The sequence below is a fragment of the Phasianus colchicus genome, chromosome 24, assembly GCF_987193195.1.
Source record: "Phasianus colchicus chromosome 24, bPhaCol1.hap1.1, whole genome shotgun sequence".
NCBI lineage: Eukaryota > Metazoa > Chordata > Aves > Galliformes > Phasianidae > Phasianus > Phasianus colchicus.
In genome coordinates this window covers 257,691-318,638 of record NC_143459.1, presented here as the reverse complement: position 1 = coordinate 318,638, position 60,948 = coordinate 257,691, and the positions used below count along the sequence as shown (strand labels likewise).

General features: G+C 50.4%; 2 protein-coding genes, 2 long non-coding RNA genes and 1 pseudogene across 14 annotated transcripts in view; 1 reads left to right on the top strand and 4 right to left on the bottom strand.

The window, feature by feature from the left end:
* Positions 1-883: 883 nt before the first annotated feature.
* LOC149915079 (uncharacterized) lies at positions 884-12,261 on the bottom strand. Its single transcript, XM_090123982.1, has 6 exons — positions 11,582-12,261; positions 10,394-10,488; positions 9,788-10,144; positions 9,052-9,108; positions 5,980-6,127; positions 884-1,316 (listed from the first exon to the last, which is right to left on the bottom strand). Exons 1-2 carry the CDS (start codon positions 11,999-12,001, stop codon positions 10,456-10,458), a joined length of 453 nt encoding a protein of 150 aa, XP_089980108.1. The 5' UTR covers positions 12,002-12,261; the 3' UTR covers positions 884-1,316; positions 5,980-6,127; positions 9,052-9,108; positions 9,788-10,144; positions 10,394-10,455.
* A 14,600-nt stretch (positions 12,262-26,861) lies between these two features.
* Positions 26,862-29,883, bottom strand: LOC149915078 (uncharacterized). The gene is made up of 3 exons (XR_016459757.1): positions 29,614-29,883; positions 27,752-27,844; positions 26,862-27,456 (listed from the first exon to the last, which is right to left on the bottom strand). It is a non-coding gene; the product is annotated as an uncharacterized LOC149915078 (long non-coding RNA).
* Positions 29,884-31,330: 1,447 nt separating this feature from the next.
* LOC149915077 (uncharacterized) lies at positions 31,331-36,717 on the bottom strand. 2 transcript variants are annotated; one of them, XR_016459695.1, is made up of 4 exons: positions 36,066-36,716; positions 33,594-33,673; positions 32,222-33,390; positions 31,331-31,926 (listed from the first exon to the last, which is right to left on the bottom strand). It is a non-coding gene; the product is annotated as an uncharacterized LOC149915077 (long non-coding RNA). The 2 variants fall into 2 exon arrangements; XR_016459694.1 differs by having other exon boundaries at positions 32,222-33,673; positions 36,066-36,717.
* Positions 36,718-37,405: 688 nt separating this feature from the next.
* On the bottom strand, positions 37,406-40,344 carry LOC149915076 (uncharacterized; annotated as a pseudogene).
* Positions 40,345-56,581: 16,237 nt separating this feature from the next.
* Positions 56,582-60,948, top strand: part of LOC149915075 (annexin A4-like) — a 14,545-nt gene continuing 10,178 nt past the window's right edge. For 2 of the 10 annotated variants that reach the window (XM_090123969.1, XM_090123970.1), the window contains exons 1-3: positions 56,582-57,261; positions 58,354-58,448; positions 58,698-59,792. In XM_090123969.1, coding sequence (XP_089980095.1) covers positions 56,842-57,261; positions 58,354-58,386 — 453 coding nt within the window. In that variant the 5' untranslated portion in view covers positions 56,582-56,841 and the 3' untranslated portion in view covers positions 58,387-58,448; positions 58,698-59,792. The other 8 variants (XM_090123978.1, XM_090123974.1, XM_090123973.1 and 5 more) reach the window with 8 other exon arrangements.

Sequence of the window (60,948 nt, the reverse complement as noted above, 5' to 3'; positions counted from 1 at the left end):
TTGTAAAAACCTGCACCAGAGGAGGAGACTAGCTGTCACAATTGCTGAAATCTACCACCTACCAACTCGTATTCACATCCACTGTTGGTGTTCATCAGTGTTGAGTCATCACCAGTGAATGTCAATGAGAGCCAATTTTCCACCTGGAGGAATTGAATTATCCACCTTTGCTTCTTATGCACTTCTGTGTCAGAGGTTATTTTGTCAGACCACCATCCTGCTTCCATCTGTCACACACAAAATGTGATGGAATATGGTCAGGAAGTTTCAGCCTCTACTACCACACTTTCAACATCTGTCTCTGTCACCATGGGCCAACACAATAAAGCAGGAGGCATTATTTTTGGAGCATCTCTTGTAAAATATATAATATAGTTTATGTATGTAAGTAACAAAACATTTCAATTTTTAATTTTTAAAAAGGGGGCGGGGGGGTGGGGAACCATAAAACTAGTAAGATATTTGATTTCATTTCTGTGAAATCAATGCACAACTCTGTTTTTATAGTAGTGGTTGCAATTCCTAGTGAGTTCTCAAGGTGTTAGTGGGAGAGTTTTGATGAAATTTCATTCATTCTGTGCTTCATCCTTGATAACTGTTGTTCACAAATTTATGTACAATCAGAGAGCAATGACATGAATAAGATGGGGTGGTGAAGCAAGGAATGTTTGTCTCTGCTAAGAGAGGTCTCACAGAAGTCTGATGAAGAGACAGGATCAATGTTTGAGTTAAATATGTGATTGTAACTCTACACATTACATTTAAAAATTTGCAGGTAATTTATTTATGGGAACTGAAAATAGGGTCATGAGTACACAAAAGAAAGAAGAGAAGAGAAGAGAAGAGAAGAGAAGAGAAGAGAAGAGAAGAGAAGAGAAGAGAAGAGAAGAGAAGAGAAGAGAAGAGAAGAGAAGAGAAGAGAAGAGAAGAGAAGAGAAGAGAAGAGAAGAGAAGATTCTTTTCATCAGTCTTGAAATATAGTCTCAAATTCCTTTATCAAAACAGAAAGCATGGCTGCATGTTTTTCACTGTTTGCAGTACTGTTTTTGGCTAAAGTATCAAATAGTATAAAATTATTTGCCATAACCTGACTTACCTGTACACTGAGCTCCTGGTTTCAGTCACCATGATGTTAGTGGCAGATCTATGTGTGGTTGTTTCTAGGTGAGCACCTAGGGCCAGACCAGGCAGGTAGGTTAAGAAGACTAATCACCATGGTGGTGAGGGGCAGAGGCTGGGCCTCTTGACAGGCTGCGCCAGATTGCATGTTGTCCACAGTCCATGGGTTGGACATGCCTGGTCTAGCTGGAAAAATCCTGAAGGACAGAAACATAATGTGTTGGTGCGTATATCAGAAAACTCACTTTGCTTAATGGTGAAAGGATGTATGGACAGGCACTTAATAAACATAACTGCCAGCCTTGATCTCAACTGACTGTTGTTTAGTTAATGAATAGAAGATGTGTTGTGGATTTTGTGACTGGACAATGAAATAGAATGAAACATTGGTTCTGTTTGTACATACTTTCAGTAAAGAATAAACATCATGAAGCTTGCTTTTCTCTGACACTCAGATAACTTTTCTATCACTGCAAAAATGTTCCTGGAAATTATAGAATGTGAAAAGAAGCCTACATTGATGCTGTACATAAGCAGTCTCTTGATAGCAGTTGAGGACTCAGAACTCGTAAAAATTGACTCAGCAGATCATTTTGGTATCCCCTAAATTCCCAGACATTTAGGCATGGTTGTAGACATTTCTTTAGGTGCTTCACTGAATCTGGATGAAAAATAATATTTCAAGAATTACTTCAAAGTAAGCATTTTTTAAAATACATGTCTGACATATGTTGCCAAAAACAAAGGCAACTTTTTTAACATAATAGCGGATAATGTTGACTACCTAAATTTGAACTGAAATATATATAATTTATTAATCATTTATATGTAATATTAATCATGTACAAAATGCTATAATGGAATTTTTTAAGATTCTGCTGCACTAACTGCACAATGGAATGTTTTTGTTTGTGTGTTTTTGAGAAGGTCTGAAAGATTTAAGTTACTTTCCACCATGATAACAAAAACTAGTTAGGATTTTTAGAAAGTTACAAGCAGTCACACAAGAAAATAGGCACACAATAGAAGCAGGCAAAAATAAGGAAGATGTAATTGAAGAATTTATGATAAATTTTATTTTTTATTTAATTCAGAACATGAAATGAATTATACTAATATGTTGTGCCAATAACAGTGGACGCTTCCGTAGAATATAAGTGGGGAAGACTCTTTTCTTTAAAAAGACCAACATTTTAAAGAATTATTTTTAAAGAATTTAAATTATTAGTTGTGAATAGAGAGGAGGAAATACTCATAGAAATAATAGCTAGGGCACTAGTTACTGGTCACAGGTTAAGTGGCTTTTAAAGGGTTTTATTAAACAAATCTATAAAATTTTAAAGATCTATATGTTTGCAGTCTTTTACTGAACTGTTTTTAAAAGAGAAGATTCAAAACTCACTAGAAGTATGCCTGTTCATTGAAACGAAATTCTGTAGCTATTACTTCTGGGCCGTGCATCCAAAAAAAGTTGTGAAAAATTCTGTCTCATTCTTAAAAAAATGAAAATAGCATATGTATATGTATATGGAGACAGAAACCAACTTTTTTTTTTTTTAATCCAACACTTTTTTAAACAACAACAAAAAAAAGAAAATATTTTTAAGTTGTAGGTTTTGTTTTTGTTTTTGTTTTTTTGTTTTTTAGCCAAAAATATTTACAAGCAAAAGGTTTTAGGTTTTTGTTTTGTTTCCTTTTTTTTTTTTTTTTAATTAAATTGATATCTAATGCACTGTAAGCACGTTACAAGATGAATTTGGAGTCTGAAACTAAATGTGAGGAAAAGCATAGTTGGCTAACAAAATTATTTCTGTCACTGGATGAAAAGTTGTCTGCTTGAAAGACTGCATATTTCTGGAGAAAAATAAAACACATCTATCAAGGAAATAATGAATCAACTAAAAAAATACTGATAAAATTTGTCTTCACAGACAACTGAAGTAAGAAACCTAACCTTTTGTTTTCCTCGAAGAGAAGCATTGAACTGCTAGTATTATAAGTTATTTCAGTATTTTGTTAATGACATTAATAATAATGTTTTACATTTATATGTCTATAGGAACTTTTTTTTTCCTTTCTCCTCCCAAACAAACAAAACAAAGAAACAAAAAAAACCTCTCCTAAAATACTGTGTAGATTTTAGAAGCAGGAATCAGGCTGTCCTTGAGTCAGTATGCTGAAACCAGTAGACAGCAGCAGCGCAGTTGAGAAGAAAAGTTCACTGTCTTATGACTTCTTGGAAAAACAGAATAATGTTTGAGAGTTCCAAACTTGTTTTCAAATGCATTATTTGGAGCAACTTATGTAAAGTTACATTGTTCCATAGATACGGAATTCAGCAGGAGCAAAGTTTTTAGCCCTATAATTAGTATTGTATATTGAAGCATTGTCATTAACCAGTGAGATTTGCAGATTAATCCTGCTGTCAGTGAAGAAACTGACTGTATAGATAAGTAGCAATTTTTTTAGCCTGATTAAAACATGGGCATCTAATCCAATTTGTGAAAATTTTTGAAACATTACCTAAAGCAAAAGGTTGCTTAATACCTTACAATCATATATTCTTCTTCTAGTTTGTAGGTTTATATTGAATGCAGTCTTTTATTTAGAGAATATTTGAGAACATATTTCAGATGTAGAACTTGCACATTTTCTCATAGTAAAGGTTTAATTGGAAAGTCATAAACTTAGTGCTTAAAAAAATATTTCATTGCACAATACAGCAATCTGGTTATTAGTCTCAGAGTATTAAGAACTCTCATTAAACCACATATTGAAATACGTGGTCATTAATTGCCATATTGATTTGTTCTTATTTTTCTTGAGTATGCTGATAAAATACACATTATTTTTTGTGTGTCAGAAATGGAAACCACATTCTTCCTTACACAGCAATGTGAATTAAAAAAAAGGTTCAACTTTAAAAGAGAATTAGAGATGACATCTATTCCCTAGAGAATTTTGTAAAATTACAAAATATTTCCTTTCAAGGTGCTCTTATTCATTTAATTATTTGCTTGCCTTCTTGCTTTGAGATTTTTCTATGTTTGAAACTGCAGATGAGATCTGTGATGTTACTTTCTAATAGATCTCTTCGAAGTCACAAAAATAAATAAATAAATAAATAAATAAATAAATAAATAAATAAATAAATAAATTAAAGGCTCCCTGTACAGTAAGATTGAAAATGTTCTTTACATTTCTCTCTGTGAATAAGTGCTGATGTCAAATTTAGAAAAGATTTTAACTGTGTGGGAAGAGAAGCAAACAAAATATTTAACATTAAAAAAAATATACTGTAGTCAACGGGAGTTGTAGCTTTCATTTTAAAATCATAGAATGACTTATGTTGGAAGGGATTTTAAATATCATGTAGTTCCAATGCCCTCACATGAACATAGTTATCAACCACTAGATCAGGTTGCCCAGGGCCTGATCCAGACTGGCACTGAATGCCTCTAGGGAAAAAGCATCTGCATCTTCTCTGGGCAACCTTTTCCAGTCCTTTACCACAGTGAATAAAAAATTTCCTCCTATCATCTAACCTAAATCTCCTTTCTTTTAATTTAAAACCATTCTTGCCCGTTCTCACTAATAGACCATGAAAAAAGTTGGTTTTCTGCCAGTTCATAAACTCCTCTGAAGTATTGGAAGGTCACAATGAGGTCTCCCCAGAAAAACAATCCTCCTCTCCAGTATAAACAAGCCCAACTTCCTGAACCTCACGGGAGAGGTGCTCCAGCCCTCTGATCATCTTTGTGGCTGCCCTCTGGACTGATTCCAACAGCTCCACATCTTTATTGTCTTCAGGGCCTAAGACCTGGGCACAGTATTTCAGGTGTGACTTCACAAAAACAGAACTGAGGGGGACAACTTCTTCCCGTTACCCAGTTAGCTGCCCATGTTATAGTGTTGGCTACACTTAAAACAGCATATAAAATATTTTAGTAGAGTGAAAGCACATAGCCAAGTAAAAGCAACAGAAATCACAAGATATTTTTGCTAGTTAATTAACATAATTGCTAGTTACCATGACAAAGTGTTTCAATAGGTCTTAAATCACTTGATGTCAATGGAAGAGTCTTCAAGATAGGTGCTTCTTAACTTGTTCTAACTTTTTTTTTTTTTTTTTTTTTTTAAGATAAATCTCAAGTATTTATTTCCCCTAAAACACCTACAAGAATACTGTACTAAATTTGCATAGAAATAGGACATCAGACATTTACAGTTTGCAGGCATGTGGACTTCACGTAAGCACCCACAGGATCAAATTCAAGGAATGGTATTTAGAAACTACACTTGCTTTTCTTAAAACTTGATCTGTTGTGCTCTTAACCACTTGCACCATTGCTCATCTCGTTTTTTTTTTTTTAGAAGAGATTCTAAAGTTATACTCAAATATTAAAGGAAAAATCTCCGAAAAACATGTCATATTTAGACAAGATGAGCTTCTTCAATTGAATTTTTACTTGTTTTATTTTTATCTTTGTCATCAGGCAATGAATTATGTCTTGTTTCCCTCTCAAGACCCAGCATGAAATGTATCTGAATGCTATCTTTTCCTCAACTGGTCTATTCAAGTCTTCTGCAAAAACAATTTTGAAGATCAAAAGTAGTGATTTCAAAGCACTCTTACTAATTCTAATGCTGTATTTCCTATAGAAGAGCTAACTAGAAACTCAGAATAAAGGATACAGTAAATATTAAATTAAGCTCCAGTTATTACAATTAGTAATCCTGGAATATCTTCATGCATTTTAGCAAAAAGCACTTGAGATTCAGATTTAATCTGAAATTCAAAGACAGTTTCTATTTAGATTTTTTTTTTTTTTTTTAAAGGAATATAATGGAAAAACTTACAGTAGGAGCAGCCGTAGACCTCAATTCTTAACCCAATTTGGCCTTCTCCATTCCAATCTAAAGGAACTATACGTACATAGCGAGCAATGACTGGGTGTTGCAAATCATGTCGGACCACACTATCAGAGTTTGTGTTTCCAGGAAATGCCTAAGGGAAAGAATAAGAAAATTATTTTATTATTTCTATCTCATACACTGTAAAGATTCTGTTATGAAGGAAAATTTTAGGTAGTGAAGACCTCGGAGTGACTAGTTAGCACTTAAGTTTGGTTAAAATGTTTTCTTTGATACTGAGCAAATGAACAGTGGTTTTAAAAAGTTTTGTAGTGCTCACAACACAAACACTGTAGCACTGGAACCTCGTGCTTTCTCCACAATAGATACAGTAAATTCAGGTAAGAGCTGCTGCTAGATAAGAAAGTATTTTGCATCACTGATCCATTGCTCAGTTACTAAAACATTTATAAAGATGTCCAAAAGGGTTGTTCTGTGACAAGATACCCATCCTCTAACACATTACAAACAGCAGTCACTGTCTTGTAAACAGAAACACTGATATATCCTATTTCCTACAGCAGACCCTCCAATTTCTCAAATTTCCAGGAATACAAAGATCTTTCTTTATTTTTTATGTACTACCTTCTGGAAAATGAGCACACAGTTTCTCTCCTAACCATAGTTACCTCCCACAGCAAAATCAGCTCTTTTTTGACTTTGGAAGTCAAAAAAGTACAAAACACAGTACTCTGTCATGGTTTTATAATTTTGTTATCGGTATTCCACACCAAACATCATGTAAAGCACGGGTAATTAAAGAGTTAATACTCCAGTTCCGTGGACTGACAACTTTCTGGATGCCTGGTTCTCAGAAGAAAGGAAGAACTACACATCCCAGGGGACTTCATGTTCAGAGAGGAAGATAAGCCATGGGAGGGAGTCATGGGATCTTGCTCTCTGGCTCTCTTGCTCACTGCCTAGCAGTGTGTGGGTCTGCTCCCCAACCGTGTGCCTTCAGTTCAAAGTAGGCCTTTTAGTTTCGGACACTCTCTCTCTCTTATTTGATTTATTAGCCTCAATTTCAATTATATTATATTATATTGTGTTATCTTGCATTCCGATATCATGTTTAGTAAAATTAAGTTTTCCTCCTTAGATTGTTGCTGCTGTTCTGGTTTCTGGGCCCAGCTCCCATCTCCCTTCCCTTCCCCCTTTTCCGTCCTGTTTTTGGGCCAGGGGGCCTATGGGCTTGCTGCCCCCTGTCGAGGGCACACGTTGATCTAGATAACTCCGTGACAGACACTCAAGTAAAATTTAAAAATGACTGAAGTAAATTCAGTGCTTCTTTTGTAATTTTGTACCTCTTGGTAAAAGATTTCATAGTACTCTGCTTAAAAGTAAATGATATCTATCTGTTAACATAACAGATTTTATTGTCTTTTCATCTCATGCACAAACCATTTGTTTTCTAATGGTAAATGTTAAAGATTGCCGTTTAGTTATTTTCAGCATTTTCAGAGAAACATCATAAGTCTTCATGAGTAATTTTCAATAAAACGAGTATCTTGGAGCAGTAAACAAAGAAAGGTGATCTTTGCCACACAAATAAACCCATATAGAATCCTATAATACATTCAAGTACTGGAAATAAAAAGAAATGAAGAAACAACTAGGCTGTAAATATATCTACTGCAAAATATAGTCATCAAAATTTTGTAAAGCCAAAAATTTAGGTTGACACTTTGCATATAGATACAGCACTAGATATTTCAGATGAGTATCCATCTTGTATACTGCACAGTAGATCTAGGTGTAGGTAAAGATTCACAGAACCCTTTCCTTGATGAGCTAAAAAAAAATAATGCATGTAATATTTTTTATAAGGTTGGTTGTTTGTACTGCTGCAATTATTGTGCTAAATAATGATGAAGACACTCGTGGCTTCATAGTAAAACTTGTTAGGTACAAAAATTAATGCCTGTGAAGCACTTCCATATTTGAGTGCTAAGCATTTATGAGAAATACAATAGTTCTGTATTCTGAGCTGAATAGCAGACAGACAACAACAAAAAGCACAGGCTGAACAAGAACTAAACAATCTATTGAATAACTGCCTACCATCTCAGATTTAATGCTGTTATGTCCTTGTTAGCAATGCCTCTGTACCATCAAAAACTATGGCAGAAAGTCACAGAGATTCAAAGGACCGCTTTGCAACAAGCTCCTCGTATACTGCATGAACATTCTTTCATCCCTGCAGCACTCTCAGCTAAATCAGGATCGCCCCACAGAAATAATTCATTTTCACTGCTAACAGTCTTGCGAATTGGCCTACCACAGCTAGTACCATTTTCAAGACCTGCTGCTTTGTGCTGCCAATCAAGTTTCTTAGCTCCTCTCCCCCCTGCCCCAATGGCAGTCACACTTCATGATCTCTGCTTTCCATGCTGGAGCTGCAGCCAGTTGGACTTAGGTTTCTCAAGTCCCTTTCAGTCTCAGGAGGGAATAAAACAGCCAGAATGGAATGGATGCAGTGCGGCTCTCTCTAGGACACCTGCTGCCTCAGAAGAGTTCACATCTACTGGACAGCTACAGAGCTCCTACAAAAGCATCACACACAAACAAGGAAGGAAAGAAAAACCCAGGACACTGTGCAGGGGTCCTACCTCTCACTAGGTGATACCTGTTCCGTGTACAGAGGATGGACATAAACTGCACCTCATCTGTTCCCCACTTCTTCTCCCCCGCTTCGTACAGGCACTTCAAGACATTAGGGGTGACAAAGTAAGGCTCATGGAGAAGACTGGGCGTACAGGAGATCTTAAATCCCTTGCAGCTAGAGCACTGCTGGCGCGTACTTGTCTAGATCACGGATATTTTCCAACAAGCACCTACCAGGCACGGCAACCCACAGCCAAAATCTCATTGCCCCTGCCAAGTAGCCAGCCTGTCGAGAGACCTCTCATTAGAGACTTGCAAACAAGGCTAAAAGCATTATTTCCATTTCACAGGCTGGCTTCTCTTCACCATGCATCACCTGCTCAAGAATAGATTGGGAAGCACGTTACTACGCACCTGAGCATCTTGCTGAGCATGGGCATCATCCACATACATTCCTTCATCTCTGTTTCCCTGCAAAGACACGAGGATAGAAGACTCAGTTCACCAGAGCATCTACTGGAAGCAACTCCTGAGAATTCCCCGTTCATGAAAAGCTGCTGGGGATGGATAATGGAGTCCTTCAAAGGGAACACTAGCTTACAAATGAAATGCAGCTCAGATGTACTTTGGGCTTCCTTCTGAAACGAGCAGCAACCCACTTTACTGGGACATTTAAAGAAGAGCCCACAGCACTCATGCACACCCAGAGTCAGAGTTCCCTCCCCGGAGAGGCTGGGTTTGAGGAGCAGGTCATGGGACACACAGGGTGAGAAAAAGCCAGCCTGGAGCTCCTCACCACTGAGTGCAGAGCTGTGCCCACAGCTCTGAACATTCACCCCCTTCTCCCCTCAGCTTGGCTCACCGTTGCGAGGGACACGAGGACCCTTCGAAACATGGGAGATGTGTCAGATACGATGCCATCCTCAAGGGAGCAGCCATATTCCAGCAAGAACACACACACAGCACCCGTTAGGAGCAGGGCCACCACCTGGGTGCTGCCCACAACATTTGCCAGCTGTAACCTAGCTAAGTACAGAACTGTGCCCAGGGCTCCCAGCAGCACTGCAGCACTCCAGCCATCATCATTAGTGCTACAGCCTCCAATTAAGAAGCGCAGACAGAAGGAAACTGACAAGAGAGCCTTTCGTACTCCTTACGAAGCTTGTAGTTCTCATTAATGCGACAAATCTCTCCATTGGTGCGAGAAGCCAGAATTTCCATTGGGCAACCTTCATCTGCTCCTGCTCCCTAGGGAATCACCAAGGCAAGACTTAAGATACCAGCACCTGCTTGTGACGTGCAACCAGGTTTCTTTAAGAGAGAGAAGACATGCATAACAAAGCAGTAAGTCCTTGGCCAGAACTTAAGCAATACAAAAGGAAGATTTCCAAACCTTCACAGCCCTCCTTAGTTTGTGCACGTCATACATGGTGGTGGGAGTCATCACCCCAATGATCACCCTCTCAAAATTCCCACTCAGCTCCAACTTCAAGTCATCAATCAAATCCTAGAAGGCAAAGAGGAGAAAGGAGTTGGCAGAAGGGACGGCCTTTGAGGACAGAGGAACTGAGCTGTTCAGCACTCCTCTTCAGGCTCCAACCCTCCTTGCATCAACAACTGCTCTGAACTGAACAAGAACAAAACAACCTTGGTCAGGTGAAGTCTCTGCCGACCTTTCTCTTGTAGAGATTGGGTCGTTTTTCACTTTGCGCCCAAGTGACACAACCACGTTCATGCATCTCTGCAGACCACCCACCCTGCCAGTAGTGCTCTTAGCGGTGATCAGAACTTGCTGACGCTGGGAAACATTTAGTTTGGTCAAGACGTCAGTGATGGCATCTTCATCCGTGCCTGCAAGAAACAAATGGAAGCTAGTCAGGATGCTTGCACAAGGATCAGAAGTGCCCTCTGGTCTTGTGCCACCTCCAGTCCCTCACACAGCCGGCTCTCAACAGCTCCAGGACTACATCGATGCACACAAAGCTGCCAGGACCCACGCCACCAGAGCAGCTGCATTTTGGGACACGAAGGGCAGTTCTGTTTCCACTTTCCAACAATTTTTAGGGCAGTTGTGCAGCAGAGCAGTGCAAGCAGCTATGCTTCCCTCTATCAAACCACCAGAGCAGCCATTCGCAGTGCTGGGGAAAAAATAAAAGTTGACCATGGAGGGAGATCAACTTAGCAAAGCCCTTCATGGCCTTCCTGAGAGCCTGCGCTTCTTGCTCAGTGCTGAAACTTGAGACCCCCTCGATTGTTGCCTAAGGCCACAAGAAAAGGATTTAGCAAAGGCAGACCGACGCACGCAGAGTTGAACTGGAAAAAAAAAAAGAAGACAAACATAAAAGATGTGAACACAGAGATAGTAAAACTCCACCCACACAACTGATGCTTCTCTCTCACTTCTGTCTCACACGGCAGCCTGTTCTAGTGGGACTTCCCAAGCATATCAGAAAGAAGCCACGGGGGCACAACTGCATGGAGAACATATCTCCATACTGCTGCCCACGGAGTACCTGGTTTCCAGTGAAACAAAAGCTGGACCACCCGGCATCTGTGTTCAGGCCCACCAGGCCTTCTTCCTAGCAGTTCTCCACGTCAATCATAAAGCAATGCGCTCCCATCATAGCCCTAGTCCTGACTTCTCTTGTAGCAGGTAAGGACCAGTATTCTGCACCATTCCTTTTGCTCTGCTCGGCACTGGGGAGGCTGCAGCTGGAGAACAGCGTCCAGCTCTGGGCTCCCAGTACAGGAGACAGCTGGACATGCTGGAAAGAGTCCAACGCAGGGCTACCAAGATGGTGAAGGGACTGGAACACCTCTGCCATGACAAGAGGCTGAGAGAGAGGGGGCTGCTCAGCCTGGAGAAGGGGAGCTCAGGGGGATCCCACCCACGGCTGTAGAAGTTCTGCACAGAAGTTTGTCCTGATATCCAACCTAAACTTACCCCATGCCTGTGTGTCCTGCGGAACCCCACAGATGTGACAGTGGGCTGCTTCTCAAAGGAAACCAGTGCTCGGCGTCGGGAGCGGTGGAGGAAGCAGCTGATCCTGCCAATAACGCTGCCATCGCGCGTCCCTCCCCGGGACTCCCACACCTTCCTCTCCCCAGCCCGGCTCGGCTCCTCGCAGGCTGCAGACACTGCTGAGGCACTCGCGCTCCAGGCCGTCATCTTCTTCCCGTGCCGCCGGACCGCTCTCTGCAGGGCTGCGCTGAGCTCCTGCTGCTGCACCAGAACCGCAGCTCCCGTGCTGACAGACGGCGGAGCTTCGTGCCGGCACCCACAGCACGCGGCCCCCGGGCTGCTGGCGGCACGGCAGGATGCTCCCGTCCCCGCCTCCCTCCCACCGCCCCTCGGCTCCGGCATCCTCCCGTTATCCGCCTGAGGAAACGAAGGCCCCGCACAGGGCTCTGGACGGGCTGACCGACGGCTGATGCCAACGGAAGGACGTTCAACACCGCCACGCGCCGGTCCCGCACTTCGGTCACGACGACCCGAGGCATCTCTGCAGGCCGGGGGCAGAGCGGCTGGAAGGCCGCGCGGAGGAAAAGGATCCGGGGGCGCGGGCCCCGGGGCCCCGGAAGCGGAGCGGGCGCGCGGAGCGGGGCAGCGCCGCGGGCAGCCGGGCCGGGACCACGCGGGACGCGCGCGGTGATGACGCAATGACGGCGCGACCGCGGGCGCAAACGACCCCGCCGGGAGCGCCCGCCCCGTTCCGCGGGCCGACCAATAGGAGAGCGGGAGAGGCGGGGCCGAGCGCGGGCTCTCCGCCAATGGCGGCCGCGGGATTCCGTGCCGGGAAAGCGGCGCTCCGCCGCCCCGCGTCCCCGCCGCCGCCCGCCCCGCGCCTCGGGGCCCCGTCCGTCCCGCGTCAGAACGGAGCCGTCCTCCGGAGTCGGCGTCGCGGCGGGGCGCCGCCGGCTGAGAACCGGCGGCTGACTGCGAGCGGCGGGACGCCCGGTGTCCGGGAGCGGCTCCTGGCCGAGCCGGGCAGCCCCGAAAGAGAGGGACCGACCCCGCCGATCGAGACGCGTTCGAGCCCGGCAGAGTCGGGCGGCCGCCTTCGGTTCCGGCTCGGCTCGGCTCGAACGGTCAGCAGCGCCGTGCTGAGCCGCTGCCCCGCAGGCGGAGGACTCGACTGCCGTTTTCTGTATTCACGTCTGTCCGAGAAGAAAGCTGGCGGCGCTGGCGCTGACCAGGGAGAGGGAGGCCGGGGGCCGGAAAGCTCTCGGGCTGCGGCTCCAGGGCAGGCAGAGGAAGTCACGGCGCCGGTGACATCAGCCGGGCTGCTGGGACCTGCGTGCTGTCACGCTGCGTTTCCGTGACGACGGCGGGCTCTCCCCGAGGAGCCGAGGGCAGCTTTGCTGCTGAGTTCGTTACCCGACGAAGCCCGACGCGGGGGGGCTGGGCAGACAGTCTTGCCAAAGAGGCCCGTGCTACAGCAAGATTGACAGCACGACGCCTTTTGTTCCCCTTGAGCCCTGGCCAGGCTTCGGGGCGAAAACCAAGAGGAGAAAGAGGGCAGCGGCTGTTCCCTCGGACTGCTCCGTACATTGGTTTACTCTGTGCTAGAAAGGCTGGAGCTGCTTGCAGCGGCTCTGGATGCCTCACTCGTGGGATGGATGCATTGCTGTGCAACTTCCCCATGGCTGGGAGAGGTTCTTCAGATCCTCCCTGTAAACGGGGCTCCCCAGTGACTGCGGATCTGGCTGATGGTAAAGTACTGGGGCTATTGGTCGTGGATCTTTCTTCACCACTGTGTTCACGTGGCAATGAGTAGGCCCACTGCCTTGCTTATTCCCTTTACTGCTAAGCTTCTCTTTTGGCTATAGACGCTGCCAATATTACTGCTGGTTTTATTTTGTCATAGGCAGTAAAATAAGCCTATCCCAATGACGTTGGTGTCTTTGTTGCAGCTGTTGAGCCCACCGATTGGCACAACAGCATTAACACATGATGGGCACGTAACTTGGACATCAGGAACGTGACTTCAAAGGCTTCAAAGCATCGGGAATGTCTCCTTTGGAGAGAGACTGAGAGGTTTGGGCTTGTTGAGCCCGGAGAACAGAAGGCTCATGGGAGACCGTGTGGCTGCCTTTCAGTACACGGGGCCTCACAGATCACCCTTGCTGAGGGTGAGCACTATTCCCTCATTGAGGACATTGATGAAGATGTTGAACAAGACCGGACCCAGCACCGACCCCTGAGGAACACCGCTGGTTACAGGTCTCCAACCGGACTCTGCACCGCCAACGACGACCCTCTGCGCTCTGCCAGTCAGCCAGTTCTCAACCCACCTCACTGTCCACTCATCTGTCCACACTTCCTCAGCTTTGTCATAAGGATGTTGTGGGAGACGGTATCAAACGCCTTGCTGAAAGCAAGGTAGACTACATGCACTACATCCACCCAGCCAGTGACAACATCGTAGAAGGCTACCACGTTGGTCAAGCATGCCCTCCCCCTGGTGAACCCTTGCTGATTACTCCTGATAACCTCCTTTTCTTCCAGTTGTCTGGAGATGGCATCCAGCACAAGCTGTTCCATCACCTTTCCAGGGACAGAGGTGTGCCCAGATGGCCAAGAGGGCCAACAGCATCTTGCATTAGAAATAGCGTGGCCAGCAGGAGCAGGGAGGGAATCATCCCCCTGTACTCAGCCCTGGTGAGGCCACGCATTGAGCACTGTGTTCAGTTTTGGGCCGCTCACTACAAAAAAAGACATTGAGGCCCTGGAACGTGTCCAGAGAAGGGCAACAAAACTGGTATGGGGTCTGGAACACAGGCCTTACGAGGAGCGGCTGAAGGAGTTGGGGTTGTTCAGTCTGGAGAAGAGGAGGCTCAGAGGAGACCTCATTGCAATCTACAACTTCCTGAATGGAGGCTGTGATGAGGAGGGGTTTGGCCTCGTCTCCCAGGCAACAAACAGGACCCGAGGAAATGGCCATAAGTTGTACCAGAGGAGGTTTAGGTTAGACATAAGGAAGAACTTGTTCTCTCAGAGAGCAGCCAGGCCCTGGAATGGCTGCCCAGGGAGTTGGTGGAGTCGCCGTCCCTGGCAGTGTTCAAGAGGCATCTGGATTAGGAGTTACAGGATATGGTTTAGTGCTTGTGGTAGCAGTGGTGATGGAAGGATTGTTTTTATTCCTTTCCTTTTTCTTCTTTTCTTCCCTTCCTTTCCTTTTTTTCCTTTTTTCATTTTGTTTTCTGTTTTCCATCTTTTCTTTCCCTCTCCCCTTTTCTTTCCCTCTCCCCTTTTCTTTCCCTCTCCCCTTTTCTTTCCCTCTCCCCTTTTCTTTCCCTCTCCCCTTTTCTTTCCCTCTCCCCTTTTCTTTCCCTCTCCCCTTTTCTTTCCCTCTCCCCTTTTCTTTCCCTCTCCCCTTTTCTTTCCCTCTCCCCTTTTCTTTCCCTCTCCCCTTTTCTTTCCCTCTCCCCTTTTCTTTCCCTCTCCCCTTTTCTTTCCCTCTCCCCTTTTCTTTCCGTCTCTTTTCATCTCTTCCCCTTTCTTTCCTTTTTTCATTTCTTTTGATTCATTTTGTTTAGTACTTTCTTACTTTTCATCTTTTAGATTCCTTTCTAAAAGAAAAGATAGAATGGGAGACAATAATTAAAGAAACAAAACCTGCTTTGAAAGCCATGGGGCCGGATGGATTGAACCTTGGGGTGCTGAGGGGGTTGGCAGATGTGGCTGCCAAGCCGCTCTCCATCATCCTTCAGCAGTCCTGGCTAATTGGGGATGTGTCCTGGCTGTCCCTGAACGTGTTTAAAGAGCTCTGGATGTGGTGCTCAGGGACATGATTGAGTGGTGGGTTGTTAGAGTTAGGGGAGTATGGTCAGGTTGCGGTTGGACTCGATGATCTTTCAGGTCTTTTCCAACCTGATCCATTCTATGATTCAATGGATTTAACAGCAGCGTTCTTGTGGGAGCTGCATTGAAACTTGCAGTGTCTCTGGGTCCCCAGAATTACTTTCTCCAAGCTGATTCGTAGGTGCTGGCACTTCTTTAAAGCAAGAGCAGCTGCTGATGGGAGGAAGGTAGTTCAGGCTCATGAGTTCTGCAGCATCTCCCAGGATGGTACCAGAGGAGGCAGGAATGATATTGCAGAAGATGAGAAGCTCCCCAGCTGGAAGCCAGAAACCCTGCGGGAGAGTCGGAGCACGTGTGGATGCCCAGGAGGTAATGCAGCCCCAGTATTTGAGAAGCACGTGGCCATGGAGCTGCGGCCCAAGAACAGAGCTATTCCGCCTTTGCAGAATAGCTGGCATCCCAAGAAGGACTCGTCTGTCCTTGTAAAAAGCAGGGGGAGGGCACGTCCAAATGCTTGCTGGTTGCTTGGGAGCTCAAATCCTCCAAGCTGGAGGCAGCCTGGGGGTAACATCTCCTTGGTCCGATTGTGCAGCACCTGAGCAAGAACTGGCTGCATGAGGGTCATCTTAATTTCTCTGTTCTTTTACTTAAATAAACCTGTTGGGAGACCGTGGTGTTGGTTTCCTAAAATTTGGATCTGGGAGGTGAGCACGCCCTTTGCCTATGATGGAAGCACAGAAATGATGCGGGCACTCGCTGAGGTCACAGTCATCGCCGAGGTGGGAGCGTTTGTGGCACAGCCGGTGAGCAGAGCTGGTGCTCTGGTGAGTGTGCTGCACGCAGAGACTGAGCTGTGAGCTTTCCTTGAGAGATCACCCTGCGAGAGCCCGTGGGAAGCACCGCTGTGGCGTGTGCGTGAGCTGGGCACAGCTCAGGCTGAGCAGGCCGAGCAGGTGAGCTGGGTTTGGTGCTGGGTGGTTGCCGGGAGGTGTCTCAGCAGGAAAGCTGGGCTGGGGTGGGCACGCTGCATCAGCCCTCGTCCCGGCTGGCGGTGAGACAGAGGGAGTTTTCTTCAGGACAGCAACACCAGCCATGTGCTTCAAGGTGCGTAACTATTGAGGAGATGGAGAACGCTTGCTGTCAGAAATCATGGCAGCTGTACAGGAGCTGGGTGTATTTTGGGGACAGTCCTTGTAACCAGCTGGTTTCGAGACATTGCCCTGCCCGAGAGTCTAAACTGCACAGCAGAAGAATGCTGGGAAAATGCTTCTTCCACACTGTTTTTCACTTGCAGGTTCTTTCCTTAGGGTTCCTTTTTCCTTTCCAAAAGGAGATTTTGGGGATCGAGGCACTTGAAGAGAGAGTGAAGCCAGCTCTTTCCAACAGTGCGGGCAGTCCCTGTGGAGAGGACCCCGGGAACTTGAGCTTTCCCTGAGACGTTCCCCAGCATGTCTCAGCAGGGAGACGGACGCAGTTGCCATCGCTGTTTTGCGCGTGGAAAGGTATGGCTGGGTTTCTTTCGCTTGGGTTTCTCCTTTCTCTGGTTTTGGAGGGGAAGGGGTGGAGCAGGGGGAGCCCTGCTGGTCCTTTGTTAGCTCAGTAAGCGGCTGGGTTGTGCACTTGCAGCAACAGGACAGCATTGCCAGGCTCCTTAACCTGCTGGGGCAGGGTGGGATCAGAGAGCGGGCACTGCCCTCCTGCCAGCTGCGCCTGGTTATGGTTTGCCAGCTGCCCTGGGTTTCTGCTGAGAAGTTTGTTCTAGCTGCCTGCAGTAGTAAAGGGTGGGGAAGAAATAGTGGTGAAGAGCTAAGGCTGTGTACGGTAATTTTGCATGGGTTGAACTGTGGCACCTGAAGTCACTGTTTCCCTCGGAATAATGCTGGTGTTTGCAGGTGTGTTGGTTTAACCCCCCGAAGTGATGTCTGAGAGCGCCCGTCTTCTCCACCTGAACGATGAGAAAGCTGGATATGCCCAGAAATTGCAGCACGTGCAGATGTTGTGAATGCGCTCCCAAATGTTTCCGTTAGTGATAACTAACGTCTCAGCACTCTGATACCCACCTCTGGCACCATCTGAAATGCTGCATCTCTTTGCAAACGTTGGGTGGCTGTTTCCATGGCCCTTCCTTTATTTCTCTCCTCAGAAGCAGCGCGGCGCAGTTCCCTGTGCTAGGGAGCAGCACCCAGCAGGCTGCCAGAGATCCAACAGCGCCTTGCAGCGCACAGAGGGACGCGATGGGGACGGACCATCCTTAGCACCACGCAAAAGTGAGTCTCTGCAGTCCTCTGTCATGAAGTATGGAAGAATGCATTTTAAGTATTACTTCTGAGCGGTGCAGCACTGCAGGGATGTCCGGTAACCATGGTGGAAGCATTAGAGAGGCCGACAGCAACAGATGGCAGCAGTGAGACAGAAGTGTGTGTGTAAGTGGTGGTGCTCAGAGCTGAGTGCATTCCCTGTAGGGACAAAAAATCCGTGCCTCGACTTTTGCAGCTGATAGCGTTTTGTGTGCTGACGCAGCTTTGCTCTGCAGCATGCAGAGCTGTCAGGCAGACTGGGGTTCCTCTGCTGCCACCTGAGCGGGAATGAGAGCAGTAGTGCTTTGTGCAAGCGCACTGCAGTTTAAAGATCAGTTTCTGTTCTGGCTGTAGAAGAGTGTCTTTTGGTTTTTGTGGTGGACGTGGGCTAACAGGACAGTGCTGCTCCTGGTGTCTGTGAAATCAACACACAATCTGTTGTTGTAGGGACGGAGCCTGCGCGTCCATGGAATGGTGCTGGGCTTGGGGGGAAACGGAAAGCCTCCCCAGGTAAGAAGCTCTTGTGAGCTGTGGTGTGGGTACCTGCCTCTAAATAGGGCTGCATGAAGGGCTGTGTGGGATGGAGGAGAAAAGAAGGGGCACTGCAGATCTGTGCTGACTGCAGAAATGGCACAGCGTTGTAGCAGCAGAAAGGCCAATTGAAGAACTATGCTTGAGGAGCAGAAGTTTGTGGTTGGCTGTGCTAAAATGCTCCTCCAAAGAGATGCTCTTCATGTCTTTCTTGTTTCCTTTCTGACAGAAGCTGATGCAAGCAGGCTTGCAGTGAAGCGCAGCCTTGCAGGAAGCCAGGGGAGGAGCATGGAGTGTGGCACAGCCCCCAAGAGAGGTACAGACACACAGCAGCATCTGGGTTTGGTGCACTGTCTTTCTAGTTAGGCTTTCTGTCTGTCCTTTCCTGGGACTGCTGTCGTTGCGTGTTGCTTGAGATCTTAATCCCTGGGGATTACAGTTGCCTTTCCTGTCCCAATTGGAAATGGCCCACAGTTCAGCCAAGATCCCAAGGTCCATTGCTGTGAACACTCGAGAGTTCCTAGCATTGTGGCCCATTTTGCAGACCGAAGGCAGTGTGTGACTCTCTTTTAATCTTGCTGCTTCCCCTTGCTTGATTTGAACAGGGAGAGGTGCTGAGCCAAACGGCAAGATGTACGCGAAAGCTCCTCTCCAGGCTCCAGGAGGGCTTCCTGGAACAGCAGGTCCCAGCAGAGGGGAAAGACCTTCCCCTGCAGTTGACAACCACTCCCTCTCCAAGACCATGGCTGCAAGAAAGCGCAAGGGAGTGGAGGAAGAGGAGCAAAAAGCAGAGCTGTGGCCTGCCAAGAAACAAGTGAAGGTGGAGCGCGATGGGGAGAAGGCTCAGAGCCCACATCAGAGCAGAGGCGGTGTGCCAGCTCCAGCAACACACCCTGGGCCTGCCCCAGCGCCGACTGAGCGGTTCCGGACCTCAAAGCGAAGAGGTAGGAAGGTGCTGCAGCTGCCCTGGTGAGGTGCTTCCCTTATCAGGTGCATGGAGTTTGCTTAGGATTTGCTTTGCTTTCTCCTTCTCTCTGCGGAGAGGGGAAAAGAGTAGAAGGCTGCCGAGTCCAATGGCAAGGAAGTGCCAGAAAGTGTAACCCTCTCTTTTCCCATGAAATCCATGACAGCCTTCTGCTTGTCCCACTGGAAATACCCTTCCCTGAGAGGCTTCCTAGCCTGTTTTCATGTACCCATGTTTCCGCGGTTTTGCTGTTGACAAACTGAATTTCTCTCCTCTTTCTCTATAGCAAGACGACAACGACAAAAAGAGAGGAGAGCAGAAATGAAGAAGGCTGCTCTGAGAGCTGCCGCTGCACGTGCAGAGGTGAGTCCTCGGTGAGCACAGACACGGCTCTTGTTGTTCTCTGTCTGTCAGACGTGAAGGGGATTGTAGAATGCTGGGGGAAGCGGTGTCCTACTTTGACGCTCGCTTTCTTTCTTTCCAGTCCTCCACAATGAACAGCCTTGTGGAGATGATGGAGAAGCTGCAGCTGAAGGACTGAGTGGAGGAGCATCAGAAGGCAGCGGCTTCGTGGCAGCAGCCCAACTTGGCACTCTGGTTGCAGTCCATCAATAAACAATTGGAGCTTTGTATTCACAAAGAGCGCACGGCCTGATTTGTCCAGTGGCACTCAGTGAGCTGCTGCACCACCTCCTCATTATTCCACTCGCGGCGCTGGGTCAGAACTCCCACATCTCCATCAGGGGATGCTGCAGGTTATAGAAGCAATGGATGCACCAGTCCTTGGCCCTGCCCATAAACGCACTGCCTGCAAAGCACGTGCACAGAACTGCGAGTAGCACGGCCTGAGCACAGGCGCGCTGAGTTAGAGAACAGCTGTCTCGAGCTGTCTGAGTTTCTCGGGGCAGCACTGAGCAGAAGTGAGCGTGTGCCCCTCACCCTGCAGGCGTCTCTGTTGGGGGAAGAGAGGCTCCGCCGGCTGCCTGATCCCGGAAGGCAGAGGTGTTCTCCTGACTTCTCTGCAGTGCTACCTTGCCTCACTGTCCCCCCTCTCTTCAGCCGTTTTGATGCTACTTTTCATTCTTTGGGCAGAGCTTGAGTCACTCTCATCATCGCACAGCTTTGTACTGAGCGGTGTGGAATTTTCTGGCTTTGCTCTTAAAAGCCTAGGCTGAAAACTGCAGCGTGCATGCTTAGTTTACATGGGGACATGGGGGGGGACATCCCCTAACCCCCATTATCGAAAAATAAACCTTAATTGCAAAAGTGAGGGGTGTCAACCCCCGACCCATGGGAACAAAGTGGTCCGTGGGGGTGACACTGTGGGGGTGTCCCCATCTCCAGTACGTGACACCACCAGGGTGCCATGAAGGTGTCCCCAACTTTGGTGGTGTGACAGCACGATGCTGTGTCCCCACTTCTCCAGGAAGTCCAGGAAGGTGAGGCCAGTAACGAGCGGCATCCCCAGGGCTCTGTCTTGGGACCGGTGCTCTTTAGCACCTTTATCAATGACATGGATGGTGGAATCGAGTGCACCCTCAGCAAGTTTGCTGACGACACCAAGCTGAGCGGTGCGGTTGACACAGCTGAAGGAAGGGATGCCATTCGGAGGGACCTCGACAGGTTGGAAAGGCGGACCCGGGTGAACCTGATCAGGTCCTACACAGCACAGTGCAAGGTTTTGCACTTGGGCCGGAGGAATCCCAGGCATCCATACAGACTGGAAGGAGCGGTCCTTGAGAGCAGCCCCGTGGAGAAGGACCTGGGGGTCCTGATAGATGAAAAGCTTAGCATGAGCCAGCAGCGTGCCCTTGCAGGTGGGAAAGCAAATGGGATCCTGGGCTCCATCAGAAGAGGGGTGGCCAGCAGGGACAGGGAGGTGATTGTCCCCCTCTACTCCGCTCTTGTGAGGCCCCATCTGCAGTACTGCGACCACGTCTGGAGCGCCCAGTACAAGAAAGACAGGGAGCTGTTGGAGAGGATCCAGAGGAGGGCCACAAAGATGATCAGGGGACTGGAGCACCTCCCTTATGAGGACAGGCTGAGGGAGCTGGGCTTGTTCAGCCTGGAGAAAAGAAGGCTGCGGGGTGACCTTATTGCAGCATTTCAGTACCTAAAGGGAGCCTACAAGCAGGAGGGAAGTCAACTCTTGGAAAGGGTAGAAAACTGCAGGACGAGGGGAAATGGTTTGAAGTTGAGGGAGGGAAGATTTAGGGTGGATGTCAGGGGGAAGTTCTTTACAGAGAGAGTGGTCAGGTGCTGGAACAGCTGCCCAGAGAGATTGTGGATGCCCCATCCATCCCTGGAGGTGTTCAAGGCCAGATTGGATGGGAACCTGGGCAGCCTGGTCTAGTGTGAAATGTGGAGGTTGGTGGCCCTGCATGTAGCAGGGGGGTTGGAGATTCATGATCCTTGAGGTCACTTCCAACCCTGGCAGTTCTGTGATTCTCCTATTCTGTGTCTTCTCCCTGATGCCAATTGGAAGTGATATCCTTTAGTCTTCAGTATAACAGACATTCTCTGACTGTGTTTTAAGACAGTCTCCCTTGAGCGTTTTAGTTGTGCTTGTTTAGTGCTTGTAAAACCAACTGTGCAAGTGCTGCTCTCCTCCCCATTGTGAGGGGATTGCTGGCAGGAGCTAAGCAGTTATCACAGGCACATCCAGCAAGGAGCTGCCGTGGCAGATGGGCGGGTGGAGCAGCTGTCTTCTAACCTGTCCACTGCAGCAGTTGGCATTCTGTAAGCTACTCTTCCCCAGTTTGCAGAACCAGTATCAAAAGTTGATACTCTTTTGTGAAAGAGTAAATGGGGGTTGAAAAAAGAGGCAATATGACATTCCTGACTGCAGATAAACAACAGCACAGATGCTGGTCACCGAGGCAGAACAAGCTGGACTTGTTAATGAAGCAGCTTATCCATCTGTGTTGGGATTTTGTACAGCTGACCTCACCTGCCTCTCATTCCTTGCCATCGCCCCCTTTTTCTTCTAAGGTGAAAAAGACAGCCTTATTCTTTGTGAGTCCGTAATTGTGATCGTTTATTGATTGAGTACAACCAGATAAGACATGGAGTGCCAAGTTGGGCGGCACTCGCAGCGCTGCCCTGTAACACCACACACTGCAGCTGCTGCCTTCTGATGTTCTTCCTCTCAGTCCTTCAGGTGCAGATTCCGCATCATTGCCACAGGGCTGTTCATTATACAGGACTGGAAAAAAAACAAAGCAAGTGTAGAAATAGGACAGAAACAATCTAGGGAGAGCTTACTAAGTCTGAACAGTAAACTTCCACAACAGCCCCATGCAGAACAGCAGGTTACTGCCATTCAGATCACTGACATTACTTCCCATAACACACAGCTTAGCTGCTGTCTCCTCCCTTCCCTTCCTGAGCTGCATGCCATTCTTTTTCCCTACCTGAGCTGCTGTCCCCTCCCTTCCCTAGCTGAGCTGCATGCCCTTCCTTTTCCCTACCTGAGCTGCTTGCCCCTCGCCTCCTTTTTCTTGGTGCTCTTGCCTTTTCCTGCTACTCACTCCCAATCTCAACACTTGCCTGCTCTGCTTGCTGCTCTGACAAGTGCCTCTTAACTCTGCTCGCAGCTTCTCTCCTTCTGCATGCCCTTCTCTATTCCCTTCTCGTGCCCTTCACGCTTCTGCTCCCCTTGCTGAGCAAGCCCATGCCCGGTAGCTCCCCTTCAACCTCCTCCGCCCTTTGCCTTTCTCCACACAGATGCTTGCTTCTGGCCCGCACTCCTGCCCGCAGCCTAGCCCACAGCCTGCATCTCTTGGGGAGACAGCAAGGTGGCCTGGAGCTACCCACACCTCCTCCCGGGCACGGCTTCTCAGCTTTGCTTCAAGCCCACAAAAAGCCCCAAGGAGCTCCTCTTACCTTTGGGCTCCGCTTCTTCTCCTGCCGTGCAGCTCCTGTGCCAGGCCGGGGCTCAGCTCTTCCCACACTCCACCATTCCTGCAAGATTGCTTTCTCTCATTCACTGCCTTCCTTTGCTTTCCTTTGCCCTGCTACCCTTAGCTTCCCTACTTGCTTCCTCTACATTTACGTGCACCGCTTTGTACTTCTGAGTCTCTTCTTTGCCTCTTCTTTCTCTATTTTCCCTTCAACCCTCCCCTCCCCCCTCCCTCCCATTTTTCCCTTCCTCCCCTCCCCTCTCTCCACCCCCCCCTCTTTCCCTTCCCCTCCTGTACCCCCCCTTTTCTCCCTTTCCCCTCCCCTTCCCCCTTGCCTTATGGCAAACTCACCTTTCCTGCTCTTCACTCCCTCCTTCTTCATTCTCCTGCCTTTTGCTGCTACTCTCGCCTTGCTTTCCCTTGCTGTGCTCTGCTTTGCTTTCTCTACATTTTGGCCATCCAGTCTTTTCTCAGCTGTTATTCTTGACTGTTTACTTGGCTTTTTTCTTCTTTTCTCATTTCTTTTTTTTCTGACCTTTTTGGGCTTTTTTCTTTTTCTTCTTTTTTTATGCTTTCGTTTCTTTTTTCATTTCATTGCACTTGTTCTTTTTTTTTCTCTCTTTTCGTTTTTTTTTTTTTGTTTTCATCTATTTTTTCTCATTTTCATCTTGGTTTTCTTTTTTCATTTTCACTCTTTTTTTCTTTTTTTCTTTTCCTAATCTTTTCATTGCACTTTTCTTTTTTATTTCATTTTTCTCTCTCTTTTCTCATTTTTTTCTATTTTCATCTTTTTCATCTTGGTTTTCTCTTTTTGTTTTCCATTTTTTTTTCTTTTTTCCTTTTTTATTTTTTTCCTTTATTACTCTTTTTTTTCCCTTTCTCTTTTTTCTTTCACCTTTTTTTCTTGTTTTTCATTTTTCTTTTCTTTTTTTTTTTATAATCATAGGTACTCCTCAAACCCCCTTTAAGCCCTCCCTACCCTCCCCATTCTTTCTTTTCACCCTCACCTCCCCCCTTGCCCTATCCTTCCATTCCCTTGCCTGCTCTTCTTACCTGCACTGCTGTCCCTTCCTTTACCTACCTGAGCTGCTTGTTCCAAAAATTACCTAGCTGACCTGCTTGCCCCTCGCTTTCCTAGCTGAGCTGCTGGTCCCTCTCATTCCCTACCTGAGCTGCTTCCCCCTTACTTACCTAGCTGAGCTCCTTGCCCCTCGCTACGTACTTGAGCAGATGTTTGCTCACTTGGCTTCCTTACTGGTTGTCCCCTCACTTACCTACCTCACCTGCTGTCCACTCACTTTCCTAGCTTAGATGCTGTCCCCTCCCTTCCCTAGCTGAGCTGCATGCCCTTCCTATTCCCTAGCTGAGCTGCATGCCCTTCCTATTCCCTAGCTGAGCTGCATGCCCTTCCTATTCCCTAGCTGAGCTGCATGCCCTTCCTATTCCCTAGCTGAGCTGCATGCCCTTCCTATTCCCTAGCTGAGCTGCATGCCCTTCCTATTCCCTAGCTGAGCTGCATGCCCTTCCTATTCCCTACCTGAGCTGCATGCCCTTCCTATTCCCTACCTGAGCTGCATGCCCTTCCTATTCCCTAGCTGAGCTGCATGCCCTTCCTATTCCCTAGCTGAGCTGCATGCCCTTCCTATTCCCTAGCTGAGCTGCATGCCCTTCCTATTCCCTAGCTGAGCTGCATGCCCTTCCTTTTCCCTACCTGAGCTGCATGCCCCTCGCCTCCTTTTTTCTTGGTGCTCTTGCCTTTTCCTGCTACTCACTCCCAATCTCAACACTTGCCTGCTCTGCTTGCTGCTCTGACAAGTGCCTCTTAACTCTGCTCGCAGCTTCTCTCCTTCTGCATGCCCTTCTCTATTCCCTTCTCGTGCCCTTCACGCTTCTGCTCCCCTTGCTGAGCAAGCCCATGCCCGGTAGCTCCCCTTCAACCTCCTCCGCCCTTTGCCTTTCTCCACACAGATGCTTGCTTCTGGCCCGCACTCCTGCCCGCAGCCTAGCCCACAGCCCGCATCTCTTGGGGAGACAGCAAGGTGGCCTGGAGCTACCCACACCTCCTCCCGGGCACGGCTTCTCAGCTTTGCTTCAAGCCCACAAAAAGCCCCAAGGAGCTCCTCTTACCTTTGGGCTCCGCTTCTTCTCCTGCCGTGCAGCTCCTGTGCCAGGCCGGGGCTCAGCTCTTCCCACACTCCACCATTCCTGCAAGATTGCTTTCTCTCATTCACTGCCTTCCTTTGCTTTCCTTTGCCCTGCTACCCTTAGCTTCCCTACTTGCTTCCTCTACATTTACGTGCACCGCTTTGTACTTCTGAGTCTCTTCTTTGCCTCTTCTTTCTCTATTTTCCCTTCAACCCTCCCCTCCCCCCTCCCTCCCATTTTTCCCTTCCTCCCCTCCCCTCTCTCCACCCCCCCCTCTTTCCCTTCCCCTCCTGTACCCCCCCTTTTCTCCCTTTCCCCTCCCCTTCCCCCTTGCCTTATGGCAAACTCACCTTTCCTGCTCTTCACTCCCTCCTTCTTCATTCTCCTGCCTTTTGCTGCTACTCTCGCCTTGCTTTCCCTTGCTGTGCTCTGCTTTGCTTTCTCTACATTTTGGCCATCCAGTCTTTTCTCAGCTGTTATTCTTGACTGTTTACTTGGCTTTTTTCTTCTTTTCTCATTTCTTTTTTTTCTGACCTTTTTGGGCTTTTTTCTTTTTCTTCTTTTTTTATGCTTTCGTTTCTTTTTTCATTTCATTGCACTTGTTCTTTTTTTTTCTCTCTTTTCGTTTTTTTTTTTTTGTTTTCATCTATTTTTTCTCATTTTCATCTTGGTTTTCTTTTTTCATTTTCACTCTTTTTTTCTTTTTTTCTTTTCCTAATCTTTTCATTGCACTTTTCTTTTTTATTTCATTTTTCTCTCTCTTTTCTCATTTTTTTCTATTTTCATCTTTTTCATCTTGGTTTTCTCTTTTTGTTTTCCATTTTTTTTTCTTTTTTCCTTTTTTATTTTTTTCCTTTATTACTCTTTTTTTTCCCTTTCTCTTTTTTCTTTCACCTTTTTTTCTTGTTTTTCATTTTTCTTTTCTTTTTTTTTTTATAATCATAGGTACTCCTGAAACCCCCTTTAAGCCCTCCCTACCCTCCCCATTCTTTCTTTTCACCCTCACCTCCCCCCTTGCCCTATCCTTCCATTCCCTTGCCTGCTCTTCTTACCTGCACTGCTGTCCCTTCCTTTACCTACCTGAGCTGCTTGTTCCAAAAATTACCTAGCTGACCTGCTTGCCCCTCGCTTTCCTAGCTGAGCTGCTGGTCCCTCTCATTCCCTACCTGAGCTGCTTCCCCCTTACTTACCTAGCTGAGCTCCTTGCCCCTCGCTACGTACTTGAGCAGATGTTTGCTCACTTGGCTTCCTTACTGGTTGTCCCCTCACTTACCTACCTCACCTGCTGTCCACTCACTTTCCTAGCTTAGATGCTGTCCCCTCCCTTCCCTAGCTGAGCTGCATGCCCTTCCTATTCCCTAGCTGAGCTGCATGCCCTTCCTATTCCCTAGCTGAGCTGCATGCCCTTCCTATTCCCTAGCTGAGCTGCATGCCCTTCCTATTCCCTAGCTGAGCTGCATGCCCTTCCTATTCCCTAGCTGAGCTGCATGCCCTTCCTATTCCCTAGCTGAGCTGCATGCCCTTCCTATTCCCTAGCTGAGCTGCATGCCCTTCCTATTCCCTAGCTGAGCTGCATGCCCTTCCTATTCCCTAGCTGAGCTGCATGCCCTTCCTATTCCCTAGCTGAGCTGCATGCCCTTCCTATTCCCTAGCTGAGCTGCATGCCCTTCCTTTTCCCTACCTGAGCTGCATGCCCCTCGCCTCCTTTTTTCTTGGTGCTCTTGCCTTTTCCTGCTACTCACTCCCAATCTCAACACTTGCCTGCTCTGCTTGCTGCTCTGACAAGTGCCTCTTAACTCTGCTCGCAGCTTCTCTCCTTCTGCATGCCCTTCTCTATTCCCTTCTCGTGCCCTTCACGCTTCTGCTCCCCTTGCTGAGCAAGCCCATGCCCGGTAGCTCCCCTTCAACCTCCTCCACCCTTTGCCTTTCTCCACACAGATGCTTGCTTCTGGCCAGCACTCCTGCCCGCAGCCTAGCCCACAGCCCGCATCTCTTGGGGAGACAGCAAGGTGGCCTGGAGCTACCCACACCTCCTCCCAGGCACGGCTTCTCAGCTTTGCTTCAAGCCCACAAAAAGCCCCAAGGAGCTCCTCTTACCTTTGGGCTCCGCTTCTTCTCCTGCCGTGCAGCTCCTGTGCCAGGCCGGGGCTCAGCTCTTCCCACACTCCACCATTCCTGCAAGATTGCTTTCTCTCATTCACTGCCTTCCTTTGCTTTCCTTTGCCCTGCTACCCTTAGCTTCCCTACTTGCTTCCTCTACATTTACGTGCACCGCTTTGTACTTCTGAGTCTCTTCTTTGCCTCTTCTTTCTCTATTTTCCCTTCAACCCTCCCCTCCCCCCTCCCTCCCATTTTTCCCTTCCTCCCCTCCCCTCTCTCCACCCCCCCCTCTTTCCCTTCCCCTCCCCTCCTGTACCCCCCCTTTTCTCCCTTTCCCCTCCCCTTCCCCCTTGCCTTATGGCAAACTCACCTTTCCTGCTCTTCACTCCCTCCTTCTTCATTCTCCTGCCTTTTGCTGCTACTCTCGCCTTGCTTTCCCTTGCTGTGCTCTGCTTTGCTTTCTCTACATTTTGGCCATCCAGTCTTTTCTCAGCTGTTATTCTTGACTGTTTACTTGGCTTTTTTCTTCTTTTCTCATTTCTTTTTTTTCTGACCTTTTTGGGCTTTTTTCTTTTTCTTCTTTTTTTATGCTTTCGTTTCTTTTTTCATTTCATTGCACTTGTTCTTTTTTTTTCTCTCTTTTCGGTTTTTTTTTTTTGTTTTCATCTATTTTTTCTCATTTTCATCTTGGTTTTCTTTTTTCATTTTCACTCTTTTTTTCTTTTTTTCTTTTCCTAATCTTTTCATTGCACTTTTCTTTTTTATTTCATTTTTCTCTCTCTTTTCTCATTTTTTTCTATTTTCATCTTTTTCATCTTGGTTTTCTCTTTTTGTTTTCCATTTTTTTTTCTTTTTTCCTTTTTTATTTTTTTCCTTTATTACTCTTTTTTTTCCCTTTCTCTTTTTTCTTTCACCTTTTTTTCTTGTTTTTCATTTTTCTTTTCTTTTTTTTTTTATAATCATAGGTACTCCTGAAACCCCCTTTAAGCCCTCCCTACCCTCCCCATTCTTTCTTTTCACCCTCACCTCCCCCCTTGCCCTATCCTTCCATTCCCTTGCCTGCTCTTCTTACCTGCACTGCTGTCCCTTCCTTTACCTACCTGAGCTGCTTGTTCCAAAAATTACCTAGCTGACCTGCTTGCCCCTCGCTTTCCTAGCTGAGCTGCTGGTCCCTCTCATTCCCTACCTGAGCTGCTTCCCCCTTACTTACCTAGCTGAGCTCCTTGCCCCTCGCTACGTACTTGAGCAGATGTTTGCTCACTTGGCTTCCTTACTGGTTGTCCCCTCACTTACCTACCTCACCTGCTGTCCCCTCACTTACCTACCTCACCTGCTGTCCACTCACTTTCCTAGCTTAGATGCTGTCCCCTCCCTTCCCTAGCTGAGCTGCATGCCCTTCCTATTCCCTAGCTGAGCTGCATGCCCTTCCTATTCCCTAGCTGAGCTGCATGCCCTTCCTATTCCCTAGCTGAGCTGCATGCCCTTCCTATTCCCTAGCTGAGCTGCATGCCCTTCCTATTCCCTAGCTGAGCTGCATGCCCTTCCTATTCCCTAGCTGAGCTGCATGCCCTTCCTATTCCCTAGCTGAGCTGCATGCCCTTCCTATTCCCTAGCTGAGCTGCATGCCCTTCCTATTCCCTAGCTGAGCTGCATGCCCTTCCTATTCCCTAGCTGAGCTGCATGCCCTTCCTATTCCCTAGCTGAGCTGCATGCCCTTCCTATTCCCTAGCTGAGCTGCATGCCCTTCCTATTCCCTAGCTGAGCTGCATGCCCTTCCTATTCCCTAGCTGAGCTGCATGCCCTTCCTTTTCCCTACCTGAGCTGCATGCCCCTCGCCTCCTTTTTTCTTGGTGCTCTTGCCTTTTCCTGCTACTCACTCCCAATCTCAACACTTGCCTGCTCTGCTTGCTGCTCTGACAAGTGCCTCTTAACTCTGCTCGCAGCTTCTCTCCTTCTGCATGCCCTTCTCTATTCCCTTCTCGTGCCCTTCACGCTTCTGCTCCCCTTGCTGAGCAAGCCCATGCCCGGTAGCTCCCCTTCAACCTCCTCCGCCCTTTGCCTTTCTCCACACAGATGCTTGCTTCTGGCCAGCACTCCTGCCCGCAGCCTAGCCCACAGCCCGCATCTCTTGGGGAGACAGCAAGGTGGCCTGGAGCTACCCACACCTCCTCCCAGGCACGGCTTCTCAGCTTTGCTTCAAGCCCACAAAAAGCCCCAAGGAGCTCCTCTTACCTTTGGGCTCCGCTTCTTCTCCTGCCGTGCAGCTCCTGTGCCAGGCCGGGGCTCAGCTCTTCCCACACTCCACCATTCCTGCAAGATTGCTTTCTCTCATTCACTGCCTTCCTTTGCTTTCCTTTGCCCTGCTACCCTTAGCTTCCCTACTTGCTTCCTCTACATTTACGTGCACCGCTTTGTACTTCTGAGTCTCTTCTTTGCCTCTTCTTTCTCTATTTTCCCTTCAACCCTCCCCTCCCCCCTCCCTCCCATTTTTCCCTTCCTCCCCTCCCCTCTCTCCACCCCCCCCTCTTTCCCTTCCCCTCCCCTCCTGTACCCCCCCTTTTCTCCCTTTCCCCTCCCCTTCCCCCTTGCCTTATGGCAAACTCACCTTTCCTGCTCTTCACTCCCTCCTTCTTCATTCTCCTGCCTTTTGCTGCTACTCTCGCCTTGCTTTCCCTTGCTGTGCTCTGCTTTGCTTTCTCTACATTTTGGCCATCCAGTCTTTTCTCAGCTGTTATTCTTGACTGTTTACTTGGCTTTTTTCTTCTTTTCTCATTTCTTTTTTTTCTGACCTTTTTGGGCTTTTTTCTTTTTCTTCTTTTTTTATGCTTTCGTTTCTTTTTTCATTTCATTGCACTTGTTCTTTTTTTTTCTCTCTTTTCGGTTTTTTTTTTTTGTTTTCATCTATTTTTTCTCATTTTCATCTTGGTTTTCTTTTTTCATTTTCACTCTTTTTTTCTTTTTTTCTTTTCCTAATCTTTTCATTGCACTTTTCTTTTTTATTTCATTTTTCTCTCTCTTTTCTCATTTTTTTCTATTTTCATCTTTTTCATCTTGGTTTTCTCTTTTTGTTTTCCATTTTTTTTTCTTTTTTCCTTTTTTATTTTTTTCCTTTATTACTCTTTTTTTTCCCTTTCTCTTTTTTCTTTCACCTTTTTTTCTTGTTTTTCATTTTTCTTTTCTTTTTTTTTTTATAATCATAGGTACTCCTGAAACCCCCTTTAAGCCCTCCCTACCCTCCCCATTCTTTCTTTTCACCCTCACCTCCCCCCTTGCCCTATCCTTCCATTCCCTTGCCTGCTCTTCTTACCTGCACTGCTGTCCCTTCCTTTACCTACCTGAGCTGCTTGTTCCAAAAATTACCTAGCTGACCTGCTTGCCCCTCGCTTTCCTAGCTGAGCTGCTGGTCCCTCTCATTCCCTACCTGAGCTGCTTCCCCCTTACTTACCTAGCTGAGCTCCTTGCCCCTCGCTACGTACTTGAGCAGATGTTTGCTCACTTGGCTTCCTTACTGGTTGTCCCCTCACTTACCTACCTCACCTGCTGTCCCCTCACTTACCTACCTCACCTGCTGTCCACTCACTTTCCTAGCTTAGATGCTGTCCCCTCCCTTCCCTAGCTGAGCTGCATGCCCTTCCTATTCCCTAGCTGAGCTGCATGCCCTTCCTATTCCCTAGCTGAGCTGCATGCCCTTCCTATTCCCTAGCTGAGCTGCATGCCCTTCCTATTCCCTAGCTGAGCTGCATGCCCTTCCTATTCCCTAGCTGAGCTGCATGCCCTTCCTATTCCCTAGCTGAGCTGCATGCCCTTCCTATTCCCTAGCTGAGCTGCATGCCCTTCCTATTCCCTAGCTGAGCTGCATGCCCTTCCTATTCCCTAGCTGAGCTGCATGCCCTTCCTATTCCCTAGCTGAGCTGCATGCCCTTCCTATTCCCTAGCTGAGCTGCATGCCCTTCCTATTCCCTAGCTGAGCTGCATGCCCTTCCTATTCCCTAGCTGAGCTGCATGCCCTTCCTATTCCCTAGCTGAGCTGCATGCCCTTCCTTTTCCCTACCTGAGCTGCATGCCCCTCGCCTCCTTTTTTCTTGGTGCTCTTGCCTTTTCCTGCTACTCACTCCCAATCTCAACACTTGCCTGCTCTGCTTGCTGCTCTGACAAGTGCCTCTTAACTCTGCTCGCAGCTTCTCTCCTTCTGCATGCCCTTCTCTATTCCCTTCTCGTGCCCTTCACGCTTCTGCTCCCCTTGCTGAGCAAGCCCATGCCCGGTAGCTCCCCTTCAACCTCCTCCGCCCTTTGCCTTTCTCCACACAGATGCTTGCTTCTGGCCAGCACTCCTGCCCGCAGCCTAGCCCACAGCCCGCATCTCTTGGGGAGACAGCAAGGTGGCCTGGAGCTACCCACACCTCCTCCCAGGCACGGCTTCTCAGCTTTGCTTCAAGCCCACAAAAAGCCCCAAGGAGCTCCTCTTACCTTTGGGCTCCGCTTCTTCTCCTGCCGTGCAGCTCCTGTGCCAGGCCGGGGCTCAGCTCTTCCCACACTCCACCATTCCTGCAAGATTGCTTTCTCTCATTCACTGCCTTCCTTTGCTTTCCTTTGCCCTGCTACCCTTAGCTTCCCTACTTGCTTCCTCTACATTTACGTGCACCGCTTTGTACTTCTGAGTCTCTTCTTTGCCTCTTCTTTCTCTATTTTCCCTTCAACCCTCCCCTCCCCCCTCCCTCCCATTTTTCCCTTCCTCCCCTCCCCTCTCTCCACCCCCCCCTCTTTCCCTTCCCCTCCCCTCCTGTACCCCCCCTTTTCTCCCTTTCCCCTCCCCTTCCCCCTTGCCTTATGGCAAACTCACCTTTCCTGCTCTTCACTCCCTCCTTCTTCATTCTCCTGCCTTTTGCTGCTACTCTCGCCTTGCTTTCCCTTGCTGTGCTCTGCTTTGCTTTCTCTACATTTTGGCCATCCAGTCTTTTCTCAGCTGTTATTCTTGACTGTTTACTTGGCTTTTTTCTTCTTTTCTCATTTCTTTTTTTTCTGACCTTTTTGGGCTTTTTTCTTTTTCTTCTTTTTTTATGCTTTCGTTTCTTTTTTCATTTCATTGCACTTGTTCTTTTTTTTTCTCTCTTTTCGTTTTTTTTTTTTGTTTTCATCTATTTTTTCTCATTTTCATCTTGGTTTTCTTTTTTCATTTTCACTCTTTTTTTCTTTTTTTCTTTTCCTAATCTTTTCATTGCACTTTTCTTTTTTATTTCATTTTTCTCTCTCTTTTCTCATTTTTTTCTATTTTCATCTTTTTCATCTTGGTTTTCTCTTTTTGTTTTCCATTTTTTTTTCTTTTTTCCTTTATTACTCTTTTTTTTCCCTTTCTCTTTTTTCTTTCACCTTTTTTTCTTGTTTTTCATTTTTCTTTTCTTTTTTTTTTTATAATCATAGGTACTCCTGAAACCCCCTTTAAGCCCTCCCTACCCTCCCCATTCTTTCTTTTCACCCTCACCTCCCCCCTTGCCCTATCCTTCCATTCCCTTGCCTGCTCTTCTTACCTGCACTGCTGTCCCTTCCTTTACCTACCTGAGCTGCTTGTTCCAAAAATTACCTAGCTGACCTGCTTGCCCCTCGCTTTCCTAGCTGAGCTGCTGGTCCCTCTCATTCCCTACCTGAGCTGCTTCCCCCTTACTTACCTAGCTGAGCTCCTTGCCCCTCGCTACGTACTTGAGCAGATGTTTGCTCACTTGGCTTCCTTACTGGTTGTCCCCTCACTTACCTACCTCACCTGCTGTCCACTCACTTTCCTAGCTTAGATGCTGTCCCCTCCCTTCCCTAGCTGAGCTGCATGCCCTTCCTTTTCCCTAGCTGAGCTGCATGCCCTTCCTTTTCCCTAGCTGAGCTGCATGCCCTTCCTATTCCCTAGCTGAGCTGCATGCCCTTCCTATTCCCTAGCTGAGCTGCATGCCCTTCCTATTCCCTAGCTGAGCTGCATGCCCTTCCTATTCCCTAGCTGAGCTGCATGCCCTTCCTATTCCCTACCTGAGCTGCATGCCCTTCCTATTCCCTACCTGAGCTGCATGCCCTTCCTATTCCCTACCTGAGCTGCATGCCCTTCCTATTCCCTACCTGAGCTGCATGCCCTTCCTATTCCCTACCTGAGCTGCATGCCCTTCCTATTCCCTACCTGAGCTGCATGCCCTTCCTATTCCCTACCTGAGCTGCATGCCCTTCCTTTTCCCTACCTGAGCTGCATGCCCCTCGCCTCCTTTTTTCTTGGTGCTCTTGCCTTTTCCTGCTACTCACTCCCAATCTCAACACTTGCCTTCTCTGCTTGCTGCTCTGACAAGTGCCTCTTAACTCTGCTCGCAGCTTCTCTCCTTCTGCATGCCCTTCTCTATTCCCTTCTCGTGCCCTTCACGCTTCTGCTCCCCTTGCTGAGCAAGCCCATGCCCGGTAGCTCCCCTTCAACCTCCTCCGCCCTTTGCCTTTCTCCACACAGATGCTTGCTTCTGGCCAGCACTCCTGCCCGCAGCCTAGCCCACAGCCCGCATCTCTTGGGGAGACAGCAAGGTGGCCTGGAGCTACCCACACCTCCTCCCAGGCACGGCTTCTCAGCTTTGCTTCAAGCCCACAAAAAGCCCCAAGGAGCTCCTCTTACCTTTGGGCTCAGCTTCTCCTGCTGTGCAGCTCCTGTGCCAGGCCGGGGCTCAGCTCTTCCCACACTCCACCATTCCTGCAAGATTGCTTTCTCTCATTCACTGCCTTCCTTTGCTTTCCTTTGCCCTGCTACCCTTAGCTTCCCTACTTGCTTCCTCTACATTTACGTGCACCGCTTTGTACTTCTGAGTCTCTTCTTTGCCTCTTCTTTCTCTATTTTCCCTTCAACCCTCCCCTCCCCCCTTCCTCCCATTTTTCCCTTCCTGCCCTCCCCTCTCTCCTCTCCCCCTCCACTTCCCTTCCCCTCCCCTCCCGTACCCCCCCTTTTCTCCCTTTCCCCTCCCCTTCCCCCTTGCCTTATGGCAAACTCACCTTTCCTGCTCTTCACTCCCTCCTTCTTCATTCTCCTGCCTTTTGCTGCTACTCTCGCCTTGCTTTCCCTTGCTGTGCTCTGCTTTGCTTTCTCTACATTTTGGCCATCCAGTCTTTTCTCAGCTGTTATTCTTGACTGTTTACTTGGCTTTTTTCTTCTTTTCTCATTTCTTTTTTTTCTGACCTTTTTGGGCTTTTTTCTTTTTCTTCTTTTTTTATGCTTTCGTTTCTTTTTTCACTTCATTGCACTTCTTCTTTTTTTTTCTCTTTTTTCGTTTTTTTTTTGTTTTCATCTATTTTTTCTCATTTTCATCTTGGTTTTCTTTTTTCATTTTCACTCTTTTCTTCTTTTTTTTTTTTTCCTAATTTTTTCATTGCACTTTTCTTTTTTATTTCATTTTTCTCTCTCTTTTCTCATTTTTTTCTATTTTCATCTTTTTCTTTTTCATCTTGGTTTTCTCTTTTTGTTTTCCATTTTTTTTTCTTTTTTCCTTTATTACTCTTTTTTTTCCCTTTCTCTTTTTTCTTTCACCTTTTTTTCTTGTTTTTCTTTTTTTTTTCTTTTTTTTTTTTTTTATAATCATAGGTACTCCTCAAACCCCCTTTAAGCCCTCCCTACCCTCCCCATTCTTTCTTTTCACCCTCACCTCCCCCCTTGCCCTATCCTACCATTCCCTTGCCTGCTCTTCTTACCTGCACTGCTGTCCCTTCCTTTACCTACCTGAGCTGCTTGTTCCAAAAATTACCTAGCTGACCTGCTTGCCCCTCGCTTTCCTAGCTGAGCTGCTGGTCCCTCTCATTCCCTACCTGAGCTGCTTCCCCCTTACTTACCTAGCTGAGCTCCTTGCCCCTCGCTACGTACTTGAGCAGATGTATGCTCACTTGGCTTCCTTACTGGTTGTCCCCTCACTTACCTAGCTGAGCTGCATGCCCTTCCTTTTCCCTAGCTGAGCTGCATGCCCTTCCTTTTCCCTAGCTGAGCTGCATGCCCTTCCTTTTCCCTAGCTGAGCTGCATGCCCTTCCTTTTCCCTAGCTGAGCTGCATGCCCTTCCTTTTCCCTAGCTGAGCTGCATGCCCTTCCTTTTCCCTAGCTGAGCTGCATGCCCTTCCTTTTCCCTAGCTGAGCTGCATGCCCTTCCTTTTCCCTAGCTGAGCTGCATGCCCTTCCTTTTCCCTAGCTGAGCTGCATGCCCTTCCTTTTCCCTAGCTGAGCTGCATGCCCTTCCTTTTCCCTAGCTGAGCTGCATGCCCTTCCTTTTCCCTAGCTGAGCTGCATGCCCTTCCTTTTCCCTAGCTGAGCTGCATGCCCTTCCTTTTCCCTACCTGAGCTGCATGCCCTTCCTTTTCCCTACCTGAGCTGCATGCCCTTCCTTTTCCCTACCTGAGCTGCATGCCCTTCCTTTTCCCTACCTGAGCTGCATGCCCTTCCTTTTCCCTACCTGAGCTGCATGCCCTTCCTTTTCCCTACCTGAGCTGCATGCCCTTCCTTTTCCCTACCTGAGCTGCATGCCCTTCCTTTTCCCTACCTGAGCTGCATGCCCTTCCTTTTCCCTACCTGAGCTGCATGCCCTTCCTTTTCCCTACCTGAGCTGCTGTCCCCTCCCTTCCCTACCTGAGCTGCATGCCCTTCCTTTTCGCTACCTGAGCTGCTTGCCCCTCGCCTCCTTTTTCTTGGTGCTCTTGCCTTTTCCTGCTACTCACTCCCAATCTCAACACTTGCCTGCTCTGCTTGCTGCTCTGACAAGTGCCTCTTAACTCTGCTCGCAGCTTCTCTCCTTCTGCATGCCCTTCTCTATTCCCTTCTCGTGCCCTTCACGCTTCTGCTCCCCTTGCTGAGCAAGCCCATGCCCGGTAGCTCCCCTTCAACCTCCTCCGCCCTTTGCCTTTCTCCACACAGATGCTTGCTTCTGGCCAGCACTCCTGCCCGCAGCCTAGCCCACAGCCCGCATCTCTTGGGGAGACAGCAAGGTGGCCTGGAGCTACCCACACCTCCTCCCGGGCACGGCTTCTCAGCTTTGCTTCAAGCCCACAAAAAGCCCCAAGGAGCTCCTCTTACCTTTGGGCTCCGCTTCTTCTCCTGCCGTGCAGCTCCTGTGCCAGGCCGGGGCTCAGCTCTTCCCACACTCCACCATTCCTGCAAGATTGCTTTCTCTCATTCACTGCCTTCCTTTGCTTTCCTTTGCCCTGCTACCCTTAGCTTCCCTACTTGCTTCCTCTACATTTACGTGCACCGCTTTGTACTTCTGAGTCTCTTCTTTGCCTCTTCTTTCTCTATTTTCCCTTCAACCCTCCCCTCCCCCCTCCCTCCCATTTTTCCCTTCCTGCCCTCCCCTCTCTCCTCTCCCCCCCTCCTTCCCTTCCCCTCCCCTCCCCTCCCGTACCCCCCCTTTTCTCTCTTTCCCCTCCCCTTCCCCCTCGCCTTATGGCAAACTCACCTTTCCTGCTCTTCACTCCCTCCTTCTTCATTCTCCTGCCTTTTGCTGCTACTCTCGCCTTGCTGTGCTCTGCTTTGCTTTCTCTACATTTTGGCCATCCAGTCTTTTCTCAGCTGTTATTCTTGACTGTTTACTTGGCTTTTTTCTTCTTTTCTCATTTCTTTTTTTTCTGACCTTTTTGGGCTTTTTTCTTTTACTTCTTTTTTTATGCTTTCGTTTCTTTTTTCATTTCATTGCACTTGTTCTTTTTTTTTCTCTCTTTTCGTTTTTTTTTTTTGTTTTCATCTATTTTTTCTCATTTTCATCTTGGTTTTCTTTTTTCATTTTCACTCTTTTTTTCTTTTTTTTTTTTCCTAATTTTTTCATTGCACTTTTCTTTTTTATTTCATTTTTCTCTCTCTTTTCTCATTTTTTTCTATTTTCATCTTTTTCATCTTGGTTTTCTCTTTTTGTTTTCCATTTTTTTTTTCTTTTTTCCTTTTTTATTTTTTTCCTTTATTACTCTTTTTTTTCCCTTTCTCTTTTTTCTTTCACCTTTTTTTCTTGTTTTTCATTTTTCTTTTCTTTTTTTTTTTATAATCATAGGTACTCCTGAAACCCCCTTTAAGCCCTCCCTACCCTCCCCATTCTTTCTTTTCACCCTCACCTCCCCCCTTGCCCTATCCTTCCATTCCCTTGCCTGCTCTTCTTACCTGCACTGCTGTCCCTTCCTTTACCTACCTGAGCTGCTTGTTCCAAAAATTACCTAGCTGACCTGCTTGCCCCTCGCTTTCCTAGCTGAGCTGCTGGTCCCTCTCATTCCCTACCTGAGCTGCTTCCCCCTTACTTACCTAGCTGAGCTCCTTGCCCCTCGCTACGTACTTGAGCAGATGTTTGCTCACTTGGCTTCCTTACTGGTTGTCCCCTCACTTACCTACCTCACCTGCTGTCCACTCACTTTCCTAGCTTAGCTGCTGTCCCCTCCCTTCCCTACCTGAGCTGCATGCCCTTCCTTTTCCCTACCTGAGCTGCATGCCCTTCCTTTTCCCTACCTGATCTGCATGCCCTTCCTTTTCCCTACCTGAGCTGCATGCCCTTCCTTTTCCCTACCTGAGCTGCATGCCCTTCCTTTTCCCTACCTGAGCTTCATGCCCCTCACCTCCTTTTTCTTGGTGCTCTTGCCTTTTCCTGCTACTCACTCCCAATCTCAACACTTGTCTGCTCTGCTTGCTGCTCTGACAAGTGCCTCTTAACTCTGCTCGCAGCTTCTCTCCTTCTGCATGCCCTTCTCTATTCCCTTCTCGTGCCCTTCACGCTTCTGCTCCCCTTGCTGAGCAAGCCCATGCCCGGTAGCTGCCCTTCAACCTCCTCCGCCCTTTGCCTTTCTCCACACAGATGCTTGCTTCTGGCCAGCACTCTTGCCCGCAGCCTAGCCCACAGCCCGCATCTCTTTGGGAGACAGCAAGGTGGCCTGGAGCTACCCACACCTCCTCCCGTTGAGATTCTCCCTCTTTATCCTCCTCAGCTTGCCTCTATCTGTGCCTCCTACTGGGTCTTCTCTCTCACATTCCCGTCTAGTGCCCGGTGTCACCCCACATTACCCTCTATTTCCCTGTGCTCCCGCAAGCCCCCTATTGTCTCTCTGCAGCCTTTTATAACCTTACACCTCTCTACTTCCCCCCCAATCCCACCCACAGACCCCTGTCATGCCTGTTTCTCTATACCACGCCTACGGCCCTCCCACTGCTCCCTGTAGCCCCACATCCCCTTCTATCCCACCTCCATTCCCCCTACAGCCACTCATAGAGCCACAGTTTCTTAGGTCCTCCCCCAGCCCCCTATATCCCTCCCCGTAGCTCTCCCCAGCCCCTCCCGGCCCCCAGTGCTCCCTATAGCACCGTGTCCCCCCGTTTCCCCCTCACAGCCCTCTGCTGCCCTAAATCCCTTTGTACCCACCCCTATCGCCCCATGTACCCCGATACCACAGCCGCTGCAGCCCCGCCTGCCTCCCTATCCCCCCCCCGCCTTCCCAGCCCCTCACCCCACCAGGCTTCCTCCCCTGTCCCGGCGCCGCTCTCCGTCCCTCCCGGCTCCGACTCTGCTGTGCTCAGCACCGCTCCCGTCGTGCCGCGGTTCCGTCTCGGTGCTGCCCGGACAGCTCCGGCGCGCAGCGGCGGTGCGGGGCGGCCAGGGCTGCGGGAGCGCCGCCGCCTGAGTGGAGAAGTGCTCTAGGCCGGCTGCCAACGGCCGTTCCCGCGCGCCGCGCCTCAGCCAATCGGAGCCGGCGCCGCTGCCGCTGACCAACGAGAGCCCGGGGGCGGAACGGATCGGCACGTGCCCAACGAGAGCCCGGGGGCGGGACGGACCGGCACCTGACCAATGAGAGCCCGGGGCTGGGACGGTCCGGCACCTGCCCAATGAGAGCCCGCGGGCGGTGCGGCGTTGCGCTGCGCTGTTGGTGGGAGGAGCGCGGCAGGGGGCGGGCCGTGGGTGGGGCCTCGGGGTGCGCCCTACTGCTATAGGGGGTGCGAGATGGGAATGGGATTTACAGGTGGGAGGTGGGGCTTGGATGTGGGGTTGGGATATGAGGTTTGGAACTGGGCTTGGGAGCTGGGGTTGGGATGTTGGATGTGCATTGGGATGTGAAATGTAGGGTTGGGGTGTGGGGATATGGATATGGGGTGGATATGGAATGGGAGATAGGAAAATGGAATATATATGGGATGGGCTTGGGATGGACATGGGACCAACACTGAAGAAGGTGGGATGGATTGGGGATGAAATATGGACACGGGATGGGATTGGGATGATAGTGGCATGGGATAAGTAGATGGAATGGACATGGGATGCATGTGGGGATAAGGATTCGGAATGGCTATGGATATAGGGTTAGGGATGGGGATAGGATGTGGGGGTATGGATATGGGATGGGTTTGAGATGGCTGTGGGGTGGATATGATGGATATGTGATGGGATAACGTTGTGGGATACGGACGAGGGATGGCTACGAGATGGAGCTGTAGTGGTTATGGGGCCATAGGGGCGATGGGGCCAGGATGCTGCAGTCACCTCTGTCCCCAGAGTTCATCCCCAGTGTGATACATGGAGCCCCACAGCCGCTCCTCTGCCCTTTATCACTTACATGGGGAGGACATCCCCCAACCTCCATTATCAAAAATAAACCTTAATTAGAAAAGTGAGGGGTGTCAACCCCGCCCCATGGGAACAATGTTTTCTGTGGGGGAGGGCACAGATGGCGTCTCCAGAGGGCTGTCCCAAACTCTGGGGGGTGTTCACAACTCTAGGATATGACACCACCAGGGTGCCATGAAGGTGTCCCAAGCTTTGGGGTGTGACACAGGGATGTCCCCAATTTTGGTGGTGTGACATTGTCATGTGGTGTTCCCACTTCCCTGGGAAGTCCTCCAGGTGGTCACGGTGTCCCCAGCTTCGGCTCAATGTCCCCAGGGTTTTTTTTGTCCCCTCTGCATGACGGTGACACCCGGCGCCAGCTGCCAGGAGTGACGCCCAACGGTGATGACACCGCATCACGGCTGTGCCACGCTGGTGTCACACAGTCCCCTCTGGTGGTGGCACAGAGTTCACCACCGTGCATGTCCCCGTCCTCATGACAGACGATGGTGACAGCGCCAGAGGTTTCCGGTGTCACCGGGTCCTGCGGTAGGCAGGTCTGGAGGGGTGACAAACAACAGTGAGAGGCTCAGTGACAGCACGGTGACAACGTAGTGCCGCCTGTGCCTGCCCCCATGTGATGGTCAGAGTACAGGGAATGGTGTCACCCGATAGATGGTGGCACACAAGTGATGGTGACACCAGATGACGGTAACAACAGTGACAGCCAGGGATGGGGACACTGCGTCACGGCTGTTCCACATCGAGGTTACCCTGTGTCACGGCGTCACCTGAAGACAGTGACATTCAGTGACACCCAATGGCATCCAGTGAAGGTGGCACCCAACAATGGTGACACCACCGACCCCATGTCACACCTGCACCAGACCCCACGTGTCCCCCGACTGTCCCCAGCCCCCCTCCCTGTACTCCTCCTCGTCACCTCTTCAATGAGGATGTCACCGTGCTGCAGTTGTGCCACCATGGCAGGGGGGACAGCTTGGGACAGTCACGGACAGCCAGGGTGACAGCGTCCAGGAGCTGTAGGACGCTGATGGGGCTCTCGATGGGGCTCACTATGTTTAATGATTTAATTCGGGCTGGGGTCCAATTTGCTAAGATTGACTGCCAGCCCAACCATGTTCTTCTCCAGCTTTGGAGACAGCTAAAGGACAACCAAAAATTTCAGACCTACCCTAAGAAACCAAGGGTAAGGGTTACAGAGAGAATGCCAACAACAACATGGAACTTAGAAGATTTCATTGTTGCTAATAGAAAAAAAAAGCTGCCTCAGGTGTCTCGGGCTACAATGCCTGAGGCACTGGAAGCAAAAGAATTGGCCATAGCTCAATTCATGGCGTGACGAGGGATGTTAGTCCCCCTAGGGCCTCCAGATAGGACCAGAGGCCCTGTGTAGAATTAAGGATTTATTGGTCCCGAAAAAACATTCAGAGAGTTATGGCATTGGTGGACACTGGAGCAGAAACATCAATTATCTACAAAGATCCAACCAAATTTGGTGGAGACAGAGTGATGATTGGTGGCTTTGGGGGACAGACTATTCCTGTCACCCAAACATGGTTGAATCTGAGGGTGGGGCGTCTCCCACCCCGGGAGTGTAAGGTGTGTATTGCCCCAGTGCAGGAATACATCTTGGGCATAGATATTCTATGGGGTCTGGCTCTCCAGACAACTGTGGGAGAGTTCAGACTTGGACAGAGATGTATCCGTACCCGGGCAGTGCAGGCAATATTAAGAGGCCATGTGAAACATGGGCCTATTTGCCTGCCGAAACCGCGCCGGATTACTGATGTAAGGCAGTACAGACTCCGGGTGGGCAAGATGAAATATGGGGAACGGTGCAGGAATTAGAAAAAGTGGGCATTGTAAGACCTGCACACAGCCCATATAATTCCCCCACACGGCCAGTGCGAAAGTCGGATGGCACGTGGAGAATGACAGTGGATTACAGAGAGTTAAATAAGGTCACGCCGCCTGTTCATGCGGCCATAGCCAACATTGCCTCCCTAATGGAGCTGTAGGACGCGGATGGGGCTCTCAAGGTACGTTGGTACGGCCCCAGGTTCCACGGTTACGGTGACAGTGAGAACTTTGGGGACAAGTGGTTGTCCGGTGTCACCCGGTGGCCCTGGGGGGATTGTTTCCGTGGGGCTTTGCACAGGGATTGGTGGGAACCATCCATTTCTGAAAGGAAGTGGCAAAAAATATACAAGAAAAGTGACATAGTATTGATTTTAATGGAAACAGACATTATTGGGGGCGATCCCACGGGGACAAAGAAGAGCGAGAATGTGTCACTATGTGAGGTTGTCCTCAAAATCCCCATTAGAGACCTCTGGAGGACTCCAGGAACGCCTGGGGACCCCAAGACACCCATGGGACATCTCCAGACCCTTCCAGAAGACAATAGGACCCTCTGAACCCACCTGAGGACCCCCCCACATTCCACAGGATCATTCTGGGACGTCTGCAGACCCTTCTGGATGAATCCAAGGACCCCCTGGATCAATTTGAAAACCCCCTGCACCCTCCAAGTCCTCTCTGGGACATCCCCAGAGATGTCTCTGATGACGGGATGACTCCAGGACCACTCAGACCCACATGAGAACTCTCTGGACCCTACCAGACTCTACTGGCACATCTCCAAATCATCCCAGTGGCTCCTCGGAGCTCCTGGACCCATCCTGGGAGCTTCCAGATCCTTCCAGGGACCCCCAGGACCATTCTTGGGACCCCCTGGACACCCCAGGATCCCTCTGGGACATCTCCAGATCCTTCTGTATGAATCCAAGGACACCTTGGATCCACCTGGGGACCAACTGGATGCCCCAAACCCCTCTACAACATCTCCAGATTCTTCTGCATGCCTCCAGGGGTATATAGGGGGGGGCTCGTGGGGAATCTATGGGCGAAAAGGTGTGAGTGGGGCTTCTGTGAGGTGGAAAGAGGGTCTGGAGGTGGAGAAAGGTTGGAAGGGGAAACTGAGGGATTGTGGAGGGCTTCTGTGGCGTGGAAAGGGGCTCTGAGGATGGAGAGAGGGGGTTGTGAGGGGGAAAAGAGCAGAACGAGGCTTCTGTGAGTGAAAAGGGGGCCTGGGGATGGAGGGGTACATTGTGGAGGGGAACTTGAGGGGTGGAAAGGGGGCTTCTGTAGGGCAGAAAGGGGGGTCTGGGAGTGGAGGGGGGGTTGTGTGGGGGAAAAACGGGGTGAGTTGGGTCTCTGCTGGGAGGAAAAGGGGTCTAGGAATGGAGAAGGGGTGGCAGAGGAAATCTGGAGGGTTGTGGGGGGCTTCTATGGGGTGGAAGGGGAGTCTGGGGGACACCTTAGGGAAGTATTGGGGGGGAGAAGAGTGGGATGTCTATGGGGTGGAAAAAGAGTCTGGGGGGAAACTTAGTGGCTTGTGTGGGGGAAAGGGGTGAACAGAGTTTCTACAAGGCAGGAAGAGCATCTGGGGGTGGAGGGAGGGGTGGGAGGGAAGAGCCAGGGGTTGTGCGAGGCTTCTATGGGGTCTGGCTGAGGGAAATTGGAGGTCAAAATGAGGAACTGACTCCAGGGGTCAGGGAGGAGCGCACAGGGGGTTACAGGGACCTCTAGGGGTCAGAAAAAAGGGGCCAGGAGGTGGGAGGAGAAGGGAGGACACGGGACCCTGGGGGTCAAATAGAGGGGAATGGGGGGTGGTAGGAGACTCTGGGGATCAGAATGGGGGAATTGAAGTGGGGGCACTCGGGGGGAGGAGAGGGGGTTCGGGGGTCAGATAGAGGAGACTGGGAAAGGGGGGACTCTAGGGGACAGAATGGGGAGAGCGGTGGGGGGGTGGGGGGACACCAGGGATCAGAACGGGGGACTGGGGAGGGATGAGGGATCGGGGGGGGGACCCTGGGGATCAGAATGGGGGAGGCACAGAGGGGAGGGGTGGAAGAGGACTACGGCGATCAGAACGGGGGGACTGGAGGGGAGGGAGACCGGGGGGAGGGTGTAACCCCGGGGGGCACACAGAGGGACTGGGGGGTGCGGGCGATCAGCGGCAGGGGGAGAGGGGGGGAGGGCAGCGAAAGACACGGGGTGGGGGAGGCGGCGAGACGCAGGGCAGCCGCCCCCGCCGAGGGAAGCCCCGAGCACCACGGAGACCCCGCGGGGCCGAGACAGAGCGGCACGCGGCCCCCCCGCCGCCTTCACCCCGGCCCCCGCCCCGGCGCCCCCCGAACACCCACCTGTAGGAGCCGAGGCGGCGCCCGGAGCCCCGAGGCGCCCCGCACCGCTTCCGCACGGCCGCCTCCTCGGGTCGCGGCGTGATGACGTCACTCGGCGGGGACGGCGCGGCGCCGTAGCGACGGACCGGCGCTGAGGCGCTGAGGCGCCGTCGCCGTGGCGACGCCGTCGAACGGTACCGCTCCTGCGGGAGCCGCGCTGAGACGTGCCGCGTCTCCGGCTTCCCCAGAATCGCTTTCTCCAGGCCGATTCCGAGCTGCTGGCGCTTCTTGAAAGCCGAGCGCGCATCTCTGCCCGGTTTTCTCACGGCTCCTGCGGCGGCATCTCTGGCCACTTTCTCCTCCAAGGAAGAACCGAGCGGTGGCCCGGCCGGGCTCGGTGCGTGGGATGTGAGAAGGGCACAGCCCGGAGCAGGACCTGAAGAACGAGCTCAGCTCACCGCTGGCACGTGTTCTGTAGTCCCCCGGGTGCTGCAGAGCTGCGCTGGACTCGCTGAGCAGCACGGCGTGGTGCGGGGATGTAGGAGAACACAGGTGCTCGGTAGACTTGCTGGGGCAGGGAGCTCTCACTGATGCTAAACTCGCTGAAACGAAGTGACTCGTTCAGGACACGTGCCTGAAACATATGCTGGTTCTCTAGGCAGAGCTGCCGGACAGACCTGTCAGCACTGGGAATTAAGCACGGCAGTGAGATGAAGCCAATGATGCGTTCATGTAAGAGCAAGAGGTGCTTTGGAATGCCTTTATGGCTGCACAGCTCCTCGGGAAGCAGTTACACCTGCCAGCTCAATAAGAGCTGTCCCGTGGATGCTGTACAGCTGTGGAGCCTTTGCCCACCTGCACTGCATCTTTTAGATGTATCATTGAGAGGAATTGAACCAGCAAGGGCTTCAGGGCTGAGCTCTAAGAATGGAAACTCCCTCAACTTTTGAAAGAGACTGGGTTCCTAAGGTCTTAAGACCTGGAGCTGGCAGGGCACACCCCTCTTGTGCCTTTCCCCCGACTGGTTTTTGGGAGACAGCAAATGGACACCCCTACAAGAAGTCTCAGGGTGTTTCCTTCTGAAACTCTTATTATGGAAGTAAGAATACATTCCTGGCTCCATTTTGCTCTTGTGTCAGAAGGCAGAGATTTAAGCTACCTAAAGTCACTTTTCCACAGAACGTTCCCACAGAAAGAAGCATCCAACATCTCTCTGTAGCTACGGAGACCCTGACTTCTCAACTCTTTCCAGGTATGTTTTACTGTCTCTTTCCAAATTTAGAAACGGCAGCTGTGCAGAAAAACATGCCACAGATCCTGAAGTGTGGGCCAGCGGGGAGTTTTACCCCGTCTCCTCCCTGATGTCAATCTGAAGTGATCTCCTTTAGTCCTCAGTATAACAAACGCATCCTGTGACCGTGCTTGAAGACAGTCTCCCTTGAGCATTTTAGCTGAGCTTGGTTAGCGCTCTTAAAACAAGCTGTGCAAGTGCTGCTTTTCTCCCCACTGTGAGGGATTGCTGTCAGGAGCCAGTTATGCCAGGCACATCCAGCAAGGAGCTGCTGTGGCACGATGGGCGCGTGGAGCGGCTGTCTTCCAACCTATCCTCTGCAGCAGTTAGCATTCTGCGGGTTACTCTTCCCCAGTTTGCAGAACGAGTATCAGAAGTTGATGCTCTTTTGTGAAAGAGTAAATGTGGGTTGAAAAAAAGGCAGTGTGACATTCCTGACTGCAGATGGAACAACAGCACAGATGCTGCCAGCCCCGCAGTAAAAGCTGGACTTGTTAATGAAGCAGCTTATCCATCTGTGTCGGGCTGTGGTAAAACTCACCCGCTGGCCCACCTGAACCTTTGCCCACCTGCACTGCATCTTTTAGATGCATCATTGAGAGGAATTGAACCAGCAAGGCTTCAAGGCTGAGCTCTAAGAATGGAAACTCCCTCAACTTTTGAAAGAGACCGGGTTTCTAAGGTCTTAAGACCTGGAGCTGGCAGGGCACACCCCTCTTGTGCCTTTCCCCCAACTGGTTTTTGGGAGACAGCAAATGGACACCCCTACAAGAAGTCTCAGGGTGTTTCCTTCTGACACTCTTATTATGGAAGTAAGAATACATTCCTGGCTCCATTTTGCTCTTGTGTCAGAAGGCAGAGATTTAAGCTACCTAAAGTCACTTTTCCACAAACGTTCCCACAGAACGTGGACCTGGCCTTTGGCCTTGTTGGAACTCATCCCATTGGCTTCAGCCCAGCTCTCCAGCCTGTCCAGATCCCTCTGTGGGGCCTCGCTACCCCCAGGCAGATCCACACTTCCAGCCAGCCTGGTGTCATCCGCAAACTTCCTGAGGGTGCGCTCAGTGCCCTCAGCTCATCAAGAAAGATCTTGAGGAGGACAGGCCCCAGCACCGACCCCTGGGGAACAGCACTGTGACCCACAGATACCACTTTTCTCACAGATACGTGACATTTTCATCCGGGAACACTATTTTAGTCCCCTACACATGATCTCTTCCACCAAAAAACAAGGACATTTTCTCCCAGATAGACCACTTTTCTCCTAACTATGTGACCGATTATCCGGGAAATACCCATTTTTTCCTAAAAATATGGCGTTTACTCCCAGAAATACCAGCTTTCTCACATACATGTGATCTTTTCCCCCCAAAACAAGACATTTTCTCCCAGAAATACCACTACGCTTAGAAATACCTCACGTTTCATCCCAAGAATACTACTTGACGCTCCTCAGGATCACACTTACTCCCAGAAAAATGGCAGTTTCTTCCAGATAGACCAGTTTTCTCCCAAATACATGACATTTTCTCCAAGATAGACCACTTTTCTCCCAAAGACGGGACATATTCCCCCAGAAATACCAGCTTCGTCTTAAAAATACGGCCTTTTTTCCCAAAATACCAGCTTTCTCACAAACACCTGTCATTTTCCAACCAAGGATGCTACTATCTCCCAGAAACAGCAGTTTTCTGAGAAATACCTGACATTTTCTCTCAAAAGTACTACTTGACACTCCTCAAGAGGACATTTTCTCCCATATTTACCGTATTTTCTCCCCAAAGGACCAGTCGTCACACCAAAAATACCACAGTTGCTCTCGAATAGAAGACATTCTCTCCCACCATTTCCGAGTTCTCTCCCTCAAGTATGTCATTTTCTCCCAGAAATACCACATTTCAGTGGTAAATTTCACCTTCTCTTCCAAAAAGAGGATATTTTCTCCCAGAAATACCCCTTCTCTTAGAACTACCACACGTTTTCTCCCAAAAATACTGGATGACAAAACCAAATGGGACACTTGCAACCAAGAAGAGGACTGGCACAACTGCAGAGCGGTGCCATCCTCATTGAAGAGGTGACAAGGAGTGTACAGGGAGGGGAGCTGGGGATAGTCGGGGGACATGTGGGGTCTGCTGTGGGTGTGACATGGGGTCGGTGGTGTCACCATTGTTGGTGCTTCCCTTCACTGGATGCCACTAAGAGTCGTTGAGTGTCACTGTCTTCAGGTGACACCGTGACACAGGGTGACCTCGATGTGGAACAGCCGTGACGCAGTGTCCCCATCCCTGGCTGTCACTGTTGTTACCGTCATCTGGTGTCACCATCACTTGTGTGCCACCATCTATCGGGTGACACCATTCCCTGTACTCTGACCACCGCATGGGGGCAGGCACAGGCAGCTCTGCGTTGTCACCATGCTGTCACTGAGCCTCTCACTGTTCTTTGTCACCCCTCCAGGCCCGCCTAGAGCTGGACCTGGTGACACTGGAGTCCTCTGGCGCTGTCGCCATCGTCTGACATGAGGATGGGGACACGCACGGTGGTGAACTCTGTGCCACCACCAGAGGGGACTGTGTGACACCAGTGTGGCACAGCCGTGACGCAGTGTCATCGTCATCGGGTGTCGCGTTCGGCAGCCAGCATTGGGTGTCACCGTCATGCAGAGGGGACAAAAGGACCCCCTGGGGACGTTGAGCCGAAGCTGGGGACACTGTAACCAGCTGGAGGACTTCCTGGAGAAGTGGGGACACAGCATCGTGCTGTCACACCACCAAAGTTGGGGACACCTTCATGGCACCCTGGTGGTGTCACGTACTGGAGATGGGGACACCCCCACAGTGTCACCCCCACGGACCACTTTGTTCCCATGGGTCGGGGGTTGACACCCCTCACTTTTGCAATTAAGGTTTATTTTTCGATAATGGGGGTTAGGGGATGTCCCCCCCCATGTCCCCATGTAAACTAAGCATGCACGCTGCAGTTTTCAGCCTAGGCTTTTAAGAGCAAAGCCAGAAAATTCCACACCGCTCAGTACAAAGCTGTGCGATGATGAGAGTGACTCAAGCTCTGCCCAAAGAATGAAAAGTAGCATCAAAACGGCTGAAGAGAGGGGGGACAGTGAGGCAAGGTAGCACTGCAGAGAAGTCAGGAGAACACCTCTGCCTTCCGGGATCAGGCAGCCGGCGGAGCCTCTCTTCCCCCAACAGAGACGCCTGCAGGGTGAGGGGCACACGCTCACTTCTGCTCAGTGCTGCCCCGAGAAACTCAGACAGCTCGAGACAGCTGTTCTCTAACTCAGCGCGCCTGTGCTCAGGCCGTGCTACTCGCAGTTCTGTGCACGTGCTTTGCAGGCAGTGCGTTTATGGGCAGGGCCAAGGACTGGTGCATCCATTGCTTCTATAACCTGCAGCATCCCCTGATGGAGATGTGGGAGTTCTGACCCAGCGCCGCGAGTGGAATAATGAGGAGGTGGTGCAGCAGCTCACTGAGTGCCACTGGACAAATCAGGCCGTGCGCTCTTTGTGAATACAAAGCTCCAATTGTTTATTGATGGACTGCAACCAGAGTGCCAAGTTGGGCTGCTGCCACGAAGCCGCTGCCTTCTGATGCTCCTCCACTCAGTCCTTCAGCTGCAGCTTCTCCATCATCTCCACAAGGCTGTTCATTGTGGAGGACTGGAAAGAAAGAAAGCGAGCGTCAAAGTAGGACACCGCTTCCCCCAGCATTCTACAATCCCCTTCACGTCTGACAGACAGAGAACAACAAGAGCCGTGTCTGTGCTCACCGAGGACTCACCTCTGCACGTGCAGCGGCAGCTCTCAGAGCAGCCTTCTTCATTTCTGCTCTCCTCTCTTTTTGTCGTTGTCGTCTTGCTATAGAGAAAGAGGAGAGAAATTCAGTTTGTCAACAGCAAAACCGCGGAAACATGGGTACATGAAAACAGGCTAGGAAGCCTCTCAGGGAAGGGTATTTCCAGTGGGACAAGCAGAAGGCTGTCATGGATTTCATGGGAAAAGAGAGGGTTACACTTTCTGGCACTTCCTTGCCATTGGACTCGGCAGCCTTCTACTCTTTTCCCCTCTCCGCAGAGAGAAGGAGAAAGCAAAGCAAATCCTAAGCAAACTCCATGCACCTGATAAGGGAAGCACCTCACCAGGGCAGCTGCAGCACCTTCCTACCTCTTCGCTTTGAGGTCCGGAACCGCTCAGTCGGCGCTGGGGCAGGCCCAGGGTGTGTTGCTGGAGCTGGCACACCGCCTCTGCTCTGATGTGGGCTCTGAGCCTTCTCCCCATCGCGCTCCACCTTCACTTGTTTCTTGGCAGGCCACAGCTCTGCTTTTTGCTCCTCTTCCTCCACTCCCTTGCGCTTTCTTGCAGCCATGGTCTTGGAGAGGGAGTGGTTGTCAACTGCAGGGGAAGGTCTTTCCCCTCTGCTGGGACCTGCTGTTCCAGGAAGCCCTCCTGGAGCCTGGAGAGGAGCTTTCGCGTACATCTTGCCGTTTGGCTCAGCACCTCTCCCTGTTCAAATCAAGCAAGGGGAAGCAGCAAGATTAAAAGAGAGTCACACACTGCCTTCGGTCTGCAAAATGGGCCACAATGCTAGGAACTCTCGAGTGTTCACAGCAATGGACCTTGGGATCTTGGCTGAACTGTGGGCCATTTCCAATTGGGACAGGAAAGGCAACTGTAATCCCCAGGGATTAAGATCTCAAGCAACACGCAACGACAGCAGTCCCAGGAAAGGACAGACAGAAAGCCTAACTAGAAAGACAGTGCACCAAACCCAGATGCTGCTGTGTGTCTGTACCTCTCTTGGGGGCTGTGCCACACTCCATGCTCCTCCCCTGGCTTCCTGCAAGGCTGCGCTTCACTGCAAGCCTGCTTGCATCAGCTTCTGTCAGAAAGGAAACAAGAAAGACATGAAGAGCATCTCTTTGGAGGAGCATTTTAGCACAGCCAACCACAAACTTCTGCTCCTCAAGCATAGTTCTTCAATTGGCCTTTCTGCTGCTACAACGCTGTGCCATTTCTGCAGTCAGCACAGATCTGCAGTGCCCCTTCTTTTCTCCTCCATCCCACACAGCCCTTCATGCAGCCCTATTTAGAGGCAGGTACCCACACCACAGCTCACAAGAGCTTCTTACCTGGGGAGGCTTTCCGTTTCCCCCCAAGCCCAGCACCATTCCATGGACGCGCAGGCTCCGTCCCTACAACAACAGATTGTGTGTTGATTTCACAGACACCAGGAGCAGCACTGTCCTGTTAGCCCACGTCCACCACAAAAACCAAAAGACACTCTTCTACAGCCAGAACAGAAACTGATCTTTAAACTGCAGTGCGCTTGCACAAAGCACTACTGCTCTCATTCCCGCTCAGGTGGCAGCAGAGGAACCCCAGTCTGCCTGACAGCTCTGCATGCTGCAGAGCAAAGCTGCGTCAGCACACAAAACGCTATCAGCTGCAAAAGTCGAGGCACGGATTTTTTGTCCCTACAGGGAATGCACTCAGCTCTGAGCACCACCACTTACACACACACTTCTGTCTCACTGCTGCCATCTGTTGCTGTCGGCCTCTCTAATGCTTCCACCATGGTTACCGGACATCCCTGCAGTGCTGCACCGCTCAGAAGTAATACTTAAAATGCATTCTTCCATACTTCATGACAGAGGACTGCAGAGACTCACTTTTGCGTGGTGCTAAGGATGGTCCGTCCCCATCGCGTCCCTCTGTGCGCTGCAAGGCGCTGTTGGATCTCTGGCAGCCTGCTGGGTGCTGCTCCCTAGCACAGGGAACTGCGCCGCGCTGCTTCTGAGGAGAGAAATAAAGGAAGGGCCATGGAAACAGCCACCCAACGTTTGCAAAGAGATGCAGCATTTCAGATGGTGCCAGAGGTGGGTATCAGAGTGCTGAGACGTTAGTTATCACTAACGGAAACATTTGGGAGCGCATTCACAACATCTGCACGTGCTGCAATTTCTGGGCATATCCAGCTTTCTCATCGTTCAGGTGGAGAAGACGGGCGCTCTCAGACATCACTTCGGGGGGTTAAACCAACACACCTGCAAACACCAGCATTATTCCGAGGGAAACAGTGACTTCAGGTGCCACAGTTCAACCCATGCAAAATTACCGTACACAGCCTTAGCTCTTCACCACTATTTCTTCCCCACCCTTTACTACTGCAGGCAGCTAGAACAAACTTCTCAGCAGAAACCCAGGGCAGCTGGCAAACCATAACCAGGCGCAGCTGGCAGGAGGGCAGTGCCCGCTCTCTGATCCCACCCTGCCCCAGCAGGTTAAGGAGCCTGGCAATGCTGTCCTGTTGCTGCAAGTGCACAACCCAGCCGCTTACTGAGCTAACAAAGGACCAGCAGGGCTCCCCCTGCTCCACCCCTTCCCCTCCAAAACCAGAGAAAGGAGAAACCCAAGCGAAAGAAACCCAGCCATACCTTTCCACGCGCAAAACAGCGATGGCAACTGCGTCCGTCTCCCTGCTGAGACATGCTGGGGAACGTCTCAGGGAAAGCTCAAGTTCCCGGGGTCCTCTCCACAGGGACTGCCCGCACTGTTGGAAAGAGCTGGCTTCACTCTCTCTTCAAGTGCCTCGATCCCCAAAATCTCCTTTTGGAAAGGAAAAAGGAACCCTAAGGAAAGAACCTGCAAGTGAAAAACAGTGTGGAAGAAGCATTTTCCCAGCATTCTTCTGCTGTGCAGTTTAGACTCTCGGGCAGGGCAATGTCTCGAAACCAGCTGGTTACAAGGACTGTCCCCAAAATACACCCAGCTCCTGTACAGCTGCCATGATTTCTGACAGCAAGCGTTCTCCATCTCCTCAATAGTTACGCACCTTGAAGCACATGGCTGGTGTTGCTGTCCTGAAGAAAACTCCCTCTGTCTCACCGCCAGCCGGGACGAGGGCTGATGCAGCGTGCCCACCCCAGCCCAGCTTTCCTGCTGAGACACCTCCCGGCAACCACCCAGCACCAAACCCAGCTCACCTGCTCGGCCTGCTCAGCCTGAGCTGTGCCCAGCTCACGCACACGCCACAGCGGTGCTTCCCACGGGCTCTCGCAGGGTGATCTCTCAAGGAAAGCTCACAGCTCAGTCTCTGCGTGCAGCACACTCACCAGAGCACCAGCTCTGCTCACCGGCTGTGCCACAAACGCTCCCACCTCGGCGATGACTGTGACCTCAGCGAGTGCCCGCATCATTTCTGTGCTTCCATCATAGGCAAAGGGCGTGCTCACCTCCCAGATCCAAATTTTAGGAAACCAACACCACGGTCTCCCAACAGGTTTATTTAAGTAAAAGAACAGAGAAATTAAGATGACCCTCATGCAGCCAGTTCTTGCTCAGGTGCTGCACAATCGGACCAAGGAGATGTTACCCCCAGGCTGCCTCCAGCTTGGAGGATTTGAGCTCCCAAGCAACCAGCAAGCATTTGGACGTGCCCTCCCCCTGCTTTTTACAAGGACAGACGAGTCCTTCTTGGGATGCCAGCTATTCTGCAAAGGCGGAATAGCTCTGTTCTTGGGCCGCAGCTCCATGGCCACGTGCTTCTCAAATACTGGGGCTGCATTACCTCCTGGGCATCCACACGTGCTCCGACTCTCCCGCAGGGTTTCTGGCTTCCAGCTGGGGAGCTTCTCATCTTCTGCAATATCATTCCTGCCTCCTCTGGTACCATCCTGGGAGATGCTGCAGAACTCATGAGCCTGAACTACCTTCCTCCCATCAGCAGCTGCTCTTGCTTTAAAGAAGTGCCAGCACCTACGAATCAGCTTGGAGAAAGTAATTCTGGGGACCCAGAGACACTGCAAGTTTCAATGCAGCTCCCACAAGAACGCTGCTGTTAAATCCATTGAATCATAGAATGGATCAGGTTGGAAAAGACCTGAAAGATCATCGAGTCCAACCGCAACCTGACCATACTCCCCTAACTCTAACAACCCACCACTCAATCATGTCCCTGAGCACCACATCCAGAGCTCTTTAAACACGTTCAGGGACAGCCAGGACACATCCCCAATTAGCCAGGACTGCTGAAGGATGATGGAGAGCGGCTTGGCAGCCACATCTGCCAACCCCCTCAGCACCCCAAGGTTCAATCCATCCGGCCCCATGGCTTTCAAAGCAGGTTTTGTTTCTTTAATTATTGTCTCCCATTCTATCTTTTCTTTTAGAAAGGAATCTAAAAGATGAAAAGTAAGAAAGTACTAAACAAAATGAATCAAAAGAAATGAAAAAAGGAAAGAAAGGGGAAGAGATGAAAAGAGACGGAAAGAAAAGGGGAGAGGGAAAGAAAAGGGGAGAGGGAAAGAAAAGGGGAGAGGGAAAGAAAAGGGGAGAGGGAAAGAAAAGGGGAGAGGGAAAGAAAAGGGGAGAGGGAAAGAAAAGGGGAGAGGGAAAGAAAAGGGGAGAGGGAAAGAAAAGGGGAGAGGGAAAGAAAAGGGGAGAGGGAAAGAAAAGGGGAGAGGGAAAGAAAAGGGGAGAGGGAAAGAAAAGGGGAGAGGGAAAGAAAAGGGGAGAGGGAAAGAAAAGGGGAGAGGGAAAGAAAAGATGGAAAACAGAAAACAAAATGAAAAAAGGAAAAAAAGGAAAGGAAGGGAAGAAAAGAAGAAAAAGGAAAGGAATAAAAACAATCCTTCCATCACCACTGCTACCACAAGCACTAAACCATATCCTGTAACTCCTAATCCAGATGCCTCTTGAACACTGCCAGGGACGGCGACTCCACCAACTCCCTGGGCAGCCATTCCAGGGCCTGGCTGCTCTCTGAGAGAACAAGTTCTTCCTTATGTCTAACCTAAACCTCCTCTGGTACAACTTATGGCCATTTCCTCGGGTCCTGTTTGTTGCCTGGGAGACGAGGCCAAACCCCTCCTCATCACAGCCTCCATTCAGGAAGTTGTAGATTGCAATGAGGTCTCCTCTGAGCCTCCTCTTCTCCAGACTGAACAACCCCAACTCCTTCAGCCGCTCCTCGTAAGGCCTGTGTTCCAGACCCCATACCAGTTTTGTTGCCCTTCTCTGGACACGTTCCAGGGCCTCAATGTCTTTTTTTGTAGTGAGCGGCCCAAAACTGAACACAGTGCTCAATGCGTGGCCTCACCAGGGCTGAGTACAGGGGGATGATTCCCTCCCTGCTCCTGCTGGCCACGCTATTTCTAATGCAAGATGCTGTTGGCCCTCTTGGCCATCTGGGCACACCTCTGTCCCTGGAAAGGTGATGGAACAGCTTGTGCTGGATGCCATCTCCAGACAACTGGAAGAAAAGGAGGTTATCAGGAGTAATCAGCAAGGGTTCACCAGGGGGAGGGCATGCTTGACCAACGTGGTAGCCTTCTACGATGTTGTCACTGGCTGGGTGGATGTAGTGCATGTAGTCTACCTTGCTTTCAGCAAGGCGTTTGATACCGTCTCCCACAACATCCTTATGACAAAGCTGAGGAAGTGTGGACAGATGAGTGGACAGTGAGGTGGGTTGAGAACTGGCTGACTGGCAGAGCGCAGAGGGTCGTCGTTGGCGGTGCAGAGTCCGGTTGGAGACCTGTAACCAGCGGTGTTCCTCAGGGGTCGGTGCTGGGTCCGGTCTTGTTCAACATCTTCATCAATGTCCTCAATGAGGGAATAGTGCTCACCCTCAGCAAGGGTGATCTGTGAGGCCCCGTGTACTGAAAGGCAGCCACACGGTCTCCCATGAGCCTTCTGTTCTCCGGGCTCAACAAGCCCAAACCTCTCAGTCTCTCTCCAAAGGAGACATTCCCGATGCTTTGAAGCCTTTGAAGTCACGTTCCTGATGTCCAAGTTACGTGCCCATCATGTGTTAATGCTGTTGTGCCAATCGGTGGGCTCAACAGCTGCAACAAAGACACCAACGTCATTGGGATAGGCTTATTTTACTGCCTATGACAAAATAAAACCAGCAGTAATATTGGCAGCGTCTATAGCCAAAAGAGAAGCTTAGCAGTAAAGGGAATAAGCAAGGCAGTGGGCCTACTCATTGCCACGTGAACACAGTGGTGAAGAAAGATCCACGACCAATAGCCCCAGTACTTTACCATCAGCCAGATCCGCAGTCACTGGGGAGCCCCGTTTACAGGGAGGATCTGAAGAACCTCTCCCAGCCATGGGGAAGTTGCACAGCAATGCATCCATCCCACGAGTGAGGCATCCAGAGCCGCTGCAAGCAGCTCCAGCCTTTCTAGCACAGAGTAAACCAATGTACGGAGCAGTCCGAGGGAACAGCCGCTGCCCTCTTTCTCCTCTTGGTTTTCGCCCCGAAGCCTGGCCAGGGCTCAAGGGGAACAAAAGGCGTCGTGCTGTCAATCTTGCTGTAGCACGGGCCTCTTTGGCAAGACTGTCTGCCCAGCCCCCCCGCGTCGGGCTTCGTCGGGTAACGAACTCAGCAGCAAAGCTGCCCTCGGCTCCTCGGGGAGAGCCCGCCGTCGTCACGGAAACGCAGCGTGACAGCACGCAGGTCCCAGCAGCCCGGCTGATGTCACCGGCGCCGTGACTTCCTCTGCCTGCCCTGGAGCCGCAGCCCGAGAGCTTTCCGGCCCCCGGCCTCCCTCTCCCTGGTCAGCGCCAGCGCCGCCAGCTTTCTTCTCGGACAGACGTGAATACAGAAAACGGCAGTCGAGTCCTCCGCCTGCGGGGCAGCGGCTCAGCACGGCGCTGCTGACCGTTCGAGCCGAGCCGAGCCGGAACCGAAGGCGGCCGCCCGACTCTGCCGGGCTCGAACGCGTCTCGATCGGCGGGGTCGGTCCCTCTCTTTCGGGGCTGCCCGGCTCGGCCAGGAGCCGCTCCCGGACACCGGGCGTCCCGCCGCTCGCAGTCAGCCGCCGGTTCTCAGCCGGCGGCGCCCCGCCGCGACGCCGACTCCGGAGGACGGCTCCGTTCTGACGCGGGACGGACGGGGCCCCGAGGCGCGGGGCGGGCGGCGGCGGGGACGCGGGGCGGCGGAGCGCCGCTTTCCCGGCACGGAATCCCGCGGCCGCCATTGGCGGAGAGCCCGCGCTCGGCCCCGCCTCTCCCGCTCTCCTATTGGTCGGCCCGCGGAACGGGGCGGGCGCTCCCGGCGGGGTCGTTTGCGCCCGCGGTCGCGCCGTCATTGCGTCATCACCGCGCGCGTCCCGCGTGGTCCCGGCCCGGCTGCCCGCGGCGCTGCCCCGCTCCGCGCGCCCGCTCCGCTTCCGGGGCCCCGGGGCCCGCGCCCCCGGATCCTTTTCCTCCGCGCGGCCTTCCAGCCGCTCTGCCCCCGGCCTGCAGAGATGCCTCGGGTCGTCGTGACCGAAGTGCGGGACCGGCGCGTGGCGGTGTTGAACGTCCTTCCGTTGGCATCAGCCGTCGGTCAGCCCGTCCAGAGCCCTGTGCGGGGCCTTCGTTTCCTCAGGCGGATAACGGGAGGATGCCGGAGCCGAGGGGCGGTGGGAGGGAGGCGGGGACGGGAGCATCCTGCCGTGCCGCCAGCAGCCCGGGGGCCGCGTGCTGTGGGTGCCGGCACGAAGCTCCGCCGTCTGTCAGCACGGGAGCTGCGGTTCTGGTGCAGCAGCAGGAGCTCAGCGCAGCCCTGCAGAGAGCGGTCCGGCGGCACGGGAAGAAGATGACGGCCTGGAGCGCGAGTGCCTCAGCAGTGTCTGCAGCCTGCGAGGAGCCGAGCCGGGCTGGGGAGAGGAAGGTGTGGGAGTCCCGGGGAGGGACGCGCGATGGCAGCGTTATTGGCAGGATCAGCTGCTTCCTCCACCGCTCCCGACGCCGAGCACTGGTTTCCTTTGAGAAGCAGCCCACTGTCACATCTGTGGGGTTCCGCAGGACACACAGGCATGGGGTAAGTTTAGGTTGGATATCAGGACAAACTTCTGTGCAGAACTTCTACAGCCGTGGGTGGGATCCCCCTGAGCTCCCCTTCTCCAGGCTGAGCAGCCCCCTCTCTCTCAGCCTCTTGTCATGGCAGAGGTGTTCCAGTCCCTTCACCATCTTGGTAGCCCTGCGTTGGACTCTTTCCAGCATGTCCAGCTGTCTCCTGTACTGGGAGCCCAGAGCTGGACGCTGTTCTCCAGCTGCAGCCTCCCCAGTGCCGAGCAGAGCAAAAGGAATGGTGCAGAATACTGGTCCTTACCTGCTACAAGAGAAGTCAGGACTAGGGCTATGATGGGAGCGCATTGCTTTATGATTGACGTGGAGAACTGCTAGGAAGAAGGCCTGGTGGGCCTGAACACAGATGCCGGGTGGTCCAGCTTTTGTTTCACTGGAAACCAGGTACTCCGTGGGCAGCAGTATGGAGATATGTTCTCCATGCAGTTGTGCCCCCGTGGCTTCTTTCTGATATGCTTGGGAAGTCCCACTAGAACAGGCTGCCGTGTGAGACAGAAGTGAGAGAGAAGCATCAGTTGTGTGGGTGGAGTTTTACTATCTCTGTGTTCACATCTTTTATGTTTGTCTTCTTTTTTTTTTCCAGTTCAACTCTGCGTGCGTCGGTCTGCCTTTGCTAAATCCTTTTCTTGTGGCCTTAGGCAACAATCGAGGGGGTCTCAAGTTTCAGCGCTGAGCAAGAAGCGCAGGCTCTCAGGAAGGCCATGAAGGGCTTTGCTAAGTTGATCTCCCTCCATGGTCAACTTTTATTTTTTCCCCAGCACTGCGAATGGCTGCTCTGGTGGTTTGATAGAGGGAAGCATAGCTGCTTGCACTGCTCTGCTGCACAACTGCCCTAAAAATTGTTGGAAAGTGGAAACAGAACTGCCCTTCGTGTCCCAAAATGCAGCTGCTCTGGTGGCGTGGGTCCTGGCAGCTTTGTGTGCATCGATGTAGTCCTGGAGCTGTTGAGAGCCGGCTGTGTGAGGGACTGGAGGTGGCACAAGACCAGAGGGCACTTCTGATCCTTGTGCAAGCATCCTGACTAGCTTCCATTTGTTTCTTGCAGGCACGGATGAAGATGCCATCACTGACGTCTTGACCAAACTAAATGTTTCCCAGCGTCAGCAAGTTCTGATCACCGCTAAGAGCACTACTGGCAGGGTGGGTGGTCTGCAGAGATGCATGAACGTGGTTGTGTCACTTGGGCGCAAAGTGAAAAACGACCCAATCTCTACAAGAGAAAGGTCGGCAGAGACTTCACCTGACCAAGGTTGTTTTGTTCTTGTTCAGTTCAGAGCAGTTGTTGATGCAAGGAGGGTTGGAGCCTGAAGAGGAGTGCTGAACAGCTCAGTTCCTCTGTCCTCAAAGGCCGTCCCTTCTGCCAACTCCTTTCTCCTCTTTGCCTTCTAGGATTTGATTGATGACTTGAAGTTGGAGCTGAGTGGGAATTTTGAGAGGGTGATCATTGGGGTGATGACTCCCACCACCATGTATGACGTGCACAAACTAAGGAGGGCTGTGAAGGTTTGGAAATCTTCCTTTTGTATTGCTTAAGTTCTGGCCAAGGACTTACTGCTTTGTTATGCATGTCTTCTCTCTCTTAAAGAAACCTGGTTGCACGTCACAAGCAGGTGCTGGTATCTTAAGTCTTGCCTTGGTGATTCCCTAGGGAGCAGGAGCAGATGAAGGTTGCCCAATGGAAATTCTGGCTTCTCGCACCAATGGAGAGATTTGTCGCATTAATGAGAACTACAAGCTTCGTAAGGAGTACGAAAGGCTCTCTTGTCAGTTTCCTTCTGTCTGCGCTTCTTAATTGGAGGCTGTAGCACTAATGATGATGGCTGGAGTGCTGCAGTGCTGCTGGGAGCCCTGGGCACAGTTCTGTACTTAGCTAGGTTACAGCTGGCAAATGTTGTGGGCAGCACCCAGGTGGTGGCCCTGCTCCTAACGGGTGCTGTGTGTGTGTGTTCTTGCTGGAATATGGCTGCTCCCTTGAGGATGGCATCGTATCTGACACATCTCCCATGTTTCGAAGGGTCCTCGTGTCCCTCGCAACGGTGAGCCAAGCTGAGGGGAGAAGGGGGTGAATGTTCAGAGCTGTGGGCACAGCTCTGCACTCAGTGGTGAGGAGCTCCAGGCTGGCTTTTTCTCACCCTGTGTGTCCCATGACCTGCTCCTCAAACCCAGCCTCTCCGGGGAGGGAACTCTGACTCTGGGTGTGCATGAGTGCTGTGGGCTCTTCTTTAAATGTCCCAGTAAAGTGGGTTGCTGCTCGTTTCAGAAGGAAGCCCAAAGTACATCTGAGCTGCATTTCATTTGTAAGCTAGTGTTCCCTTTGAAGGACTCCATTATCCATCCCCAGCAGCTTTTCATGAACGGGGAATTCTCAGGAGTTGCTTCCAGTAGATGCTCTGGTGAACTGAGTCTTCTATCCTCGTGTCTTTGCAGGGAAACAGAGATGAAGGAATGTATGTGGATGATGCCCATGCTCAGCAAGATGCTCAGGTGCGTAGTAACGTGCTTCCCAATCTATTCTTGAGCAGGTGATGCATGGTGAAGAGAAGCCAGCCTGTGAAATGGAAATAATGCTTTTAGCCTTGTTTGCAAGTCTCTAATGAGAGGTCTCTCGACAGGCTGGCTACTTGGCAGGGGCAATGAGATTTTGGCTGTGGGTTGCCGTGCCTGGTAGGTGCTTGTTGGAAAATATCCGTGATCTAGACAAGTACGCGCCAGCAGTGCTCTAGCTGCAAGGGATTTAAGATCTCCTGTACGCCCAGTCTTCTCCATGAGCCTTACTTTGTCACCCCTAATGTCTTGAAGTGCCTGTACGAAGCGGGGGAGAAGAAGTGGGGAACAGATGAGGTGCAGTTTATGTCCATCCTCTGTACACGGAACAGGTATCACCTAGTGAGAGGTAGGACCCCTGCACAGTGTCCTGGGTTTTTCTTTCCTTCCTTGTTTGTGTGTGATGCTTTTGTAGGAGCTCTGTAGCTGTCCAGTAGATGTGAACTCTTCTGAGGCAGCAGGTGTCCTAGAGAGAGCCGCATTGCATCCATTCCATTCTGGCTGTTTTATTCCCTCCTGAGACTGAAAGGGACTTGAGAAACCTAAGTCCAACTGGCTGCAGCTCCAGCATGGAAAGCAGAGATCATGAAGTGTGACTGCCATTGGGGCAGGGGGGAGAGGAGCTAAGAAACTTGATTGGCAGCACAAAGCAGCAGGTCTTGAAAATGGTACTAGCTGTGGTAGGCCAATTCGCAAGACTGTTAGCAGTGAAAATGAATTATTTCTGTGGGGCGATCCTGATTTAGCTGAGAGTGCTGCAGGGATGAAAGAATGTTCATGCAGTATACGAGGAGCTTGTTGCAAAGCGGTCCTTTGAATCTCTGTGACTTTCTGCCATAGTTTTTGATGGTACAGAGGCATTGCTAACAAGGACATAACAGCATTAAATCTGAGATGGTAGGCAGTTATTCAATAGATTGTTTAGTTCTTGTTCAGCCTGTGCTTTTTGTTGTTGTCTGTCTGCTATTCAGCTCAGAATACAGAACTATTGTATTTCTCATAAATGCTTAGCACTCAAATATGGAAGTGCTTCACAGGCATTAATTTTTGTACCTAACAAGTTTTACTATGAAGCCACGAGTGTCTTCATCATTAT

Bases quoted from the DNA above. Each gene is read 5' to 3' on its own strand.
- LOC149915079 (XM_090123982.1), bottom strand. From the start codon at position 12,001: ATGCCGGAGCCGAGGGGCGGTGGGAGGGAGGCGGGGACGGGAGCATCC. The intron at 10,489-11,581 runs GTAAGTTTAGGT...TGTTTCTTGCAG, and splicing joins GCAGGACACACAGGCATGGG to GCACGGATGAAGATGCCATC.